We start from the raw sequence: 72,089 nt of genomic DNA, 5'->3' as shown, positions 1-72,089 counted from the left end.
AGGCATTGGCATTCTAAACAGCATGCACACAGGAAAACAGATCATATTTAAAAAGAGTCTTCTTTCTTTTCACTCCATTTACCTCTGTACCATTCAAGGGAATGTGAAAAAACACGGGACTCTTCTATTTTAAAAAAATGCCTTAACAAAAAAACATCAAAATATCAGTCTTTGCCATTTCCCATTGCCTGGGGAATTGGCATGTGTCTTCAATGCTAAAAGAATGTTCTCTTCATGTTGCTTTGCATTGCAAATGAGCTTCATTCTTGGAAGACCTAGCAGAGCAGTGTGGCACCTTCACCATTGATTTCCTGCTACCTGAAGGGATGTGGTAATTCATAGAGTCCAGAAAAGCAGCTTGATGGGATGCCTGGGGCTAGCAAGTGATCACACTGGTTGGTCTGGCTACCCCTCAAGACCACTGTACTGTGCTCACCACGCTTATAAGAAACTGGGACTGGGACTAATATAGGGACAAGGACTAACCCCTTTAGGTATAAGCATGGAAACAAAAAGGCTGGCAAGTTTCCACTGGAGGGAGACAATTTGAAATCATCTATCATTGGAAGCACTGCGCTGAAGCTCCAATATTTGGCCACCTGATGTGAAGAGCCAACTCATTGGAAAAGACCCTGATGCTGGGAAAAGATTGAGGGCAGGAGAAGAGGGCAACAGAGGATGAGATGGCTGGATAGCATCACCAACTCAATGGACAGGGATTTGAGCAAACTCTGAGAGATAGTGGAGGACAGAGGAGTCTGGCATGCTGTAGTACATGGGTCCATAAAGAGTCCGACATGACTAAGAGACTGAAGAACATCAACAAATACAGCAATTGAAGGGCTTCCCTGGTAGCTCAGTGGTAAAGAATCTGCCTACCAATGCAGGAGCCTCAGGTTCGATCCTTGGATTGGCAAGATCCCCTGGAGAAGGGAATGACAACCCACTCCAGTAGTCTTGCCTGGGAAACCCCATGGACAGAGAAGACTGGCAGGCTTACAGTCCATGGGTCGCAAAAGAGTTAAACACGACTTAGAGACTAAACAGCAACAACATAGCAAATGAAATAGCTATTGAAATAACCAAGAAATGCATTTTCTTTCTTGCATCATTTTAAAGTTATTTAGTTCCCAAGTGCCACTCTACTGAGCCTCTTATTACCGCTGCTGCTGTCTTGGAAGAACTTTCATGTTCCAAATCCTAGAACACTGGTGCTTCCCTTGTGGGACTGACCTCCACCTTGAGAGGAGTAGCCAGGCCCTAGGATCCTTGTAGGGAGCTGGGCTATGGCACAGGATACCCTGTGGTCAGGTTAGCGAACCTGATGGGATGTGTGTCTTTGAACACCTCTCCAGGTCTTGCTTTTGCATTACTCCCTGTACATTGTTTTCTCCCCGTAGAGTCCTAGCAACTGTCAGGTCTACATATTAACCTCAGAAAAATGTTGAAAAGGCATCACTCTTGGAAGCAATGCTCCAGCTCCCCTGCTTCCTCCCAGTTCTGCTTCTGCTTCCTCTGACTTATGTTACAGTCATTAGTTGCTTGTCCAATTCCCCACCCTCTGGCTCAGCTGCCTTGCAGCATGCCCCTAACCCCATCCCTCCCCAAGAGGTGTTCTGTGGTCCTGTCTGTCTCCCCCATTAGATTGTAAGCATCTTGAGCAAAGTGATTGTGCTTTTCAGCTACGTGGTCTTGGCACCCGCAGACACAGTCAACTGTACCTAGTAGGCATTCAGTAAATGTGCACTGCACGGAGTTGCACATATGGTTTACATTTTCCAGGAATGTCTGTTTGTTCTGATTATCTGCCAGCCAAGTGTACTCTTGGGTGGAGAAAGGGAAATGGACTAAGAGATGTGGTTCAAGGAGTAGTCAATAGCCTGCTCATAATTACTAGTGGGAATGGAACAAGCATAAACTTTCTTGCATAACTAATCAATATCTTAATATATCTCCATTAGGGAGGGTGTATTTTATGTTATTGATATTAAATATCTACCTATTGTGTCAGAAAGGTTTCAGGGTAATTGTTATTGATGGTTAAAATCTTGTCGGCTGCTGGATGTAGACTTTTTTCTTAAATGGATGATGACTGGCTGAGATTTATTTTTCCTGTATTGCTATAAGCCAGATTCTCCATTAAGCTATAAAATATTATGATACACTTGAAGCAATGTAATATGATCCAAACACATAGTTATAACTCATTTCATTATTAGTCACATGTGCCCAGACATTAGCATAACAGTTAACTAGTCCTGGGATAAGGGTGTTGCTTAAGAATATTTTTTAACAACACAGTTGCATTAGTGCCAGTTATTGGAGAAGGCAATGGCAAGCCACTCCAGTACTCTTGCCTAGAAAATCCCATGGATGGAGGAGCCTGGTAGGCTGCAGTCCGTGGGGTCGCTAAAGGTCGGACACGACTGAGCGACTTCACTTTCACTTTATAGTTTAATTATCTGATGGTTATAATCACACACTTAATGATAATTGCGCAGTGGAATCACTGCTGACATGGATTTTTGAGGCAGAATCTCAGTTTTAGTTCTAAATTCAAAAATCCAACCTAGCAGTGTGGTATCTGCCATCATTTGGTGGATTTCAGTTTGTTAGATGAGGCTCCAGGCTCCATGGTGGGTAGTACCTGAGTTGTAGGCATTTAGAGATGGATTTCTCTGCAGTCCAAATATTCTGTGCTGTTCTCATATTTCCCTGAACTACCTCAGAGTTATGAAACCACAGCACTCAGGCTGCCACATGTATTAATAGTTCAGAAATCCTTTTGCTTTAGGCGATTTCTCCTTTCATGGAATGCTGCTGTGGTAAATTGCATGAATGGTCCCAATTCTTCACCCTCCCAATGGCCACATCCTTTACAATGTGACTTGGCAGTTCCTGCCACTACAGAGGAGTGCTGTTTCCCTGCCTTTTACTTGGAGTGTGTCCATGTGACTTGCTTTGGTCACTGAGATGTCAGAAGGTCAACATGACAGCTCTCCATTTCCCTGACTTTCCCCATCTCGAGTTCTAGCTATGCTGAGTTCCCAGAATGCATCATGCACTGTAGCATTAAATAGTCCCTGGTTCTAAAATAGTCTCTGTGACATACACATCCCACCACAGCCCTAGGGTTCCTTCTTTTTTCTGGGCAAGACTGAGTCATTCGTCAGTCAACAGTCAAGAATCATCTTTTCCAGGAAGTTCCCTGCTCCTTCACCTCCCCTCTTCCTCAGTGTCCTTCAGCGAGCTTTCCTTGCTGCACTTGTTGACTTGTCTTCTAATTGCTGGCTGCTTCTCCCTATGAGTTCCTAGAGGACAGGGACATATTCATCTCTGTGTTCCCAGTGCCCAGCACAGTTCTTGTCTCACAAGAAGCAACCGAGGCAGTTCCATCCCTTTTCTCTTTGGTGGTCACCTGCCTCATTCCAAAATAAGATTTGAGTCATGCGAAAGAAATTGAGGACACAGGATAAAGAATTAGTAGTTGAAGAAATTGGGAGGGAAAAGAATAAGGGGAAGACAGATAATGAAACCAAGACTTAGGTTGGAACCCTCAAAGGCCAGAGGTCCTTGGTGCTATATTTCAGTCTCTAAGCTAAGTTGTTCTATTGAGCTCTAAGTTTCCGAGTAGCCGAAGCAAACAGGAAAATAAGACTTGTTATTAATGTTCACAGTTTTAGATAGTTCACAAAAGAAAAGAAAATGTATGAATGGCTGATAAGCACACTGAAAGATGCTCAACATCGTTAGTGATGCTGCTAAGTCATTTCAGTCATGTCCGACTCTGTGCGACCCCATAGACGGCAGCCCACCAGGCTCCCCCGTCCCTGGGATTCTCCAGGCAGGAACACTGGAGTGGGTTGCCATTTCATTCTCCAATGAGTGAAAGTGAAAAGTGAAAGTGAAGTCGCTCAGTCGTATCCGACCCTTAGCGACCCCACGGACTGCAGCCTACCAGGCTCCTCCATCCATGGGATTTTCTAGGCAAGAGTACTGGAGTGGGGTGCCATTGCCTTCTCCATGGGAAATGCAAATCCAAACTACAATAGATGTCACATCCTACCTATTAGATTGCTTTACTTTTTAATTGAAGCAGAGTTGATTTACAATGTTGTGTTAGTTTCTGGTGTACAGCAATGTGATTCAGTTATATACATATAATTTTCATATTCTTTTCCATTATAGTTTATTATACAGTACACCTTTTGCTTATCTATTTTATATATAGTACTTTGTATATGCTAATCCAAAACTTCTAATTTATCCCTCCTGTTCCCACCACCCTACTAGACTGATTTAAATCTAAAAAGAATGACAATAGCAAGTTCTAGCAAGGATGTAAAAAAAAACTGGAATTCTAATATTCACAGTCAGAAATTCTGGCAGTTTCCTATGAAGTTAAGCATTTACCACCTTATGACCCAGCAATTTTACTAAGTATTTGGCTCAGAGACTTGTACCTGACTTGTACACAAAAGACTTATACATGAGGTAGCAGCAACCTTGTTTATAGTGGCTAAGAACTGCAAATAACTTAATGGTTTGTTAATGGGTGAATAGATTAACAAATTGTGGTATGTTCATACAGTGAACTACTACTGAGTAATAAAAGTGAACAAATTGCTGATGTCAGCCATAACCTGGATATGTTTCAGGGACATTATGTTGAGAGATTCAAGCCAGACAAAAAGGATATAGATCTCTCTTTCTATCTTTTGGTATATATGTATATATTTGGATAGCATATATAATATACATACATAATCATGCATCATCACATATTTGGGCTTCCCTGGATGCTCAGTGGTAAAGAATCTGCCTACCAATGTAGGAGATGTGGGCTCGATCCCTGAGTTGGGAAGATCCCCTGGAGAAGGAAATGGCAACCCACTCCAGTATTCTTGCCTGGGGAATCCTATGGACAAGGGGCGCCTGATGGGCTACAGCCTCAGTTCAGTTCAGTCGCTCAGTTGTGTCCGACTCTCTGCGACCCCATGAATCACAGCACGCCAGGCCTCCCTATCCATCACCAACTCCATGAGTTCACTCAAACTCATGTCCACAGAATCGGTGATGCCATCCAGCCATCTCATTCTCCGTCGTCCCCGTCTCCTCCCGTCCCCAACCTTTCCCAGCATCAGAGTCTTTTCCAGTGAGTCAACTCGTTGCATGAGGTGGCCAAAGTATTGCAGTTTCAGCTTTAGCATCAGTCCTTCCAATGAACACCTACAGCCTATGGGGTCACAAAGGATTAGACATCACTGAGCAACTAAAGAACAACAACAAAATCATATATATATATATAGGACATCACAAATATAAAATATGATTTAATTTATGTGAAATTCTAGAACAGGTAGATTTAATCTATAGTGATAGAAATCAGATCAGTGGGTCCCTGGAATGAATGTAGACTGTGGAGAATTTACTTTTATAAAGGGACATAAGAGAATGTTCTGATGTGTTGGTTATGTTCTCAACCAGGGTTTGGCAAAATTTTCTGCTAAATATCAGCTACTCAATATTGTAGTCTTTTCCCATCATATGGGCTGGGTTGCAACTACTCTGCTTGGCTGTTTTAGCACCAAAGCAGCCAGGCACACATGCGTGCTAAGTCACTTCAGTTGTATTTGATTCTTTGCAACCCTGTGGACTGTAGCCTGCCAGGCTCCTCTGTCCATGGGATTCTCCAGGCAAGAATATTTCTTCCTCCAGGGGATCTTCCTGATCCAGGGATTGAAACCGCCTCTCTTAATGTCTCCTGCCTTGGCAGGCGGCTTCTTTACCCCTAGTGCCACCTGGTGTGTGTGTATGTGCTTAGTAGCTCAGTCGTGTCCAACTCTTTGCGACCCCTTGGACTGTAGCCTGCCTGGCTCCTCTCTCCATGGGGATTCTCCAGGCAAGAATACTGGAGTGGGTTGCCATGTCCTCCTCCAAGGGGTCTTCCAAACCCAGGGATTGAACCCAGGTCTCTGCGACGAATTGACTCACTGGAAAAGACTCTGATGATGGGAAAGGTTGGGGGCAGGAGGAGAAGGGGATGACAGAGAATGAGATGGCTGGATGACATCACCGACTCTGTGGACATGAGTTTGAGTGAACTCCGGGAGTTGGTGATGGATAGGGAGGCCTGGTGTGCTGTGATTCATGGGGTTGCGGAGAGTTGGACACGACTGAGCGACTGAACTGAACTGAACTGAACTCCTGAATTGCAAGTGGGTTCTTTACTGTCTGAGCCATCATGGAAGCCCCTCAAAGCAGCCACAGATAATAAGTAAATGAATGAGTATGGCAGTATTTCAATAAAATTTTATTTGTGGACACTGAAATCTGAATTTCATATGTATTTCACACGTCAAAAAATGTTCTTACAAGTTTTTTCTTCAACCATGTGAAAATATAAAAACCATTGTTAGCTTGTTGGCTCTGTGAAGACAGGCAGCAGGGCAGATCTGGCCCACTGGCTGCAGTTTTCCAGCTCTGGTTCTAAATCCCAATTGGTGTGATGTTTATATGGGTATATCCATCTATAAAACTCATCAAACCACCCTTTAAATCTTTGCATTATTTTATACTTAATCTTCAGTATGATATAAATTATATATATGTAAGAAAAGCTTCACAGTTTTCATGAGATAAAAAAATATATATCTCAATCTGTTGAAATTCAGCTTTTCGGGATAGAAATTTGTCCTCTGGGTTCTAAATAAGGTAACAGTTAGGTGGCTACTCTAACTACTCTGTAGCTGCTGGTGGGTTGGCTCTTGCCTACAGATAGGTTTTGCTTGGCTTACAGAGGGTTAAAAACATGTACCTGATTCTGACTAGCCCTTTCCAGGCAACACCCTCCAGTTCCACAGACCCCACTGTGCCCTAAGTTCTTTACTGGGTTTGTTTTCCTTCCTTTACTTTCAACCTCTTACTACTCTTATATTTGTTTCCCCCGTAAGTGGTGTATATTTGGATCTCTTACTCATTTTTATTCCTTTGTATTGTTATGCATATTTCAGTTCTTTAAATCATTTGTAGAATAAAACATGAGGGTTGGGACCTTGTCTGTTTTGCTCACCACTGTTTCCCTGGAGCCTGACATAGTGCCTCCATAGCGGAACTGAATGCATCCTTTTGGGTATATGAGTAAGTCCACAGATAAGTCAGTGTCCTTCAGGCAGCCCTCATGATGCTCATCCTTTCAAGGAAGATTTTATAAGAACTGAGAATCAATGAATCTGAGATTCTATTTTTTGGCAGGAAATTACTGTGATCAAATGAGTGGTCTACTCTTCCTGAGTGTGGATGATGGAAAGCATGGACAGTAGCAGGTACAATTCCCATGTGACTATCTAAGCTTAAATTAATTCAAAACAAAATTTAAGAATTGAGTCCTTCAGTTTCACCAGTGGCATTTCAAGTACTCAACACCACATGTAGCTTGTGGCTCCTCTGTGAGATGGCACAGAGAGAGAACACTTCTGTTATCACAGAAACTTCTTTTGGACAGTAGTTGCCCAGCATCTAGACATGTGTCTATGTGTCATGACCTTGACACATGCCATTTGTTTGAAAAACTACAGAGAAAAGCAAACAAAAAAAGTATAGTAAGTCCCCTTATACGTACTAACAAGTTTCATTCTGAGAGCACATTCTTAAGTACAGTTTGTTCATAAGTTCAACAAATTTAGCGTAGGTGCCCAACTAATACAATTGGCTACATAGTACTGTATTGCCATAGGTTTATAATATTATTTGCACAAATAATACATTAAAAAAACCACAAAAATAAAAAAAATTTAATCTTACAATATCTTGAAAAGTACAATACTATACATTACTGCTACTTTTATGATTGCTTTGGGCTCCCCAGGTGACTCAGTGGTAGAGAATCCACTTGCTAATGCAGAAGACATGGGAGATATGGGTTCGATCCCTAAGTTGGGAAAATCCCCTGGAGTAGGAAATGGCAACCCACTCCAATATTCTTGCCTGGAATATTCCATGGACAGAGGAGCCTGGGGGGCTACAGTCCATGGGGTTGCAAAGAGGTAGACTCTACTAAGCACACACAACACCTGGACATCCTGGGCTGCCACTCCAGTACCCTTGCCTAGAAAATCCCATGGATGGAGGAGCCTGGTAGGCTGCAGTCCGTGGGGTCGCTAAGGGTCAGACACGACTGAGCGACTTCACTTTCACTTTTCACTTTCACTCATTGGAGAAGGAAATGGCAACCCACTCCAGTGTTCTTGCCTGGAGAATCCCAGGGATGGGGGAGCCTGGTGGGCTTCTGTCTATGGGGTCACACAGAGTCGGACACGACTGAAGTGACTTAGCAGTAGCAGCAGTAGCAATAGCAGTACATATAGTTGATACGTATCCTTAATTTCCAGATCTAGGGTCAGGGTAGATGTACAAAGTATAGTCCTATATCTTTCTCGGCAATCTCTCAAGTTTCTCATTTCATGAGGTAGATGCTGAGATAACATAAAGTGAAATTTGGGTATCTAGTTTAGTCTCTTTTAATACATAGTGGAACTTCTTTTTAGATTCTGGAACTAGATTGGCCTCCACATTGGTTTTTGCTGTTGGACAGTTTGATGTTTCCCAGTGCTATTATAGCCTTTTAAATTGGAAGTTAGTGGAGGCTGTACTATGTGGTGATTACTAGCTCAAAAGTATTTTCAGCTGAATGTTTGACTTATTTTTTCTAAATTAGGATTGCTCAGGTGGCTACTTGTTTATCACTTGATTGCTCCTCCTTCCAACACCTGAAATGTTAGTGCTGGGACACTTCACAATTTCAGCTTTCCATTTAATGGGGTACTGCCAATGCTTGCCACTAAAGGGCCCACCCCTTTCTTTTCTCTCTGAGCAGTTCAAACCACATTTGAAAAGAACATTTAAAAACAGGATTCTATAGTGAATTTGTCAAATCTACAGTCCTTGGTGAGAAAACATGAAAGAAACCTCTGATAGCAAGAAAAAAAGTGAATCCTTTCCTTGTATGCTTTGGCTTGACAAAGGGATTACAAAGCTATTGTTGGACCACAGGCAACTCAAGATGAAGAATTTTCTATCAGTCCTGCTGAAGTTTTGAAGGGCTTTCTGAATCAAAAAGGTCAATTTTGCATTGAGGTCTTGCTATTTATTTTAGAATTTAATTACACAGCGTGGTGACATCTTGACTCAAGAGACCTGGATTGGTATAACCAGTTTTGACCAAAGTGGGAAATCAGCAAAGGAGAAAAAGAATGATGTGAGGGCTGAATTTAAGCTGCAGCCTTTATTTCATCATTATATAACACTTACCAAGAAATAATTTCTTATTGAGAATTAATGTTAACATGCAAATGTCAAGAGAGGGGTGCCAGTGAGGCTTGGTCGTTATGAAAACATATACCATTAATGAGAAATGTAAAGTTATTCATAGATATGTACACAGAGCTCTGCTGACTAAAAAGCCTGGATGGTGCCATGATACTTTACTTCAGAGTTGACGACGTAGGTTTAATCACTGGACTGTTCTCTGTTTTTATTTCACCCATGGGTTTTTATTTTGTGGTTATGAAAGAAGCAAGCAAGGGATTAAGTGTGAGTCTCAATCCAGCTCATGTCATCTCTCTGAGCCTTCTCTCCTCATCTGTAGACAAAGGATACCTGCAAGGCTCCTTCCTTAGAAGGCTAAGCCTTGAACAATGTTGCTTTTGAACAGTGGTATTGAAGAAGACTCTTGAGAGCCCCTTGGACTGCAAGGAGATCAAACCAGTCAATCCTAAAGGAAATCAGTCCTGAATATTCATTGGAAGGACTGATGCTGAAGCTGAAGGTCCAATACTTTAACCACCTGATGAGAAGAACCAACTCATTAGAAAAGACCCTGATGCTGGGAAAGATTGAAGACAGAAGGAGAAGGGGACAACAGAGGATGAGACAGTTGGATGGAATCATTGACTCAATGGACATGAGTTTGAGCAAGCTCTAGGAGATGGTGAAGGACAGGGAAGCCTGGTGTGCTGCAGTCCATGGGGTCGCAAAGAGTCAGACATGACTGAGTGACTGAACAACAACGAAGGCTCCTTCCAGCTGACATTGTCTGATTCCTTGTAAAGTGCACTTGGAACACACAAGGTGGCTTTTTCGTGAGATAGAAAGGCTTGCCATTGTGTGGTCAGTCCATGTTAACTAGCCCATGAGCAGCAGGGATCTAGAATTATTTGCTGTGCTTGTTCTCTGGGGCATGCTAATGAGCTCTGGCAAATTGGAGCTGCTGAATCTTTCAGGCAAGCCCTGCTCTCCCAGTGATATGTTCTGAGATAGCACATTACTGAAATGAAGATGTGTTTTCGTGGACTTTATGCTATCAAATATTTATGCCCTGCCTTTGGTTATAGAAGTATTTTGCAGTGTAGGTCATCTTCTCAGAAAAATGTTCCGCTACAAGAACAGCTTCTAGAGCCCCAGTGGATCCTTAGGGCAGGTGCATAAGATGGTCCTACAGAACCAGACACAGTCAGGGTGAATGCCTGAATATAAATGGATCATGCATGACTTAACTCTAAAAGAAGATTTGGAGTGAATAGAATTTCCAAGATGTACAATTAACTCTTTTATATTAATGAGAAATATAACCTCCAATGATGTTATCTGTCTCAGGATATAGTCTACGAAAATTTAACTCTTTCCTTCCTCATTATGGAGCAATGTTTCATTATTCAAATCTGTCGAGGTGCACGGCGGGAAGGGATGATCAGACCTCTAGCTCCCTTTGTCTTGTCCATCTTCTCCCTTCTTTATGTGCTTTTCTTGATATCACAACTGTTTGTTAGGTCTCTACTCCAGTATTTCGACTATGTTACAGGAGGTCTGCAGAAATGCACAGTATGATTTCTGCACCAAAAAGACCAATCATTCTTTCTTATCTTAAAGAAAGAAACAAGTTAAAACAGCATACAAGGAAATGTGTTACACGCAATATGATTGGATTCTAATTTATATGATGATGATAGTTAGCATGACTCTGATTACAAAGAGTAAGAATTAAGGCCAGGCTGGGGAAGTTAAGGAAAACATTTTGGTTGTGTGGAATTTTAGATCGGCTGTGAAAGATGTCAAGGTTTGGGGCAAGTAGGGAAAGGGAGGAAGTCGTGTGACTCATTGGGTGAGACTTACCAGCTACTAAAGGTAGAAGAAGAGCCCTTGATGGCTATGCTGGCCAGGATAGACTGGGTTATGCTGCAATAACAAACATGCCCAATTCTTGGTGGCTTAATTAGTCAAAGCTTACTCTTCCCTTGAGTTACAAGTCCGTTGTAGATGCACTGAGATCTCCATTCTGAATTGTCCTTTTTCAGGGATGCAGGCCGACAGAACTACCACCACCCAGAATGTCTCTGGTCACCTTGGAAGGGAGAAGGGAGGGCAAAGCACTCACTGGCTCTTACAGGCTTTTGACTGGAAATGACCCATGGCATGTCTTACATTTCACTGACCAAAGTAAATCACACATGTGTGTTTAACTTCAAGGAGAAAGACATTTCTCCTATGTGTCTGGAAGGAGGAGGACAGGCAATGTCAGTGAGTAGCTCTGAGAATACCAGCTGCATGCTGAGGATGAGAGAGCCTGTGTAGAGCAGTGAATGGCACAAGTACATTGCAGACCCAGGCCTAGATCTGAAAGTTCTCTCAGTGGCCAGCTGAGTGACCTTTGGCAAGACACTGTGTCTACAGAATGAGGCGAATTATTATGATATAGCAAGGAGGTTATGGGGACTACATGTGCAGGTAAATATTGATATATTTAGTTATTTACCTTTCCCTCTTGACAGCTTTCTATTGGGTTGGTCGAAATGTTCAAATTTTTCTAAGAGATGTTATGGAAAAACCCAAATGAACATTTTGGCCAACCTAACATATATATTTTTTGTAATTCCACATGATATCTACTGTACATCTTGCTCTTGAGTCCTAAGAAATAAACTTGCAACCTTGCAATAAATTTCCATTCTTTGCTTAGTTTAGTTGCTAAGTTGTGTCTGACTCTTACAACCCGATGGGCTGTAGCCCGCCAGGCTCCCCTGTCCATGGGCTTTTCTTTGCTTAAGCTAGGCCAAATGGATTTCAGCCAAGACCTCTGCTGGTCCATGGGGTGACTTTGTAAAGTAGAAAAAGACATTTCCTCTTCAGTGGGATTGCATGGGTTCATGGGCATTCAGTCACTTTAGGTGGTGCTAGTAGTAAAGAACATGCCTGCCAATGCAGGAGACATAAGAGATTCAGGTTGAATCCCCAAGTCTGGAAGATCCCCTGGAGGAGGACATGGCAGCCCACTTCAATATTCTTGCCTGGAGAATTCCATGGACAGAGAAGCCTGGTGGGCTACAGTCTGTAGGGTCACAAAGTGTCAGACATGGGTGAAGTGATTTAGCATGCACACAGTCACTTTATGTGAATCAAGAAAAGATCTCTGATTGTTTTGATAGTCCTATGCTAGGATGTATGGTTTGGTAGCAGAACACAGGCCATATTTCAGCCTCAGTTTATTTTGGTGGTTGCCTTTGTGAAGTGAATAACCCGTACAACCATATGTGGTAGTCTTGGCTTTAGCTCCTTTCAACAGATTCTGAGAAAGACAGTAGTCCTTTTATGATCCAGCTTCCCTTCACAAGAGAAGACAAGATTTTTAAAAGGTGTGTCATCCATTCTTGGGAAAGTATGCTGTACAAAGAGTCCTAATAGATGAATTCCCAAGAAAATTACTAAGAAGCATTATGCTCTTACAATCTGAGAATATTCTCACTTATCTGCAATATTTCAAATCAATAGTATCGTTATTTATAAGCAATTCCCACTGATCTTAATGAGTTTAATGAATAAAGAATGAGCATAATAAGTGAGCTTAACTTCACCAAGAAATCATTTCTTATACAAAAGAAGTTTGATATTAAACTACCACCAAATATAATACAATTAAATCACATTAATTCTCTTAGGTATAATGCAATTGTCTGTGTGGAACATAGATAAGCTGAAGGCAAATTTCTGGTATGCCTTTGAGTAAAATTTGTGTAACTTTAAAAATAACTCAGGGGAAAACAAGGCCAATATTGAAAGGGTTTTCTAAGGTAGAGGAGTTATTTTCATTTGCATGACTTCCTCAGAGCAATGTCTAATTTGCTGATCATGATTCATAGGAAAAGGTTAGAGAGGTGAGGTTCGGAAAACATTGACCTCAGCGTTCTCCTCAGTCTGTGGGAGGAGAGGAAGGCAAGTGACCCTTTGTGTGAACACAGGTCCACGTGCTGAGTGGTGGCCCCTTCGCTTGGAGGCACTGACTCTGTGAAAGCCTGATGGTGTGGTTGGCTGAATAAAAGTGTCCCCCCTGAGCACCGAAGAATTGATGCTTTTGAACTGTGGTGTTGAAGAAGACTCTTGAGAGTCCCTTGGACTGCAAGGAGACCAAACCGGTCAATCCTAAAGGAAACCAGTCCTGAATATTCACTGGAAGGACTGATGTTGAAGCTGAAACTCCAGTACTTGGCCACCTGATATGAAGAACTGACTCACTGGAAAAGACCCTGATTCTGGGAAAGATTGAAGGCAGGAGGAGAAGTGGATGACAGAGGATGAGATGGTTGGATGGTATCCCCGACTCGATGGACATGAGTTTGAGCAAGCTCCGGGAGTTGGTAATGGACAGGGAAGCTTGGTGTGCTGCAGTCCACGGGGTCACAAAGACTCAGACATGACTGAGCGACTGAACTGAACTGACCCCCGAGATGTCTACATTTAGATCCCAAGAACCTGTGGACATGTTCCTTTACATGGCAAAAGGGACTTTGCAGATGTGATTAAATCATGGCTTTGGGGATGGAGAGATTACTTTGGATTATCCAGTGGGGCCCAATGTAGTTATAAAGGTCTTAAGAAGCAGGAGGACTCTTCAGAATCAGAGTAGGAGATAAGGCCATGGAAGAGAAATTGTAGCAATGTGGCCACAGATGCTGCTGCCTTTGGAAGTCAGAAGAAACAAGGAAAGGGTTTTTCCCTGGTGTTTGCAGATAGAGCCATACCTGCTGACACCTTGATTTTAGCCCAGTTAGAGTCAGGTTCCACTTCTGACCTCGGGAACCATAAGAGGATACATTTGTGTTGTTTAAACCACCGTGTGTTTGTGGTGATTTATTACAGCAGCATAGGAAGCTCTTACAGGGAGCAAAGATGGGGCTTTTTGAAGAGTCACCTGAACGGAGGGTGAGTTAGCAGACACGGTGTCCTTGGGTCAGTTCACTAGCCCAAGGGTTGGAAAGAACTATGGCCTGTGGGTCAAATCCAGCCTGCCACTTGTTTCTGTGCAGCTCTGAATTGTTTATACATTTTTAATGACTGAAAAAGAGTTTATCCTCTTTTTGTGTATTGAAAATATTAAATTCAAAATTCAGTGTCTATAAGTGAACACAGCTGCACTCATTCACATACATATTGTCCATGGGCACTTTCACTCTGCAGTGGCAGAGCTGAGTAATTATAACAGAGATCAGGTAGCCTGTAAAAGTGAAAATATTTATTATCTGACCTTTTTCAGAAAAGAGTTGCCGATCTCTGTACTAGAGTCAGGGAATCAGCTTAAACCTGGGGCTCTAATGTTTTTCTGTGTCTTTCACGAGACTGAATTTACCCTCCTCTCTCCTGCCCACTGGGTTCACTTGGTCAAATCCTCCACTTCACTTAATGTTTCTCTGACCCAGACTCTGGCCTCCTTTATGAGGCCTGCTTGCCACGTTGAGGGCTTAACCATGTTCCGTACTCTGTGATACATGTTGGACATACAAAGGTGACTAAGATATGATTTATTCCTTCAAAGACTGTACACCCACACACCACAATCAACAGCAAGAAACCCTGCTGCTGCTACTGCTAAGTCACTTCAGTCGTGTCCAACTCTGTGTGACCCCATAGACAGCAGCCCACCAGGCTCTTCCATCCCTGGGATTCTCCAGGCAAGAATACTGGAGTGGGTTGCCATTTCCTTCTCCAATGCATGAAAGTGAAAAGTGAAACTGAAGTCGCTCAGTCGTGTCTGACTCTTAGTGACCGCATGGACTGCAGCCTACCAGGCTCCTCCGTCCCTGGGATTTTCCAGAGAAGAGTACTGGAGTGGGGTGCCATTGCCCTATTGTGTATCAAATGCGTTTGATAGCTGTTAACACTCCCAAAAGTCATGTGGGGTAAACATTACTAGATCAGTTCAGATGACAAAGTGAGGCTCAGAGATGCCTCTGAGTTAGTTAGTTAGTTGAGCATTTCTATTTAATGCCTAAACCCAGTCTCTTTCTGCAATATCACATGGGGATCCCAGAGTAACCTGGTCCTGCTCCCATTCCTCCTACTTCCTTCCATCAGCTGAAAGCTATTGTGACTTCTCTCCATCGCTCAAAATCTGTACCTGTTTATGGGATTCACGGTTTCCAGGCACCTAGCTGAATTTGGAAAGACCCCTCAGAGTTTTGTTATCAAAAAATCCTAAGAGTCAGCAAATTAGGAAGTTGAGAGCAGGTATTAGATTAAAATTAAAACAGCAGGCACAGTGGTCGCTGGCCTTACTGGGCAGTGGGCAATGGAGTAGACTCATTTTTGCCATGTGCCTCGAGTCCTGTAAGGCAGGATCGTGCTTACAATTTTGACTTTCTTCTTAGGTTTCCTTTGGTATTAGCTCCTTGAGTGACCATCTGTGTGTCTAGTGTAGAAAGGGCAGAAAACTATATGTTGGTTCAGGCTCAGATGATAAAGAATCCATCTTCAGTGTGAGAGAGCTGGGTTCAGTCCCTGGGTTGGGAAGATTGGCTGGAGGAGGGCATGGCAATCTACTCAAGTGTGCTTGCCTGGAGAATCCCCATGGAGAGGAGCCTGGCTGGCTGCTGTCTGTGGGGTTGTAAAGAGTCAGAGTGAGTAAATCACCATCACCACCATACGTGGTAACATCAAATGTTGGCCACCTTCTTATGCCCAAGTATGGAGCGGGAAAGGACAAAGGACTACGGGTCATTCAGGTACCATGAAGAAAATCAGTTTTTTGACTTATTTTTGCCCCCAGTGCTTCTCTTACCCTTCCTCATAGGATTGTGGTGATCATCTAATGAAAGTGTGCATGCTAATTTGCTTTAGTTGGGGCTAACTTTTTGTGACCCCACGGACTATAGCCTGCCAGACTTCTCTGTCTGTGAGATTCTCCAGACTAGAGTGGGTTGCCATGCCCTCCTCCAGGGGATCTTCCTGACTCAGGGTTTGAGCCTATGTCTCCTGCATTGGCAAGTGGGTTCTTTACCACTAGCGCCACCTGGGAAGCCCAATGCAAGTGTACAGGTGAAGTATTTTAATGTCAGAAAATGTTTCCACCAGTGTAAGACTTGGTATTAGATTATACCAAACAAGATGTATTCTTATTTTCAGCAAAATTTATTTTGTGCTTTCTGTGTTCTCAGTTCTGTTTCATGGATTCCTAGAGGACTATTAAGAAGCATTGGCAGGTACTACAAATTCTTTTTCTTATTATTAGTGTTTTTGTTTTCCTTGTATGGCAGAGAAATCATATTTTATGTCACTTTGACCCTACTTCACTGCTGCTGACTGTGGTTCATACATTTACGAAATGTAATTTAGTAAAGGCAAAAAACAGACATTTTTCTTCCTGGAAAGTCTCGTAGGTTTGTCACACTGCTCTGAGCAACAGTGGTAGAATTTCTAAACTCCTATCAGTGAGAGAACAACTTATTCTTGGTGGGAGGAGGGGGCTAGAGGGAGGAAATCTTGGCCAAAAATATATAAAACAAGAGACAAAACATAGAATCCCAGTTTTGAAGGCCTTTCATTACAACCCTGCTAATTTGTGCTTGAGTGGGGTATTAGAAAGATTGTATGTAGGGGACTGTCATAGTAACCCAGCTTTGAATCCCAGCACATCAGATTATCCTCCCAAAGCAGTGGTGTCAGGCTTGACCCAGGAACTGAGGCATATAAAAATAGTTATGAGAAGCTTTAAAGAAGAAAATGGATGTAATTTTGAAATTGGGATGAGATCTATTTTGCAAATGACTGTTTATATGGGTGTGGTCAAATCAGACATGCTTTTTATAATTCACCACAACTTATTACAAATGGCAGAATTACACCAGTACTGGTATAACTTTCTTTAAGAAAATTAAATATTTATAACCCCACAGATTTATAAACAGATGAATTAGGGGATGGGTATTTCCATTGTAAAAGTATACACTTACGGGATTCTCTTCCAGAATATTTAAACTATAACTTCATTTACAAATGTGGTTTGCCCATGTGTTTTTAGAAATGCATCTGAGAAAAGTATGAATACACCCTCACACTCTACTGGGTGTAGGTCCTTTGTTAAAGTAGGTAGATAGCACCTTATGTCTCAAAGTGACTATACCTTCTACAGGCTTTTTCCTACTGCAAATAGCTCACTTGGCTGTCAAGAACTACTTATTGTTGGGAGATACAATCTGTCATAGGCTTTGAATGTCCCTGTAGTTTTTGCTGGATATGCAAATCTCTGACTATTCTTTACCTGGACCATTTCTTGGGGTTGTGTTGACTGTGAATATACTTGAGGGACATGATAATATCTCTTGCTTACTGCTTACCAGCAAACATCACGGTCCCTAAGCCCACTGTCCCTCATCTGTGTGCACAGCATTGATCTGGGCCCCTAACTTTACTCCAATGGGACTTGAGGGCCAGGGGAACTGACACATGCTGATGTTCAAATTCCTTGCTGGACCAAGAATAAAAAGGTCTTTTGTCTCTAATCCAGAAGTCCCATATCTTCCACCAGTACCCATGAAACAGCAACCTGCTAACTTATTAGCTTGTATATAAAGTAAAAATCAAATCCTAGACTAGATAGTTATTTCAATTTGATTTGTTGGATCTATACCTGTGGATTTTGCTTTATCTGGGTACATTGTTAACTTTACATAAAAGGCATCTCCTATTTTGTTGTCCCATCTTTTATTTGCTTAGGGCTGCATGCTAAAATAGTAGTTCTTATTTTATTGTCATGGGTCTCAGCTATAGCAGCTGGTGTTTGGCTTAGATTTTTATTGTTGTTTCCTTTTATATTTAGAAAGGCAAAATTCTTAGTACTATTGAAATAACTATTGAATTAACATTATATTCTCCAAGTGAAACCTTCGATTATACATGGAAGGGAGAAACTCATGATATTAAGGAAACTGAAAATTGGGACTGAGTTTGTATGTGGGATTTATGAACTGATTGCACATGTAAGATGTGTACTTTAAAAGTTATCTTTAAAATGCTTCATGCGTGGTTACCTATGCTGTGTGGTTGCTACTAGGGTGTACATATGTATCTGGACCACATGACAGGTGGTACTTTGTGCTCTGAGTATTAAAATTTAGCCCCCAGGTTTTGCTTTTTTTTTCCTGAGTTGGGGTCTAGTGCCTCAGCACTTAGATGGATTTCTACCATAATTTTTGGGAAGTAAAAAACCACTGCTTTTGAGGTAGAATATATGTATGGGTGTACGTATGGGTGGATCTGTAGACCAGATTTGTTGCATATATTTGTGAATGGACCCAGAGATGAGCTGGATTTTAGTGAACTCTTGAAATGATCCAAATGAATGTCATCCTCTTCAAATTATCACCTTGGGATATCTATATATTATTCCCAAATTATTGCCAGTATTATGACTCAGACTTTCCTGCAACTTCTTTTATGGGGTGTGTTCAGAGTCTGATGTCCAGTAGTGATCAACCTTTGTGCTTTCTTCCCCTATCCTTACATTTAGCTCCATGGCTGAACCATCTGGCATGTCAATGCCAACATGACTCTGTGTGGGATACTGCGTGAGTATATGCTTCAGGGCCAATTGCACACCTGATTATAATTGGTTCCAAGCTGCTGATCTTTATTATTTAACTCATTGCTGAAAGCTCTGTGAAAAGTCAGGTCCTTTAATACCAATGAGACTATTTTAATGACTGGTGACTAGTTGGTCTCAGAATTCCACCTTGTCCTTTATTTTCCACTTTCATGATAATAGAGCAGGTGCAGGGATCTTGGACATCACTTGGTTAAGTGTTTCTCAAATTTTGGTTTTGCAAAATATATGAGCCAGCTGTGTTATTATTTACTTTCTTAAAAATAAATCACTTGAAAAAATCATAAATTTATTTTATTTTTTTGATCAAAAGTGTTCAGTTCAGTTCAGTTCAGTCACTCAGTCATGTCTGACTCTCCGCGACCCCATGAATCACAGCATGCCAGGCCTCCCTGTCCATCACCAACTCCCGGAGTTCACTCAAACTCATGTCCACAGAGTCGGTGATGCCATCCAGCCATCTCATTCTCGGTCGTCCCCTTCTCCTCCTGCCCCCAACCTTTCCCAGCATCAGAGTCTTTTCCAGTGAGTCAGCTCGTCGCATGAGGTGGGCAAAGTATTGCAGTTTCAGCTTTAGCATCAGTCCTTCCAATGAACACCCAGGATTGATCTCCTTTAGAACGGACTGGTTGGATCTCCTTGCAGTCCAAGGGACTCTCAAGAGTCTTCTCCAACACCACAGTTCAAAAGCATCAATTCTTCAGTGATCAGCTTTCTTCACAGTCCAACTCTCACATCCATACATGACCACGGGAAAAACCATAGCCTTGACTAGACGGACCTTTGTTGGCAAAGTAATGTCTCTGCTTTTTAATATACTATCAAGGTTGGTCATAACTTTCCTTCCAAGGAGTAAGCGTCTTTTAATTTCATGGCTGCAATCAGATCAAAAGTGTGGAACATTTTTAAAGACTTTATTCAATTTGTTACAATACTGCTTCTGTTTTATGTTTTGGTTTTTGGCCATGAGGCATGTGGGATCTTAGATCCCTGATTGGGGATCGAAACTGTACCACCTTCATTGAAAGGCAAAGTCTTAACCACTGGATTGCCAGAGAAGACCCATGATATTATTTTAAAAGGAGACACTCCATTACTACTAGAAATGAAAAGCCATTTGACATGAATATAAGAAAGCCATAAAATAAATATGAGGAACATAAAAAATGTTATTAAATTTAAATACTGATTCTTTGAGTCTGAGTTCTAGTTTTTGTTTGCTAACAAGGAGATTAGCAAGTGATGGATAGATGTTAAAGATATATGAAGGCTATGATGGATTATTGCGCCTGAATTTCTTTATGCCTGTTTGGGTCTACACCCTTGGGTAGTCATTCCCACAGTGACTCTGGTTTTGGCCGTGGTTTGCTTTGGCCCTTGAACTAAGTCATTGCTAGTTGTAACTTGAAAAGTGCTTACACTGGAGCTTTCCCTGTGTCGCTGTTCTTGGAACTTTTAACTGGCACATGAACAGGTCTAGGCTAGCCTGTTAGATGATGAGAATCACATGTCCCAGTCACCTCACCCCTCAGCCAACAGCCAACCAATGACCAGACATGTGACAGACTAACCCTGGTCGATCTGGTGTTAAATGCACGGTGAGCTCAGTCAAGATCAGCTAAGCCTGGTCCAGGTCAGCAGGACCAGTAGACCCATAGATGTGAGAGCACTAATAAATCATTGTTGTGCTATCAAAACATGTTGGGGTGGTTTTTTCGTCAACAAAAGTTGACTTAGACCATAGACCATGGGGCAGCAGAGCAGGTCTCTCAGGCAGGATCTTTCCCAGAGTTCATAAAATACGTAGAAGTTCAGTCTGCATGGGTAGTTAGCACTCACCAAAGTATTCTTTGTAAGTTCACTTTATTTGGGGCATGATGAGCATTTCTGTCTCCTGTCAGTGACACCATCTTCTTAGACTGCAGAGAGATACACCCAGAGTTGGAATTCCCTCTCTTCTTCCTCCTTATTTTACTGTGATTCTGGTGCTGGCTTTCCTACACAGGAGTTGTGTTGGCATTCAGTGAATTTCTACCGTCTGCCTTTTCAGCAGTCAGAGCAACACTTCCTTTTCTTGGTCGCAGTCATTATCCATTTACAGTCATTTGCATTTTGAAATCCTTATCCTGTCGCATCAAAGTATTAATGAGGGCTGTAGGGCACATCCACCAAGACAATTTGCTTGACTTCTGAAAACTTCCTCCAGATAAGCCCCCCAAATCTGTCACTATGGGGACCCCAATTTGTCTGATCACCTTTTTACAACAGATGCTAGGGTCATATCCTCAGACTTTTATTTTTGTTGCTTCCCTTTCGTTAATTCTGTGAGTTACTTACTCTGGACATGAAAGTCGTTTGCTATTAAAAACAAATGGCATCTCAAAAGGAAAATCCCAAGGCTGCCTTTCCTTCTGATCCCTGCATCAGCAGCAGCAGTCTGGATGTTCAAATCAAAAGTGCTGCTTCGCGTTTATTGTCTTCTTTCCAGCCGTACCTCTTCAGTATTTGGGAAATCATGGCTCAGACTGAAGAAGAAAAAGAGGCCATGCACAACTTTGGGGACTGGAAGAATTAGAAGCTGCTCCTTAGACGGCATCTGATGGCACACTAAACGTGATGCCAACCTTGAAAATTTTTGGTGAATTTGTCAGTGACTGCCCGCCCACCCCCCCCGCCCCCTGCCACACAACCCCTTGGAATAACATTTCACTCCTCCTTCCTCAAGTACTAATTTATTGGGTCGACCAATGTGCTCATCTCCAAAACCACGTTTCCCAGCTTCCCTGCAGCTAGGTGGCCATGTGGCACAGTTCTGGCCAATGGCATGTGAGTGGCAATCTGCTGGGGATTTCTGGGAAAATCCTTGCTTTCTTAATATAGGTGTTGTTCTTCCTTTCTTCTAGACCCATTTCCTCTCCCTCTTGTTTGGAATACCTATGAAATATCTGGAACTGGAGTATCCATCTTGTGACAATAATGTAAAGAACAAGAGAATTGCAAAAACTTTTCTCTGATGTGCTTAGTGACCAAAACAATGCCAGGAACCTTCTATCTTTGGATTTCTTTCATGAGGAAAAATAATTTCCACTTATCCACATTACTGTTAAGTGGGCTTCTTATGTGCAGCTAACTTTATCACTGGGTGATACAGTGTGCTGCTGCATTTTGGGCTAAAGAGTTATTTGGAGCTGGAAGGAAATATAAGCCAGGGCAGGGAGGGAAGACTAGCATGGCAGAGAGCCCTGTTATTCCTGTGTGTGTGTCAGACTGGGCCTCTTCTCATATTCTCCCATGGCTTAGCTCTTTATTGGTGTTCTGGATAACTTGTCAGAAGGATTCCCTGGGCTTCCGTGCCCTTTTGGGGAATTGCATTTAATGAACTTCTGCTTTGTTCATTTCCTCTCTAATTTTCCATTTCTTGAGAGAAAAAGGAAGCTCTGACTGAGATAATGATATCCTAGTGCCTGTTAGGAGAGAACTGTGTACTTCTAAGTAAGTTGGGGAGGAGGAAGGATATATTTTTGTGAATTGAAAATGTCATTTTGTGCACAAGAAGTCATTCCAAGTGAAGACAGACACACTCACAAAACCTGGAAAAGTGGCTGGATGAGATGATATCTTTTCCTGATGTAGTTTTAAAAAAAATTGTTTAAGAATGTTCAAGTTATTATTTCCCACTGCCTCTGAAGACTGGAAGTCTACTGTGGTCTCTTGAAATAGTCCTGCCTAGATGAGGGGGTCAGAGTATCAGTGAAAGGGCTACTTATGCTACTGCAAGCTGGGGAGCTCTATGCTTGCTTTTGGCTTTGGGGGAGTCCTCTGTGGAATCCCTTTATGGCCTTGGGTCCAGATGGTGAGAGAGACAGCTGGTATGGACGGGACCTCTGGGGTGCAGAGGAACCAGCTTCCTCGTGAGGAGCGCAGAGGACCCCTCTTTGAGTTTGTTCCTAGCATCTCTCTGGCTAGGCTCAGGGACTTCTTATTTACTTCCAGTTGTTGGCTATTCTCTTCATACAGCTTGACACAAAATGCACCTCCTTAGCGAACAGAAAGTGGGACAGTGTAACAATTGAGAACCTGGTCTGGAAGATCTGAGTTCTGCCCTATTTCTGCCATTTATTTGCTGGCTGACCCTCAGGTAAGTTACTAAGCCTCTCTGAGCCTTGGTTTCCCCATCTATACAATTAACTATTCATGGTATCTGCTATTGATGCATAATAAACTCAGTCTCAGTGGCAGTGGACCATAAGCATTTATTTCTTCCTCACATATGGCTTGTTATCTGGGGCAGTGCTTCTTCAGATTGCTGAAGAGTTTCAGATCTAGATTACTCTGTGTGGGTTATTCTGGGGCCCAGGCAGGGGACAGGGGCTACTAGAAGCATGTTCTTCCCGTGGTGGAGTCCCAAAGCTCCCACAGAGATGGGCAGGAACCTGTGATCCTCCTTAGGCTTACGGCTCAGGCACTTTCAGTTCTCCTGTCGTTCCATTGGCCAAAGTCAGTTACATGGCCAAGCCCCACATCTCTGGAATAGGAAATACGTCAAACTGGTTCCAAATCGGGAAAGGAGTACATCAAGGTTGTATATTGTCACCCTACTTATTTAACTTATATGCAGAGTACATCATGAGAAATGCTGGACTGGATGAAGCACAAGCTGGAATCAAGATTGCCAGGAGAAATATCAATAACCTCAGATATGCAGATGACACCACCCTTATGGCAGAAAGTGAAGAGGAACTAAAGAGCCTCTTGATGAAAGTGAAAGAGGAGAATGAAAAGAGTTGGTTTAAAACTGAGCATTCAGAAAACTAAGATCTTGGCATCTGGTCCCATCATTTCATGGCAAATAGATGGGGAAACAGTGGAAACAGTGACAGATTTTATGTTTTTGGGCTCCAAAATCACTGCAGGTGGTGACTGCAGCCATGAAATTAAAAGATGCTTGCTCCTTGGAAGGAAAGTTGTGACCAACCTAGACAGCATATTAAAAAACAGAGTCATTACTTTGCCAACAAAAGTCTGTGTAGTCAAAGCTAGGCTTTTTCCAGTAGTCATGTATGGATGTGAGAGTTGGACTATAAAGAAGGCTGAACACAGAAGAATTGATGCTTTTGAACTGTGGTGTTGGAGAAGACTCTAAAGAGTCCCTTGGACTGCAAGGAAATACAACCAGTCCTTCCTAAAGGAAGTCAGTCCTGAATATTCATTGGAAAGACTGAGGCTGAAGCTGAAACTCCAATACTTTGGCCACTTGATGCGAGAAACTGACTTATTTGAAAAGACCCTGATGCTGGGGAGGATTGAAGGCAGGAGGAGAAGGGGATGACAGAGGATGAGATGGTTGGAGGGCATCATCGACTCAATGGACATGAGTTTGAGTAAATTTCGGGCGTTGGTGATGGACAGGGAGGCCTGGTGTGCTGCAGTCCATGGGGTTGCAAAGAGTCAGACACGACTGAGTGACTGAACTGAATAAAGGGAGGTGGGAAATGAATATTTACTGAACAATATTCTAATTCCCAGGGCCTCCCAGGTGACACTAATGGTAAAGAACCCTCCAGCCAATGCAGGAGACATAAGAGACTTGGGTTCGATCCCTGAGTCAGGAAGATCCCCTGGAGGAGGGCATGGCAACCCACTCCAATATTTTTGTTTGGAGAATCCCATGGACAGAAAGCCTGGTGGGATATGGTCCATAGGGTCACAAAGAGTTAGAGACAACTGAAGCCACTTAGCACCCACACACATATTTTAGTTACCACTTCCAGCTTAAACAGATGTTTAGAGACTTAGAGAGATGATGGTGAGAGGCATTTGGCCTGGAGCCATGCACATAGTAAGTACTGATTAAACAACAGTGGCCCTTTCTGCTGCTGCTGTTGTTACCACAATGTCTTGTTACTACTACACTCCTGTCGTCAGTGTGGAGAGATATAAAGACTCTCAAGGAATGCACAGAATAGGCTGTGCACTGTTGAAGACCTTGCTGGCATGAGAATCAAAGGATTATTTCCTCCTCTCCAGCATATGGTGTCCTTCCATTTGACCTCAAATGGGCCTGAGGAAGCTTCTGAAAATTTCTGTGATATTCGAGATCACTGAGATATTTTGAGATAAATTAAGGTATTTTGAGATAAATGGGATATTTTGAAATCATTGTGATATTCGCTTACTATTGTATATCCTACTCCATGTAAAGCATGTTCATATCCATTCTGACTTGATTCTCTCAGTTATCCTGTGGAATAAACTGAGAAGCCATTGCCACTGGCTCCTCATTTTGTGGAGAAGGGCACAGGTTGGGTTGAACCCAAAGTCCCTTAGCCTTTAGACTAGCAACTGGATAACAAAATGTCATTTTCATGAGAAGGGCATTAGTTAAGGTGTATAAGAATCAGCCATAAAGATCTGGAACTTTAGTGTTTATTTATTTTTTGGAACTTCAGTATTTATTCACTCATTTAACATGTTGACATTTATGGAGCCCCCATTATTTGCTCTATAAATTTTGTGGTGAGTGCATTAGATACATCCTGTAAGGAGAGAAGAGCTCAATAGACTCTGGTAGCTCCGGAGTCCTTCTAGGGTTCAGAGACTGGCAGGGAGTTGGGGATGAGGACCAGAATCAGGCAGCCTGAGCTTGCTCATCACTCCTGTGTCACTCTTTATTCTGTATCTCCAAGCACCATATGCAATCTTCTCCCACATCTCCTTAGACTGCATATCAGGTCCAATGAAACCACTTCTTCAGGAGATGCTGGTTCAGTCCAGGGTTCCCAGAAGGGTCCAGACAACTCCTATTCCCCAGGATCACACAGTGACATGCTTTGAGATGCACATAGCCTGTCACTCTAATAAGCACCGGGAGAGAGTGGGCAGCAAGGTCTGAGGCCTACAGTTGGGAGTCAGGAGGGTGGGTTGCTGTACTGACTCTGGGACCAACTGGGAGCTTGGGAGGCTATCTAACCACATGCCTTCCCATTTCATTTCCATTTTTCTGGCTCTGAGATAGGACTTGTGGTACATTGGCTGGAGAGAGTCTTGATTAATTAATTTCCTATCCTCAAGCCTTAGCTAAAGCTCACAACAATTTATTCCCTTTTACAGATGAAGAAACAGGCTCAGGGGAAGTGAGTAAGTGTCCTGTCCACAGTTCTGCTAGAATCCCTACTGACCCCACAGGTCCCTTCTAGTCTTCAGATTCCATGGTGGATTTCAGTTCACAAACACTCACTGTGTGTTGGTCCTTGAAGCACTCCAAGCTTGTCTGTGCTCCCTCGTCAGTGGTCTTGGGAAGAGGCCTGACGTAGAGGGGCAGACAGGAATGGGAGTCTTCTTTCTCTCTCCAAGGGAATCCTGATCATCTATTACAACTTCTCTGGCTTCTCACCACTCCTATAACAATGGATTTTGTAGGGGAATGAAGGTCCAGTCCAGGACCTGAACCCTTTGGAACCAATCCTGACTAAGGTTCAGCTGGAATCAACAGGCATGGCCACTCTGCTCTGAGTGGGCAGCCTTACTTCTTTGCCAGTGCTGGCCCCTTGGTCTTTGGTCATTTTTGGCCTTAGCCTGCTATAGACCTGAAATCTTTTGGTTGCTTTGTCAGTCTCCCTCCTACCCTCTGGTTGAAGGTCTTGACTTCAGAACTTTGTTTTTGCAAATAATAAAGGTATCACTGCAGTGTGCCCTCTATGCCAATTCTTTACTAAATGCTTTACATCTGCTGTTTGTTTTGAGTGAATTTAATCCCTCCTTCTGTGATAGAGGTTGTATTCTTTTCATTTTATAGGCAAGGAAACCATGAAGCTCAGAAAGGTTATTTGTCTTTCTCAGGATTACACAGTTGGTAAACAAAACTTCCTCTTTCCATCACATAATTCTAGTCTTGGTAATGGCTGCTGATAAGGGTCAAGGACTTCTTATGTGTTGATTTGCAATCCTCATAACAATTGCTTTCTCATCAATTGCGTGATTGACTGCTTTCTCATCCCCTTTATTTGCCAGGTGAGAGAATCGAGGCACAGAGAAGTTAAGTAACTTGCTCTAGTTCACACAGTGAGTAAGTTACATTTAGCAGGTTCAAGCCCGAGGATTCCCACAGTCTTTTTTATTTTCTTTCTTGCTGAGAAAGACGTTATGGGCATCCGCATGATCTTGCTGAGCCCTTCTCTCACACCCATGTGTGGTAGAGACTAATTAAAATAACATTGAGAAAGAAGTGATGGAGAAAACAGGTCTCATTTAAAGGGGGCACCTGTGTGTGTGGTGTTTGGAGGGAGACAGATGGTGGGAAGAAAAAGCTCATCCTGTTGGTGGTAGTTGGTGGTCGCCTGGAAGACCCTCACAACTTCTTTTTGAGCATCTCCTCTTGGAGCCACCTCCTTGACTTTCTGAGTCTCTGGTCAACAGCCATCACTCTAAGGACTGTCTTTCCTCTGGCGGAGCCCCTCTGACCTATGCCCCCAACCTCAAACCATTTGGAGTTTGCATTCGTCTTAGCAAGGTAAGCCAGGCAAACGCAATAAAACAGTCACAACAGCACACACGGCTTCCAGCACCAGGAAGTGATTCAGAGTGTTGCCTGGGCCCCAGCCCAAGCCCAGAACACACAACAGAAGGAGATCACTTGGAAAGGGTATTGGCTCATGACAACCTTTAGGAGTTGTGGTTTTGCTCCTGCCCTGGGAAAAACTGCCCATTTTTCCCCTCACTACTTCCCACTTCTCCTGCATAAACCCAAATGCTCAGGGTCAGGGTGAAGCAGCCAGCTCACCCTGTGCTGTGAGCACCACACAACTCTGTGCGTCTTCTAATCTGATTACATTCCCAGTCCCAACCATCTGCATTTCTCACCTCCTAATTGATTTCCCTGCTTCTACTCCTACAATTTATTCTTTACTCAGCAGCTGCCCTGCTCCTTCTAAATTGTAAGTCTGGTCATGTCACTCCTCTGCTCCAAGTCCCCTAATGGCTTCTTGTGTTCCTCCGAGAAAAGCCAAGTTCTCGATCATAGTGGCCTCTGTGATTGAGGGCAGGTGCCAGCATGCTTCTTCTGTAAAGGGTCAGATAGTAAATATTTTTGGCTTTTGTGGGTAACGAAACTCTGATGTAGCAGGAGAGCAACTTGGACAATATGCAAATAAGTGGGCAAGGGCATCCCAGCTAGACTTTATTTACAAAAACAGCCAATAGGTTGGATATGGACCATGGACTCCAGCTTGCTGAGCTCGCTCCTGCTGATTTGGCTTCTGGTACCCCTTGGTCCTAATTGCTTTCTGCTCTTGCCCTCTGCTTCAGCTCCAGTGAGCTCTACAAACACTCTAAGCCTTTGCCTGAGCCCTTGCAGTGTCTGTTCTATCCAGAACATTCTTCCCTGATATATATGAGTGGCTCATTTTTTAAAACTTCTTCCAGGTTTCTGCTTAAATGTAATGACCAGGGAGCCCTCCCTGACCACTCAATCTGAAATAGCTACCCTTCTCATATTCTAAACCCATTTGCTGCTTTATTTTCCTCGATAGCCCTTGCCATCAGATAGCATATTTATTTATTTATTGAATGATTTAATGATTTCTTCAGCAATTATTACTGAGTGCTCCTGAATGCCAGGCAGGTGCCAGAATTCCATCAAGAACAAAACAAAGGCCTTACTATCACTGGACTTGAGGTCTAGCTGGGAAAGACAGACAATAAAAGTAGTGAAAATAAGTATAAAGGTGGCAGGTGGAGATAAGCACAATGCAGGAAATGAGACTGGGCGAGGGGACAAGTTGTGGGGGCTGCCTCTCTGCTCCTCTTTCACTGTTTGCTGCCAGCTATCATCGCTAAGGTTTCCCAAGTGACAGCTGCGGGGCCATTCACTCCCTTTGCTCCGCTTAGAGCCTGTAGCCGAACTGACTAGTCTGATACAATCCTGGAGCCAATAGGGGGCGCTCCAGACTGCGCAGAACTGGCTGTGCAAAGAGGTGTGATGGAGCCGGACAGCCAAGCTTCTGCACAGGAGGGGACGGGAGGTGAAGGCTGCAGCGGAGGGATGGGGAGGTTGGAAGCTGTGGGATGTAACAGGATCTGAACACAACGGCTTGCACCACAAGTATTTTTCATGGAGCGCTGCCTAAACTCCGAGGCATTACGGAACAATGCACTTCTGAGTCGGATGCTTAATAAATCAGCCAGGCGTGCATTATTATGCCGCAGCGGAGCCCTTATTGTGTCTTAATGCTCAATTATACAGCGCAGAATCTGGTTCGGGCTTTCTATCATCTTGGACGTGGGGCAGCAATGGCCTAGCTCTAATTGCTTTACATGGGAATGGATTCATTTGTGTCTTGGAAGAGTGACTCACTCTGACTGACGTTTAGATCGATGGAGCCTTCCATAGAAACAAGGGCTCAGAGAACTCTACAGACCTTAGAGGTGATCTTAGTCCAGTCTGCTCACTTTACAGATGGGAAAATCGAGGCTCATGGAGAGGAAGTTACTTGCCCAAGGTCATAAGATAAGTAGCAATTGAGGTTTCAAGTGAGCTACTGATTCTGAGTCAAATACACACTTTACCACCCCAGGGGCTTCTGTTGGTGGCTCAGGCAGTAAAGAATCTGCTGGCAGTGTGGGAGACCTGGGTTTGATACCTGGGTTGGGAAGATCCCCTGGAGAAGGAAATGGCAACCCACTCCAGTATGCTTGACTGGAGAATTTCATGGACAGAGGAGCCTGGCGGTCACAAACAGTTAGACACGACTGAACGACTAACACTTTCTAACACCTGACCACCCAAAGTCTCAGGACAGTCACTCTGCCCTTCCTATCTTCGTCACTGTTTGCAGTAAACGCCACGGACTGATAATTCCTTCTTGCCATCTGATTCTGAAGTTAAACATCAACCAGAAGAAGCTGTGCCTCATTTATGTGAATAAAAATGGACAACCAGTTAAAAAACCACAGACTTCCATATTTTTTTGGATCCCTAGGGACTCATGAACTCATGCTCCCAGATTAAAGGAAGGAAGAAAACCATCCCCTACTTGCCAAACTAGGCTGCCTGCTGGTTCCCCAGAGCCCCAGTGGTCTTCATGATGGAGACAGTCATATATGACAGCTGGAGAGCATTATCACTTGAAGGTTTGCATTCCGGTTTTTATATTTGATTTACATAGATCTGCATGCTGTATGCTCTGGGCATGGCTTTCTGTTTCATTCCATCTTCACAGCCTTCCTTCTCCAAGCCCAGTTGGTATTTTGGCTTCCTCAGCCCTGCTGGGTGAGATGAGCACTTGGCTAATTTGATCTAGAGAAACATCTGGAAGTTCCATCTCATCATAAGAGGCTCTGGGGAAGAAAGTATCTGCTGAGTCAGTGATGTGGGTTTTGGTCATCAGTTCCCTAAGGTTCTACTGTAAAGATCTGTTAATTGCAGTCCTTATCTGACTCTTATATCTAGGGCCATCTGTATGTAATGCCCAGAGGGTGGCCCGTGTGATCGTAATAACTCTCTGAGTCAGGGAATGCTGAAGAGGATAATCCACAAAGCACTCTGGTATCAAGAGCCTAGCATAGGGGCTTCTTCTAGGCCAAGTGAGGCAAAGTGGCACCTTCTAGATGCTGTGGAGGAATGACTACCTTTTGGGTACCTAGATCAGTCCTAGATGGGAATTAGTTCTAGGTGAGAAATGCATGTTAAAACCACAGTGATGTTGGTGGGAATGCAAACTAGTACAGCCACTATGGAGAACAGTGTGTAGATTCCTCAAAAAACTGGAAATAGAACTGCCATATGATCCAGCAATCGCACTGCTGGTTGTACACACCGAGGAAACCAGAATTGAAAGAGACACATGTACTCCAATGTTCATTGCAACACTGTTTATAATAGCCAGGACATGGAAGCAACCTAGATGTCCATCTGCAGATGAATGGATAAGAAAGCTTTGGTACATATACACAATGGAGTATTTTTCAGCCAACAAAAATAATGCATTTGAATCAGTTCTAATGAGGTGGATGAAACTGGAGCCTATTATACAGAGTGAAGTAAGCCAGAAAGAAAAACACCAATACAATATACTAATGCATATATATGGAATTTAGAAAGATGGTAACCTTAACCCTGTATACGAGACAGCAAAAGAGACACAGATGTAAAGAACAGTCTTTGGGACTCTGTGGGAGAGGGTGAAGGTGGGATGATTGGGGAGAACGGCATTGTAGCATGTATATTATCATATGTGAAATGAATCACCAGTCCAGGTTCGACACATGATACAGGATGCTTGGGGCTGGTGCACGGGGATGACCTGGAGGGAGGATATGGGGAAGAGGGAGGTGGGAGGGGGATTCAAGAAAGGGAACATATGTACACCCGGGGTGGATTCATGTCAATGTATGGCAAAATCAACCAATAAATTAATGTAAAGTAATTTGCCTCCAATTAAAAAAAAAAAAAAAACACAGTGAGATACCACTACCCACCCAGTAGGATGGCTAAATTGACAAAACTGATGATCCTAAGAGTTAACAGGGTGTGGGTCAAGTAGAACTCTCATGTAGAACTTCTAGGAGAGTAAACTGGTGCAATCACATTAAAGCATCACTTGACAGATCTTCTTGAGGTAAACATGTTTCTCTTGTGACCAATCCATTGCATTCCCAGACCTTTCACCAAGAGAAATGAGTGCATACGTTCACCAAAACACAGATTCAGAAATACTCCTAGCAGCTTCATTCTTAACAGCAAAATACTGCAAACTACTCAGATGGATAAGTAAGTTGGATATGCTCATAGAGTGGAAGAGCAGCCAGAATGACTACTTATATGCAATAACATGGATGAGTCTCACCCATGCAATGTGTAGCCGAAGAAAACAGACACAAGAGTCCATGCTGTAGGATTCCATTTACACAAAGTTTGAAAACAACAAAGCTAGCTGATGGTGTTATAAGTCAGAATTATGGTTACTTTTGGGTAAGGGAAGTAGATTAGGAAAGGGCATGGGTGTTGGGAATGTTACCCGTGTGAAAATTAATTCATTCCCTTAATGTTTGTGCACTTTACTGTGTGTCTATTATACCTCATTGAAACCTCAGAGGCAAAAAGGACTCAGGAAAGAAAACCTTCAGGGACATTTCAGATAATGTCCCAGGTCTCTGACTTCCAGGACTCGGCCTCTATTCTAGACTCTTGATCTCAGTTTGCTTTGTGGATTGTCCTCTTCAGCATTTCCTGATACCAGCTTTACCACCTGCCTAAAGCCTTTATGTTCAAACATGCCCCAGGCCTACCACCAGCCTCTGTGTTTGTACAGTATATGCACACTTTCAGGTTTGTCCAACTTCAAATTGAGTGCATGGTGTCAGAGTTTGCCTGCAGCAAGATAGCTCTTCTGTGGCCTGCCTTCCCCCATGCCCCAGTGTCCTAATCCCACACTTAGTAGTCAGGGTGAGATGGGAACTCTCCACACCATGCCCTCCATTAGCTATCTACTGCTGCCAGAATTTCTAAGATGCATCTGCAGAGAGAACACCCCAGGTCACATGTAGTGTCTTCCAAACTGTGTAATAAACCCTGGGTAGTCCCAGTGAGCTGGTCTGTGTAGACCCATCCAGACTTCATTGGCCTGAGCTAGTGGCCAGCTAAAGGCTTAGAACAAAAACAGACCCCACCCTCCTTGGGCCCTCTCCTCTGGGACAGGGGTGGCAAATCATTCATGTATGGGCCAATGCATCCTCCTCCCAATATTCCTACCCTGTGGCAGACGTTAATAATCAATTACAGCACTTTTCTAATGAGCCTGGATGGAAAAACACAAGAGACAAATGTGGGCTCAAGCTTCTGGAGAGGAGCTGCCCTTTTAAGTCCTAGCCAGGGCAGCACCTCCTCCCAACCAAAAGGCCACCCTAGGCCCCTCTTACCACACCAGCTGCAGATAAAAGAGATGCAAAGTTCTAGGGTCTTCAAGGCATATGCTGAAAGGATTTGCCTGTAAGAGACTTATTAAGGAAGTGCTCCCAGGTTACAGAAAGGGATAAAAGCAAGTAGAGGTGCAGTCTTAGGCAGAAGGCCCCCAGAACTGGCTTCACTCTGATTGGTAGGGGTGTTCTGGAGCATTAGTTTCTCCAGGAGTTGTCCAAAGGACCTGGTCTTGTACACTTTCTCACCCTCTGGTTAAGGGCCTCTGGGAGAGGGAGGTTCCTAAACACTCCTGGCCATCTGCATGCAGGGGTGCCCAGTGGCCCGAGGGCAGTCCTCTGAAGATGAGCCTAAGGGTGGGTGAGTGATGCATCCAAACTGGGGCAGAAACAGAAAACCACAAAGGCTCTCTGCTACTGTGTCAGTCACTCAGTCGTATCCGACTCTTTGTGACCCCATGCACTGTGGCCCGCCAGGCCCCTCTGTCCATGGAATTCTCCAGGCAAGAATACTGGAGTGGGTTGCCATTCCTTTCTCCAGGGGATCTTCCTGACCCAGGGATCCAACTTGGATCTCCTGAATTGAAGGCAGTTCTTTACCATTTGAGTCACCAGGGAAGCTGAGGCAAGTCAAAAAGATAAAAACCAATGAGAAAGGCTTGCGATGAGGAGCAGAGTGGTTTTTAATCCTTCCTAACTCCTGGAAGGGGTGAGGCAGGAGGAAGGTGGTTAGGTTCCTTATGGTCAGTCCCATCCTGACCCCCAGCCTAGTTGTCCCTAATGGCTGAAGATAGTTAGAAGGGGCAGGGGCACTGCCTCTAGATACCACTGTTGCAAAGACACAAAGGGATCTTCTTGAGAGAGGCTTCTGGCTCCTAATCCTCATGCGAAATCCATGTGGATCATGATCGCTTCTGTTTTTACAGCAACATACGGTTTCAGAGCTTTCATGCGCAGGGCTGTATTTTCATGCTCTGCGAGGTGGCAGGGGCTTTGATTTCCATCAGTCACATAATATAAAGGGTTGGTGCTCTCTCCAACATACTTCTGTGAGCTGTTTCTCCAATTAGTTTGTATTTTTGTCTGGAGCTGACCCTGACTGTACATATCTACTGCTGAACTGGGTGCGGTGTGGGGTCAGGGGCTGGTGTTATATGCTCAGAGGCGGGTGTTGGTATTACTTGCCCACCTTTAAACAGTCCTCTTCCTACTCTAAATAATAGAATGATTTTTTTTCTTTTTGTGCAGAAAAGATGGGGACTCTGAACATCTGACCTGAGTGTTGGCTCAGCCCACCTGCTGGCTGTTAAAATTCTTTAACCTCTCTGGTCCTCAGTTTCCTCATTCGTAGTATAAAGAGGTTGGCCTAGATTACAGCTGCAGTCCTAGTTCTGAAATGGTGTGCACACATGGCTCCCGGTTATGGGAATTGTGTTTCTTTGTTCATTAGGAACAAAGAGCAGGACTCAGATTTTAAAGGTTGCTACTATTTTTTTTTTGGCTCCAATACGTTAATTTTTAGGTAACAGGTTTCTTTAAGAGGAGGGAGCTGAAGGGTGTAAGGGAACCTGTTTTTTCTTTTCTTTTTTTTAAAGACATTAAAGCCGCTGTCTTCAGGGAAGAAGAGGTTGTTGGATGTGTTTTGAATGTTTCAAATCAAAGCCTGCCAAGGAATGGAGAGCTATAGGTTTCAATAAGCACCTTCTTTCTGTAATTTTAAGAATTTCACTTATGAGGATAATGAAATCTTCAGAAACCCTAGGAGACATACCAGAAAAAAGTATGATTCGCTGGTGGAATTTTCCTAAATACTCTCCCTACTCCATGTGCCCATCAGGAGGGGTCTCCCCTGAGAGTTCTGATGTTTTCTACATCCTAACTTAGGGATCTTTGGAAGCGTGAGACCTTGAGAGTTTTGAGCCCCCTACTCTTCTTTCTAGTCCCCTTCCCCTACTCCCCCTGCAGTATCCAGGCCCATGGTTGAGCACATTTTCCCCGGGGCCCGACTTGCCATCATAGGTGGCTGTGTTTGCCTGTGGCAAATGTTTCCACCAGAAGCCCAGGCTTTTCATAGCAAATGTTTGTTGCTTTGCCTCCTGCCTCTCACAGTGTTGCTTTAATAAAAACAAAGGTGCAAGTTCATTCTGTGACAAGATGTATAGATTTCTTGTAGATGTAGAATCTGTACCCACCCTGGGGTTTGTGGGCCTCAGCTGAGTGATAAATGCCCTGAGGTCAGTTGGTATGTGCAGATTCTGCCACATAGAGTGTGCCCTTCTCTGAGTTGGGAGAGAAATGGGTACACAGCTGACTTATTCCCTTTGATAGCTTTTCTTGAGATTTTGCCAAAGTTTGCTCCTAGCTATTTAAAGATTAAGAAGTACATTTTTGAGAACTTAATTTGATGTACTATCAGGCCCCCAAAAAGGATCCACTTAGAAAAGGCAATGTGAAATCCTTAAAGACCTGGTTGAAAGTACGAGTTGATGTTTAATTAAAAGCAGTGGGCATGGATGGATTCTGTACATTTTTCAAGGATCAAGTTACATGGAAAGAAAGAAAAATTGTGGGATGGGTATAATATAAACAAAAAGCAGAGTTCAAATGAGGACTTTAAGAAATTAAAATCAAAAGAAACCCTTCAAAAACAGTGTCCATCTTGGGTATTAACCTCCAACATTGAAATGAAAACAATTTTGAAAAGCTTTAAAACAAAAGGCAGCCCACATTGGGGCATCCTTCAGATGTCTTGGCCTGCAGCTTTCTGTGGGAAGCCATGGTTTCCCATTGTTTGCTTGCTGGGTCTAGCATTTATTCTCTGCCAGTGCATCTAGGGTTTCTTACCAAAGCCATGCTGACTTGAAAGAGGACACTTTATGGCTCTCGTACAGTGTGTGTGAATCCAGCATAATGGTTGAAACACAGAGCAGAAGCCAGGAGACGTGAGTTCTTGGTCCTGTTTCTGTTTCTCACTTACTGAGTGACTTGGGGGAAATTACTTTCTTCCTCTGAGTCTCAGTTCTCTCTCTCTATAAAACAAGACCCTTTTCAGCGCCGCCCAACAGGACTTTCTGTGATAATGGAAACATTTTATATCAGCCCCATCCAGTAGAGTAGCTGTAAGACACACGTGCTGTGAAGCCCTGGAAATGATGCTAGTGCATCTGAGGAATACACATGGTAATTTTATTTGATTTTGGCTAATTTAAATTGCCACACATAGCTAGTGGCTAATGTATTGGGTGGAGCAATTTTAGGTGGTTGCTGAAATCCCTCCTGGTTGTAAAATTCTGTGTTTCCATCCTCAGTGCTCATTGTTAATCAATCACGAACAATCCTCAGACCATTATTTGGGATCTTGCCTGATCCAGGTGCAATTTTAATTCCTAGGAAAACAAAGATGAGTAAGGCAGAGACCTTATTCTTTAAGAGCTCACAGTCTCGTGGGAGAAAATCATAAACTCTAGAAACCATAGACTGTTAAGGCCTGGAACTCCTGGGAAAATGAAGAGTCAGTGGAGCCAACCTTCGTCAATATTGGTTACATGTGAGTCTATCACGTCTGTGAGCAGGGATGCACTGTAGGCAGTTTAGCCATCTGAGTCTGGCTCACTTTTCCTCCTTAACCTTAGATGCTAAGAGTAAACCTGGACATTTGCCAGCTGCTGAGTCAAAACTTGGTTATTTTTAGTGTTGGGAGCCTTGAAACCTGGTTAGGGTAGAGAACGTAAAAGGATGGACTGAGAGATTCATTCTTTCATTTAATAAATGAGTATGTGTGCGATTTGAGCATCAGACGATGGGCTGGCATGGGGATGTAGCCATGCAGGAGGCTGAAACCTGCTTTCCTCTTGGGGAGCTGGGTTAGCTTTCTTGAGGAAAAGGCGGGCTCTGCACAAGTAAATAGAGATAATGCTTTTAGATAGTGTTAAGAAAAGAAGGAGATCTGACCAGTCCATCCTAAAGGAAATCAGTCCTGAATATTCATTGGCAGGGCTGATGTTGAAGCTGAAACTCCAATACTTTGGCCACCTGATTTGAAGGACTGACTTATTTGAAAAGACCCTGATGCTGGGAAAGATTGAGGGCAGGAGGAGAAGGGGACAACAGAGGATGAGATGGTTGGAGGGCATCACCGACTCAATGGACATGAGTTTGAGTAAACTCCAGGAGTTGGTTATGGACAGGGAGGCCTGGAGTGCTGCAGTCCATGGGGTCGCGGAGTTGGACATGACTGGATGACTGAACAGAACTGAAGAAAAGAGGTTGGCAACTAATAAAAAAAAATTATTTAAAAAGTCATTTAGGACAAGCCCACTAAATCTGCTGGCCTCTAGCTTGTGGTCTCTGGGTAGTTGGTGGTGTTGGGATCTTGGTTTTGGAGTAAAACAAAGGAGTTCCAGGCTTGGCTGTGCTGCTCACTTTGGTGGATGTTTGGAGAAGCACAAGCTTGTTCTGGGGATGGAATAATGTGTATACTGTGTATGAAAGGGCTTCATAATCAGTTAAGCACTCTACAATGGTAAGTGTCCATTGTTGCTGAAGTTCCAAAATCTCCTGTAGATAGTAATTGACTAATTGAGGACCACTCGTTCAGCACACAGGAAGGGGAGACCCAGAAGAGAGATGGAGAACATCATGAGGAGTATCTGAGGGATGCTGCAGGTCAGGGATCTTCAAACAGTGATCTCTAGAGCCATTGGCTTCTGGCAGAGGGGCTCCTGCTGCTGTACGGTGTACAGCCTAAGAGGCTGGTCCAGTAGTCTGACCCTACTCTAGCTAGAACTGCCCAATCTTAACTATTTTATATGCTGGGTGTATGTGCAAAGTGTTATTAAAAGTAATCTTTTGGCAAAAAAAGTGCTTGAAACTGTTTGGGTGCCTGCTGAGAGTAGATGGGGTCACCAAAGGCTCTGGAGCACTGCAGGAGCTCAGGCCAACTTCCCTCCCTTGGGGACAAAATGGGTATGACCAGTAGGAACCTGGGAAAATCCCTGGGAGATGATGAGAAAGGAGCAGATGGCCTTATCAGGAGTCGAAACTTATTTACAGAGCAGCCAGGATTTGTACCATTTGTCCACATTGTGTGCAATTCATGTTGTGTCCAGAGCAAATTACTAGTAACATGAAGTAAGCAGTTAATACAGTATATATTGAACGTGTGCTCCAGGCCCTGTGCTGTGCTGCTTCGTTGAGTTCTTAGTGCTCAGTGATTTCCATTTGTCTCTGCATGTTCTCTCTCTCCTCTTCTCCACCCTGCTCGGTGCCCCATGTGGAATATATTAAGGGGCTCCTCTGCCCTCTGATTTCTTTTGGTTTCAGCAATGGAAGGAATGGAGGGAGGAGAGTGAGGTCAATACATTTATTCATGTGGCTCCTTCACTGCAGGGTTGCTACCATCTGGTTGCATCCCTGCCCTGAAGGTCATAACTCATATCAGGCACCCTCTTCACAGAGATCTCGCTTTCTCTGGGTATAGGTCCCTGTGTTTGTCATTGTACCCCTTCAGGTCTAGGCATGATGATGGCCCCCGCCGGTTCTGGCCTGGGGTACCGTACCCTCCTCTACTGCAGTTTTGCTACATTTTTTCACACTCCTGTGCAAACTGGTCTTTTATTAAACTCTCCTTGTATTATCCCAATCTGAGGGTACTGTCTCCTCCTGAGGTTCTAATGGGTGTCGGCACATCAGTAAGGTATGTACAGTTATTATACCACCCTGCGGATGAGGAAATGGAGAAACAGAAAGGTTAGGATATGCATCCAAGGTCACACAGCAAGTCAGTGAGCCCAGAGGATTAAAAAACCAGGCAGTGTGCCCTTGAGTAATGCATTATAGCACCTCTTCAAGCAGTGGGGTGGGCGGGTGGATGAGGGGAAAGGCTTTCAGCTTGCTTTCCATTACAGGGAGCTTCCTGCTTGTTGCCCTGAGATCCAGTCTTTCTCATTAGCCACTCTTATCTAACAGCCCATCCAGCACCATTAAGTGTGCCCAGGTGGGCAGCCTGTAAGAGGTGACAGAGGGGTGAGGTCCGGGGAAGAGCAGAAAACAAAGTTGGTTTCTGTGGTTGCAGAAGACAACACCACCCCAAACAGTGCAACTCCTAATTAGTTAAATGAGCAGAAAATGGCCTCCTGGATGTGGCAGGGGCTGACATCTTCCCCTTCATGATTTCATTTGGGGGTGACAGTTTTGTCAATACAACATTCTGCCTGGAACCACACACAGTGTCTGATTCTGTCTGAGAACAATTTTTTTTCCCCTCTGACTTGCACAGGCTGTGGCTGGGAGTGACAGAAGCCAGCCTCTAACTTCGCTGACCTACTTCCCGGCTGCCTCTCCAGCCAGCAGCCCACGCAGCATCCATTTTAACCAGCTTTTCAAGGTCGGGACTCTTCAATGCAGAGGCTGGCTTTTACTTGACACAAAGCCAGGTACCATCAATTGTCCTGTTTACTAAATTTCCAGTGTTCCCTTTCTTTAGCTGAGTAAAAAGTATGGATTGGGCTCCTGTTTAGGACAGATAACAAATGCAGCTGCTTTGAGCCGAAATTGGCCACTTGGTCTATACTTGAGGTGCTTTAAAAGGCAGGTTTTCTACTATTATGGAATACCTGGGCCAGACCAAATGCAAACAGTGTGGATTTAGGCTGTCCCAATAGACGGTCAGCCTCCTCTTTTTTTTTTTGTGACGCAGACAAATGTATGCTCCACATAAACACAATGTCTTATTTTTCACTTTTATGAAAGGATCATATGAAACCAGCTCTTCAGAGATAAAAAGCAAGTGCTTTGTGTATCTATTACTGTACCTTTCATCTCCCAAGGCTTTGTGAGAAACTTCCAGCTGGAGCTACATTCTTTTCTGGTTTGATAAAGATAAATTGTATTCAGTGGGAGAGAAAGGGGAAACCTTTTCTTGATTATTCTCTAAATAAAAAGTCAGGGGAAATGTGATTTTTTTTCTCCAGCCCTCAAAGAAATTAGTCCCCCTTCAAAATGACCCCACATTTTCTGTGCTGCTCAGCATACTAAAACTGTTTGATCTTTAAGAGAAGCTTGTTACATACTGGGTCCTGGGAACTCATTAGAGAATACAGAGGGCAGATCTTTTTCTTGACTAGTATCTGTTCATGATCAACATTCAGGTTCAGGCAGTGTGGTGTAGTGGTTTCTGCTGTAGGCTCTGGCTTTTAAACCTCAGCTTTTTTACTTGCCAGTACCTCAATTTCCTCATCTGGGGCATTAGATATAATATTGTTGTTGTTGAGGTTCAGTTGCTAAGTCGTGTCCAGCTCTTTGCGACCCCATAGACTGCAGTATGCCAGGCTCCCCTGTCCTTCCCTATTTCCCGGAGTTTGCTTGGATTCATGTCCATTGAGTTGGTGATGCTATCTAACCATCTCATCCTCTGCTGTCCCCTTCTTTTGCCTTCAATCCTTCCCAGCATCAAGATGTTTTCCAGTGAGTTGGTTCTTTATATCAGGTGGCCAAACTATTGGAGTTTCAGCTTCAGCATCAGTCCTTCCAATGAATATTTAGGGTTGATTTCCCATTAGGTTTCCCATAAAATATTTTGACAGTTAAATGGAGTATACCATGGAAGGTGTTCTAAATAATGCTTGGCACATTGTTAGATTTTAACAAATGTTCACAATCATTATTCACCATAAGAAAGATAGAAAGGTGAGAAGAAACCCAGTCCAGTGTGTGTGTGTGAGTGTGAGTGTGAGTGTGTGTGTGTGTGTACATGAGCAAGAGCAAGTATGGAGTTGAGTTGGGAGAAGGGAGAAGGGAACTTGAAGAAGCAGGGAGCAGAGCAAGAGGAAGGTGGTGGGGATTCTAGAAAGAGTTAAGTTAGGTCCAAGTGTCTTCAAGACTGATTCTCATTTTGTGTTTGCTTTCAACACAAGAAGGATGGAGAAGCAGCCAACTGCCTGTTGGGTTGCTGTCCTTGCCCAAGTGGTGCCATGAAGAGCTCTGAGCTTTGCTTTCAGTGGAACTACAAGTGTTGGGGCTTGTAGTCTCCTGAGGCCAGTCAGAAAGGGGCACAGTGGGGATGACTCTTGATGCTTTGAATGCTGCAGTGACCTTTTGTCTTCTTTCACCATACCTGGAGCCACTCACAGACCAAGAGGCTGCTGGAATGGACCCAGCAGGCTGCAGGTGTCTGTGACCTCATGGTTTAGGGATTCGGGATATTCTGACCTTACCATTTTGTTCCAAGGACGTTGTGAATATCAGACTTTTAATAGAATTGTGCCAATATTGATTGTTTTATGTTGGAAATGTATTTTTTTCTTAGGGACGCCCATTAATTTGGTTTCAAATCTTGATTAATCTAGCTAGCACAGGAAATACTTTTGGATGTTTTTCCATTTTTAATAAGCTTATTTTCATTTGGATCTGATTCAAAGAGAAACAGAGAAAAGAGGGAAGGTTGAAAAAGGGATCAAGAAAGGGAGACAGAGTAGAAGGCAGAGAGAGAGGAAGCAGAGAAACACAGAGGAATACATACACAAGCACAGTTACACAAAGACACAAAGGAAAATCCAAAGATGCAGACTTAGAAAAATTGGGGGATTTACAGAGGTCATCACACAAAGAGAAAGGGAAACAGAGAAGCACAGAAAGACGAGGAGAGAGAGAGCTATTTAGGACAAATGTTCAGGTATGCACACATGTGCGCACACATTCATGCACAATCACAAAGCAAGAGAATTGTACACAAGACACACACACACACATTCCCACAACCACGGAGGCAGCAGCTGTTCTGGTGCGTTGATTGCCAAATTTTAGGGAATAGCAGGATCAGAATACAATTAGGATCAAACAGTGGGGTTGAACTTCACGATTAAAATGGCAGAATTAAGATCAGGTATATAAAGTTCTTCACAGAGTGCTTGATAAATAGAAGTTATTAATTGTAATAGGATCTTAGCCCAGATACTTGCAGCAGAAACCCCTTTCCTGGTTGGAGGACCACTTTCAGGTGACCTAAGAGACTTTTTTCTTCCAGGGTTGAAAGCAAGCTGGTTCAGAGCCTCCTCCTCATCCATTGACACATTTCCCACTCCTCTCTTTTACGCTCTTGAGATGCATGGTGGGCGCAAAATAAAGCTATTATTTGCTCCTCTTTAGTAAGGTGGCAAACCTTGTAAAGACTGGTGGAATGGGGGCTGGTGGACAATGAAATTTGGTAGGGGAACAGACTGAAATAAAATAAAATGTCTGTGACTGGGGGCACCAAATACCGTGAGACTCATTCTAAGCAGTGTTTTTTTATGGCTGTTTCAAGATCTCAAAATCCTTATGGTTTCTTAAATCCCAAGGAAATGGGCCTGAAGACACAGAGAATGTAAACTAGATCTTTGAAATTCCCTCCGGTTATTCTCTGGAAACCTATTTCTGCAGAAGTGCATTCTGATTGACAAAAGCTCACTTTTATATTCACAATCTCATCCTGTCAAGGTCTAGTCTAAAATCACCCTCAGAGAATATTGTGCAGTAACTTCTAAAAAGCCCAAATCCTCTCGATTTATGCATTTAATTTATTGTTTTTCTCTTTCAGAGCTTTCCTTTGTACATAACCAAATCCCAATTTTGTGTGCCTATTGCACACCCCTAAACCATGATGTTGGAAGGTATTTTTAAAATTCCCTTCATTTACTTTCAAGTCCCTTGACCTTTGGAAATTTATATAAAATTTCCCATCCCTCCCAATCTCCTACTTTATGCTCCCTTTGGAAGCAGTTAATTAATTTCATTTCTCAAAGATGCTTTGTTTCCTTAAGTAGTTCAGTCTGGCTAGTCTTCCACTGGGTATCACTTTTCGCCAGCACTTTACGCAGATTCATTCAGAAATGGCTCATTGTGGGCCAGTTGTCGGGGTTTGATGGGGCTATTGCTTATGAGGTCAGGGTCTGCATGCATCACTCAGTTGTTCAACAATCATTCTCGAGTCTCTGATATGGGCCAGGCACTGAGGATACAAAAGCCTGACCTATTGAATCCCTGCCTCCAGGCCCTAAAGCCCCCAGTGACAGAGCTGGGTGGGGTCCTCACACGCACTTTGGGGGATTTCATACTGAAAATACAAGATGTTAGAGCTGGTGAGTAAAGCCAGGCCAGTGCCTTTGACGGGGAGTTGAGAAATCAGCAGAGTACACGCATCTGTCAAGCCAACAGGCCTGTAAATGGGAGATAGAACCAAGAGTCAGTAACCAGACAAACAGCAGATTAGAAGGGGATTAGGGTGAGTCCATTCTAGGATGACCACCATAAGCTCAGTGTGGGGTGTTGACGGCTCAGATTGATGGTCCCAGAGGTACACAGCACATAGGTGTTTCTGCTGGATTAAAGGCACAGACTCTGGAAGGGGTCTATCCACCATCCACCATCACTCAGGCCTTCCATGCAGTTTGGTTTGCAAGAGGGCAACCTCCACTGCACTCAGTCAGAGAGCAGAGGGATGTTCTGGGATGCTCACATGAAAGGCCTGATTAACTTCTCTGAGTCATCTCATTTGCGTGGTTCTAGGTGTTGAAGCTGGTAAAGGTGTCTGTGGTAACCTTATGTTTCTTTATTTGCCTTCTCTGGCTTCCTGTCTTGGATGAGGAAGTGCAGGGAAAGCCCAGGTGAGGATAGGTCAGGCTAGCAGAGGAGGTGGTGGATAAGATGAATGTGCAGAGGTGGGATAGCTTGGGGCAAAGATCAACATGGTGACTTGCATGACTCAGGGTGAGTCTCAGAAGTGCCTGTGAGTTTGGGGGAGGGCCATACGGTAAAGACAGAGATGGGTGGACTGATAGAAGCAGCCAGAGGTCCAGTGTAGAAGTTTAAAATTTTGGTGAGCTTTCATATTATTGTTAGAAACACACTGTGGCCTTAGAAGCATGGTAGCTCCATTTATTGTTGCTGGTCAGTTGCTAAGTCATGTCTAACTTTTTGTGACCCCATGGACTGCAGCACGCCAGGCTCCCCTGTTCTTCATTATCTCCTGGAGTTTGCTCACATCCATGTCCATTGAGTTGGTGATGCTATCTAACCATCTTATCCTTTGTCACCCCCTTCTCCTTTTGGTAGCTCCATTATAAACCTAAAATTATGATTTTTTAAGGAGTTTTCAGGACTGAGAGTTAAGGAGCAATCCCTTGGGAGTGTTACACTGGGGAGAACTGTGCTAGATTCCACATTGTGCATGGACCTCAGAGAACTTCTGCTCACTCCTCCAGCCCCTTGCCTATTCTAAGCCCTGGGGCAAAAGTCACCATGACCACTTGCTTGACTTACGGTGAGTCCAGGCTTCCCACAAGGCCTGGGAAGCAAGACATTTGGGTAGAGCTAGGTCTTTGGTAGAAGAGACCCACTTACACTCTATTTAGTCTATCAAATGATGCCAAGACTGTGTCAAGCCATACCAGCCATGATTGGGGATAAGCAATCTCTGCCTTTCACTAAATGATTCTAATTCTACCAGTGACTGGACTAACTTCTGGGTACAGAAGTTCTTGGAGCAGGATGTTTTACTGTTGTCTTGTAGGTTGAGAAATCTGATTAGCAGTTTGAGTCTAAAGCATTAAAAATAATTTCCTCTCATCTGAAAATCCAGAAATATTGACGTTCTGACGCTGGCCAACATGAGGCACAAATGACATGGTCATAGATGACAGATGAGGGATGAGGTGCCTTACCAGTGGAATGGGACAGAAATGACAGTGCTGGGCCTAAGCTTCAAAAGGCAAATTCATTTCCCCTTGTACTCTGGGGAGTCCTGAATTGCCAGGTAATAGGAGAAGAACAGTAGCTGGGATTTAGACTTTTGTGAGATCCAGCTGAGCCCAGCTTTCTAATCAACCCTGGCAAAGTCCCAGATAGGTGAGTGAGCCATCTTGAATGTTCCAGCCCAGTTGATATTGCCGGATGCAGACAATATCACATAAAGCAGAAGAATCACCCATCTGAGTAGAAGCAATGTACAAAATCTTTAGAGATAATAAATTAATTGCTGTTTTAAGCCACTAAGATTTGGAGTGGTGTGTCGTGCAGCCATAGGTAATCAAAACAAGAGACATAACCCTTCATCAGTTCAGTTCAGTCGCTCGGTCGTGTCCGACTTTTTGCGACTCCATGGACTGCAGCACGCCGGGCCTCCCTGTCCATCACCAACTCCCGGAGTTTACCCAAACTCATGTCCGTCAAGTTGGTGATGCCATTCAACCATCTCATCCTCTGTCATCCCCTTCTCCTCCTACCCTCAATCTTTCCCAGCATCAGAGTCTTTTCCAGTGAGTCAACTCGTCACATGAGGTGGCCAAAGTACTGGAGTTACAACTTCAACATCAGTCCTTCCAATGAACACCCAGGACTGATCTTCTCTAGGATAGACTGGATAGATCTCCTTGCAGTCCAAGGGACTCTCAAGAGTCTTCTTTAACACCACAGTTCTCAATTCTCTGGCACTCAGCTTTCTTTATAGTCCAAATCTCACATCCATACATGACCACTGGAAAAACCATAGCCTTGACTAGATGAACCTTTGTTAGTAAAGTAATGTCTCTGCTTTTTAATATGCTGTCTAAGTTGGTCATAACTTTCCTTCCAAGGAGTAAGCATCTTTTAATTTCATGGCTGCAATCACCATCTGCAGTAATTTTGGAGCCCACAAAAATAAAGTCAGCCACTGTTCCCACTGTTTCCCCATCTATTTCCCATGAAGTGATGGGACCAGATGCCATGATCTTAGTTTTCTGAATGTTAACCTTCAAGCCAACTTTTTCATTCTCCCTTTTCACTTTCATCAAGAAGCTCTTTAGTTCTTCTTCACTTTCTGCCATAAGTGTGGTGTCACCTGCATATCTGAGGTTATTGATATTTCTCCCGGCAATCTTGATTCCAACTGTGCTTCCTCCAACTCAGCGTTTCTCATAATGTATTCTGCATATAAGTTAAATAAGCAGGGTGAAAATATACAGCCTTGACGTACTCCTTTTCCTATTTGGAACCAGTCTGTTGTTCCATGTCCAGTTCTAACTGTTGCTTCCTGACCTGCATACAGGTTTCTCAAGAGGCAGGTCAGGTGGTCTGGGATTCCCATCTCTTTCAGAATTTTCCACAGTTCATTGTGATCCACACTGTCAAAGGCTTTGGCATAGTCAATAAAGCAGAAATAGACATATTTCTGGAACTCTTTTGCTTTTTTGATGATCCAGCAAATTTTGGCAATTTGATCTCTGGTTCCTCTGCGTTTTCTAAAACCAGCTTGAACATCTGGAAGTTCACGGTTCACGTATTGCTGAAGCCTGGCTTGGAGAATTTTAAGCATTTCTTTACTAGCGTGTGAGATGAGTGCATTTGTGCAGTAGTTTGAGCATTCTTTGGGATTTCCTTTCTTTGGGATTGCAATGAAAACTGACCTTTACCAGTTCTGTGGCCACTGCTGGGTTGTCCAAATTTGCTGACATATTAAGTGCAGCACTTTCACAGCATCATCTTTCAGGATTTGAAATAGCTCAACTGGAATTCCATCACCTCCACTAGCTTTGTTTGTAGTGATGCTTCCTAAGGCCCACTTGACTCCACATTCCAGGATGTCTGGCTCTAGGTGAGTGATCACACCATTGTGATTATGTGGGTTGTGAAGATCTTTTTTGTATGATTCTTCTGTGTATTCTTGCCACCTCTTCTTAATATCTTCTGCTTCTGTTAGGTCCCTATGATTTCTGTCCTTTATTGAGCCCATCTTTGCATAAAATGTTCCCTTGATATCTCTAGTTTTCTTGAAGAGATCTCTAGTCTTTCCTATTCTATTGTTTTCCTCTATTTCTTTGCACTGATTGCTGAGGAAGGCTTTCTTAGCTATCCTTGCTATTCTTTGGAACTCTGCATTCAAATGGGTATATCTTTCCTTTTCTCCTTTGCTTTTTGCTTCCCTTCTTTTCTCAGCTATTTGTAAGGCCTCCTCAGACAGCCATTTTGCTTTTTTGCATTTCTTTTTCTTGGGGATGCTCTTGATTCTTGTCTCCTGTACAGTGTCACGAACCTCTGTCCATAGTTCATCAGGCACTCTATCAGATCTAGTCCCTTAAATCTATTTCTCACTTCCACTGTATAGTCATAAGGGATTTGATTTGGGTCATACCTGAATGGTCTAGTGGTTTTCTCTACTTTCTTAAATTTCAGTCTGAATTTGGCAATAAGGATTTGATGATCTCAGCCACAGTCGGCTCCAGGTCTTGGTTTTGCTGACTGTATAGCACTTCTCCATCTTTGGCTGCAAAGAATATAATCAATCTGATTTCGGTGTCAACCATCTGGTGATGTCCATGTGTAGAGTCTTCTCTTGTGTTGTTGGAAGAGGGTGTTTGCTATGACCAGTGCGTTCTTTTGGCAGAACTCTATTAGCCTTTGCCCTGCTTCTTTCTGTACTCCAAGGCCAAATTTGCCTGTTACTCCAGGTGGTTTTTGACTTCCTACTTTTGCATTCTAGTCCTCTATAATGAAAAGGACATCTTTTGGGGGTGTTAGTTCTAGAAGGTCTTGTAGAACTGTTCACCTTCCTCAGCGTTACTGGTCAGGACATAGACTTGGATTACCATGATATTGAATGATTTGCCTTGGAAAAGGACAGAGATCATTCTGTTGTTTTTGAGATTGCATCCATGTACTGCATTTCGGACTCTTTTGTTGACTATGATGGCTACTCCGTTTCTTCTAAAGGATTCTGCCCACAGTAGCAGATATAATGGTCATCTGAGTTAAATTCACCCATTCCAGTCCATCTTAGTTTTCTGATTCCTAAAATGTTGACGTTCACTCTTGTCATCTCCTGTTTGACCACTTACAATTTGCATTGATTCATGGACCTAACATTCCAGGTTCCTATGCAATATTGCTGTTTATAGCATCAAACCTTGCTTCTATCACCAGTCCCATCCACAACTGGGTGTTGTTTTTGATTTGGCTCCATCCCTTCATTCTTTCTGTAGTTATTTCTCCACTGATCTCCAGTAGCATATTGGGCACCTACCAACCTGGGGAGTTCATCTTTCAATGTCCTATCTTTTTGCCTTTTCATACTGTTCATGGGGTTCTCAAGGCAAGAATACTGAAGTGGTTTGCCATTCACTTCTCCAGTGGACCACATTCTGTCAGAGCTCTCTACCATGACCCATGCGTCTTGGGTGGCCCCACACGGCATGGCTTAGTTTCACTGAGTTAGACAAGGCTGTGGTCCATGTGATCAGATTGGCTAGTTGTCTGTGATTGTGGTTTCAGTCTGTCTGCCCTCTGATGCCCTTTCTCAGTGCCTACCGTCTTACTTGGTTTTCTCTTACCTTGGATGTGGGGTATCTCTATATGGCTGCTCCAGCAAAGCACAGTCGCTGCTCCTTACCTTGGATATGGGGTAGCTCCCACGTCCTTCATAGTCTTACTTATTGGAGAAGTTAGCAGATTATGACCCCTGGACCAAATCTGGCCCACTGTCCATTTTTGTAAATGAAATTTTATTGGAACATAGCTCTGTGTATTTTCCTAAGTATTTGCCTATGTCTGCTTTGGCAGAGTGGAGTAGTTGCAACAGTCAATGTGTAGCCTACAAAACTGAAAAAGATTTACTCTCAGATCTTCTATAAACAGTGTTTGATTTACTTGCCCATGATCTATTACAGTAATCTACAAAAAAGGTAAAAGATAAGAAGAAATGATCTCTTTTAAAACAGTGGGAAAAACCCAAGTGTGTAGAAACCACTGGTATATGGGAAGTGCCTTGTCTTTCATGGTCAGAGGTTTTAAACACGCTTGTGTGGTTTGGCTCAACTTCTCGAGCCCATGCTCTCTGCCATGAGAAAAACATGCTCCAGATAGCTGTAGGTGATTTTGCCTGGGTCTCAGAATGAGTGACACATAGAACAGAACTAAATCTGCAGTCTTGTTGGTGAGCTGGTCCAAATACAGCTGAGTCCAGTAGAGTCCAGCAAACCCTCCAGACCTATGAAACATAAATAAATGTTTCTTTCTCCTGCTTCTCCTCAGTAATTGACATTTACAGTCCTACTGTTGTTAGTCACTGAAACTTTTGGAATTGTTTGTTACCTAGCATATTTGCAACTATGCTTAACTAATATAAAGTTCAAGAAGCATAGAAAGAAAGGGAATTTTCTTTACATTGGGATGCTACTAGTCCATACAGTATCACTGTGAAAATTAGAAAAAGGTGGTCCTCTGTCAAGATACTTTATTTCCCATCTGTCAGAAAGTTTACGTATTATGACTATGCTGTAACAAGACACTTGATTGCTAACATCAGATGTATTATACTAGATAAATGAAGTTATGAGACCTGTGATGTGAAGGTTACCCAATCAAATGTGTCGCCTGTGTGCAGTAAAAGTGATGAGTCTGTACTGTGAGAGAGCTCAGTGTGTTGAGTCCTCCTGAATTAACTCGCTATGTTAGAGGCAGATGCAAGGGTATCATTGAAGACATTAGTTTGCTATGTAATATTGTGTTTCACTGAAAGAAATTGCAAGTTATTTTGCATGAGTCTTTGTATCCTTTCATGGGTGAATTCTATTCTCAACCTCCTCACAGATGGTAGCAAAGTTGGACCAGGACAAAGCTAGTGTACTAAGAGAGATAAAGAAGAAAAGCTCATTAAAATGTTAAAATATTACCACAATGACATGTGCCAGTTCCATCTGGGCAAATGCAAAAAAAAATTTTTTTTCTTTTTCTCCTTTATTTCCCTGTAGGGCAGGGAGGGATAAGTTAAACCTAGTTTACTGACAAGTCAGGACTGAGCTGGGCATTATTGGATTAATTTTTCCATGTGACTTGTCTAAATTAGTTCAGGTTTAGATGTGTAACTTTGCAGACTGCTTCTGTTACTAACTTAAGTTCATGCATCCAGAGCCCTAGGAACTAATCATACCATATGCGCTAATGGAGAAAACATAGGTTGTTTAGGGGAAAAAAAAAGTGCTTTGAATCTGGCCCCTCAATTTATTAGTGAGCTGAGTTTCAGATTTTCATTAATAAAGTGGTGAAAGTACTTCCTGCTTCAAAGGGTTGTTATGAGGATTAAATGAGATATTGCACAAGAATAACTTAGAAGAGTGTGCTACAGAGTTGGCATTTACTGCAGACGCGACGCGAGAGACGCCGGCCCCGGCGGCGCCCCCGGCGCAACGAGCCACGCAAAGAGGTGCGGCCGTGAGGAGCTACCCCACGCCTGAGGCCAGGGCCGGTGGCCGAGAGGAGCTACCCCACGTCCAACAGGCGGTGGCTGCGCGGGCGCAGGAGGGCCGAGAGGAGCTACTCCGCGTTCAAGGTCAGGAGGGGGGTCCTTGAGGAGATACCCCTCGTCCAAGGTAAGGTACAGCAGCTGCACTTTGCTGGAGCGGCTGTGAAGAGATTTTCCACGACCAAGGTAAGAGAAACCGAAATAAGACGGCAGGTATTGCTAGGGGGCACCAGAGGGCAGACAAACTGAAATCATAATCACAGGAAACTAGCTGATCTAATCACATGGACCACAGCCGAATGTGGTCCCCTGGAGAAGGGAATGGCAAACCACTTCAGTATACTTGCCTTGAGAACCCCGTGAACAGTAACAAAGGGCAAAATGATAGGATACTGAATGAGGAATTCCCCAGGTCGGTAGGTGCCCAGTATGCTACTGGAGCTCAGTGGAGAAATAACTATAGAAGGAATAAAGGGATGGAGCAAAAGCAAAACCAATACCCAGTTGTGGATGTGACCAATGATAGAAACAAGGTCCGGTGCTGTAAAGAGCAATATTGCATAGGAACCTGGAATGTTAGGTCCATGAATCAAGGCAAATTGGAAGTGGTCAAACAGGAGATGGCAAGAGTGAATGTCGACATTCTAGGAATCAGTGAACTAAAATGGACTGGAATGGGTGAATTTAACTCGGATGACCATTATATCTACTACTGTGGGCAGGAATCCCTTAGAAGAAATGGAGTAGCCATCATGGTAAACAAAAGAGTCCGAAATGCAGTACTTGGATGCAATCTTAAAAATGACAGGATGATTTCTGTTCGTTTCCAAGGCAAACCATTCAATATTACAGTAATCCAGGCCTATGCCCCAACCAGTAATGCTGAAGAAGCCGAAGTTAATCGGTTCTATGAAGACCTACAAGACCTTTTAGAACTAACACCCAAAAAAGATGTCCTTTTCATTATAGGGGACTGGAATGCAAAAGTAGGAAGTCAAGAAACACCTGGGGTAACAGGCAAATTTTGCCTTGGAGCACGAAATGGAGCAGGGCAAAGGCTAATAGAGTTTTGTCAAGAGAATGCACTGGTCATAGCAAACACCCTCTTCCAACAACACAAGAGAAGACTCTACACATGGACATCACCAGATGGTCAACACCGAAATCAGATTGATTATATTCTTTGCAACCAAAGATGGAGAAGCTGTATACAGTTAGCGAAAACAAGACCAGGAGCTGACTGTGGCTCAGATCATGAACTCCTTATTGCGAAGTTCAGACTTAAATTGAAGAAAGTAGGGAAAACCACTAGACCATTCAGATATGACCTCAATCAAATCCCTTATGATTATGCAGTGGAAGTGAGAAATAGATTTAAGGGACTAGATCTGATTGATAGAGTGCCTGATGAACTCTGGACGGAGGTTCGTGACATTGTACAGGAGACAGGGACCAAGACCATCCCCATGGAAAAGAAATGCAAAAGAGCGAAATGGCTGTCTGAGGAGGCCTTACAAATAGCTGTAAAAAGAAGAGAGGCGAAAAGCAAAGGAGAAAAGGAAAGATATAAGCATCTGAATGCAGAGTTCCAAAGAATAGCAAGGAGAGATAAGAAAGCCTTCCTCAGTGATCAATGCAAAGAAATAGAGGAAAACAACAGAATAGGAAAAACAAGAGACCTCTTCAAGAAAATTAGAGATTCCAAGGGAACTTTTCATGCAAAGATGGGCTCGATAAAGGACAGAAATGGTATGGACCTAACAGAAGCAGAAGATATTAAGAAGAGGTGGCAGGAATACACAGAAGAACTGTACAAAAAAGATCTTCACGACCAAGATAGTCACGATAATGTGATCACTGACCTAGAGCCAGACATCTTGGAATGTGAAGTCAAGTGGGCCTTAGAAAGCATCACTACGAACAAAGCTAGTGGTGGTGATGGAATTCCAGTTGAGCTATTTCAAGTCTTGAAAGATGATGCTGTGAAAGTGCTGCACTCAATATGCCAGCAGATTTGGAAAACTCAGCAGTGGCCACAGGACTGGAAGAGGTCAGTCTTCATTCCAATCCCAAAGAAAGGCAATGCCAAAGAATGCTCAAACTACCGCACAATTGCACTCATCTCACACGCTAGTAAAGTCATGCTCAAAATTCTCCAAGCCAGGCTTCAGCAGTATGTAAACCGTGAACTCCCAGATGTTCAAGCAGGTTTTAGAAAAGGCAGAGGCACCAGAGATCAAATTGCCAACATCTGCTGGATCATGGAGAAAGCAAGAGAGTTTCAGAAAAACATCTATTTCTGCTTCATTGACTATGCCAAAGCCTTTGACTGTGTGGATCACAATAAACTGTGGAACATTCTGAAAGAGATGGGAATCCCAGACCACCTGACCTGCCTCTTGAGAAACCTGTATGCAGGTCAGGAAGCAACAGTTAGAACCGGTCATGGAACAACAGACTGGTTCCAAATAGGAAAAGGAGTGCGTCAAGGTTGTATATTGTCACCTTGCTTATTTAACTTATATGCAGAGTACATCATGAGGAACGCTGGGCTGGAAGAAGCACAAGCTGGAATCAAGATTGCTGGGAGAAATATCAATAACCTCAGATATGCAGATGACACTACCCTTATGGCAGAAAGTGAAGAGGAACTCAAAAGCCTCTTGATGAAAGTGAAAGAGGAGAGTGAAAAGGTTGGCTTGAAGCTCAACATTCAGAAAACAAAGATCATGGCATCTGGTCCCATCACTTCATGGGAAATAGATGGAAAAACAGTGGAAACAGTGTCAGACTTTGTTTTTTTGGGCTCCAAAATCACTGCAGATGCTGATTGCAGCCATGAAATTAAAAGACGCTTGCTCCTTGGAAGGAAAGTTATGACCAACCTTGATAGTATATTAAAAAGCAGAGACATTACTTTGCCGACCAAGGTCCGTCTAGTCAAGGCAATGGTTTTTCCCGTGGTCATGTATGGATATGAGAGTTGGACTGTGAAGAAAGCTGATCGCCGAAGAATCGATGCTTTTGAACTGTGGTGTTGGAGAAGACTCTTGAGAGTCCCTTATACTGCAAGGAGATCCAACCAGTCCATTCTAAAGGAGATCAATCCTGGATGTTCATTGGAGGGACTGATGCTAAAGCTGAAACTCCAATACTTTGGCCACCTCATGAGACGAGTTGACTCACTGGAAAAGACTCTGATGCTGGGAAAGGTTGGGGGCGGGAGGAGAAGGGGACGACGGAGAATGAGATGGCTGGATGGCATCACCGACTCTGTGGACATGAGTTTGAGTGTACTCCGGGAGTTGGTGATGGACAGGGAGGCCTGGCGTGCTGTGATTCATGGGGTCGCGGAGAGTCGGACACGACTGAGCGACTGAACTGAACTGAACTGATTCTTTCCATTTCTCTTTAGGCCAAAACAGGGGAAAAAGCAAAGTGGAATTATGTGTCTTTGGTATCTTCCCATCTCTCTTCTTTTTATTTTGGTGTCCTTTTATTTATAATTTCTCTATCTCGACATCCTCACTTCCATTTTGTGAGCAGCCAAGCTTACATTTTTGTTCTCGCAGAAGCAAGTACATGATTGTGGCACGTGTGCTCTTGCTCAGTTAGATCCAGGCAAGCGTCAGGAAAGTCTGCATCTGTTGCTGAACTCAGGTTTGGCTGCTTGCTGCTTGGAAGCCAATCCTCAAGAGACAAGTGCTGGTATATGGCTTTATTCAGGAGGCTGGCAATCAAGGGAGAAGGTGGACTCATGTCCAAAACCCAACTCTGAAGATTCTGGTCAACCATGAAAGTTTTTAAAGGGAGTGTCATTTACGGGAGGACATCAGAGTCTTTGTTATCTTCCACTGTGCAGACTTCCTTCTAATTGATTAGAGGTGTAGTAATAGGATGGTGTTCCAGGAATCTTGTTTTCAACCTGAAGTTACCATCCTTCACCTGGGTGGGGACTTTAATGCCTGCAGAATAACTCAAAGGTACTGTTATCTGTATTATTATCTATATTTCTTGAGGAGGGTTTTCCAGATGGCTCAGTGGTTAAGAATCCTCCTGCCAATGCAGGAGGTGCAGGAGACAGGAGTTTGATCCCTGGGTGGGGAAGATCCCCTGGAGGAGGAAGTGACAACACACCCCAGTGTTCTTGCCTGGGGAATCCCACGGACAGAGGAGCCTGGTGGGCTACAGCTCATGAGGCCACAAAGAGACAGACATGACTGAAATGACATAGCACATGTGTATTAGTTCTTGACTTTGTTCCATTGTTTCTGTATTCCCTTTTCCCTGATGAGCAACTGTTGAATCTGCCCTGTGGAGCTCAGGGAAGGTCACAGAGGCTGAATGAAGCCTATTTCCTACAGATAAGAAATAGGGGACACAGAAAGGATTTGTACCTGGGAGGATCCCATAGGGTCCTGTTCCATTTCTTATGTCTTGAAAGTGAAAGTGAAAGTTGCTCAGCTGTGTCCAACTCTTTGTGACCCCATGGACTATACAGTCCATGGAATTCTCCAGGGCAGAATACTGGGGTGGGTAGCCTTTCCCTTCTTCAGGGGATCTTCCCAACCCAGGGAAGTTTACACTAGGCTGTAAACTCTCTGAAGACAGGAGTTTGTGAATCTTACTCACATAGCACACACAGAACCAGGCCAGCATCAAGTACATTGTGAACTAAGCAGTGATGTTTATTGAATTATAATTGTATTGTGAAAATGTGTCTATGTCACATTGTGAAAAATTCTTTCATCTGTTCATTTAATATTTATTACTTGTTCACTGTCTGTGTGTCTGAATTTTCTGGCTGTGAGTAGAAATGATGATATTGTTGGAGATTTCATTTGGAAAGGAAGTGTTTCTCTAATGCTCCTTTTTGAGCTTCTGGGTCAGATTAAGACATCCTTGGAAAAAAGATAAAGTGTAAATTGTATACCAACAGTGGAATGAGACTACATGGCCATGTGAAGCTGCTCAGTCATGTCTCAGTAACCCCATGGACTGTAACCTACCAGGCTCCTCTGTCCATGGGATTTTACAGGCAAGGGTACTGGAGTGGGTTTCCATTTTCTTCTCCAGGGGATCTTCCCAACCAAGGGATCAAACCAGGGTCTCCTTCATTGCAGGCAGATGCTTTATCGTCTGAGCCAGCAGTGAAGCCAATGAGACTACAACTAAGCTCTAAAGACTTCTTACTTTAAAATTTTGTGTTAGTCAAAACTAACTTTCAGAAATCATATTGACTGAATTTCCAGTAAGCAAATGTTACATAAGTTTGAATTTCTAAAATGTAGTTCTAACAGCATTTGGCTTTTTATCTGTTTTGTATGTATGCTGGGGATCCTGGTAAGATTTAATTTGAGAAAACAGCACAACTGCTGAGAAAACTGCTCTGGAGCAGCTGGGCAAACTTTTTCTGCAAAGGGCCAGATATTACATATTTTGGGCTTTGCAGACTCCATGGTCTCTCTTGCAATTACTCAAGTAGGCTGTTACAACTTAAAAGCAGCCAGAGAAGATAAAGAAGGGTACGAGTGTGGCTGTGTTCTAATAAGACTTTATTTACAAAAGCAGGCAGGGGGTAAGGTGTGATCTTGTAGTTTGAAAACCCTTGATCTAGAAGAGAGAGGATGACTGGACTTTGTAATTCATAGACTTGTGTGTGTGTGTGTGTGTGTGTGTCACTTACTCTGTCTCATCATCAGTGTGTGTGTGTGTCACTTTCTCTCATCATCAGTGTGTGTGTGTGTGTGTGTGTGTGTGTGTGTTAGTCACTCAGTCGTGTCTGACTCTTTGTGACCCCATGGACTGTAGCTCACCAGGCTCCTCTGTCCACAGAATTCTCCAAGCAAGAACACTGAAGTGGGTTGCCATTCCCTTTTCCAGGCATCATCAGTGTCCTCATCTGTAAAAGAGGGCTGATGAAATCTACCTCACTGAGTGTCGAGAAGTTGAAGTAAGATAGGCTATGAAAACACCCCGTATTGCCATCGTTTTCTTTCTTGATTTCCTTTCCTCTTTTCTCTTTCCCTAACCAGAACACTTGCATTTCTTGGCTGCAGCTACCTGAGCTAGTCATTACTTGGGGTTTGATACTCACAAAAAAGAGAATTAAGGCCTAAGGGGAATTTGTGTGAGAAACAAGAACTTACCAGCTAAACTGGCACTCCAGAGAGAAGATTCTGAAGCCAAGGCTCTTTCTCTACACTACCTTTAAACATTTTTTTCTTTGGTCATGCTGAGCAGCATGAAGGATCTTAGTTCGCCGACCAGAGGTTGAACTTGTGCACCCTGCTGTGGAAGCATGGACCGTCAGGGGAATCCCTCCAAACTCGCTTAATGTCCTTACTTTGGAGAAGTTATTTCTTCACCTTTGATCACTACCTGCTCACCTCCACTGCAATTAGTTCTTCAAAGAGTAAAACATGGACTCAGATTTTCTTTGAGCCTGGACAAGTCTAACAGTACTCACTCTCTCTCCTACAGAGCAGGGAGTTTTGTACCACCGAGACTCAGAGAACATAATTTTGGTGTTCAGCTGAAAAAGAGCTTAGATTGACTTAACTAGGCAGTTTTGGAGGTAGACACACCTGAGGTTGAACTGACTCCTGTCCTAAAAAGTGATATGATCTTGGGCAAAAGAGCGAACTTCTCTGAGCTTTCATTCTTTCATAATAATTAAAGGGATGATAATACCTACCTTGAAGTGTTGTTGAAATGAACTATAGGAAAAAAAAACCAAATGCCTTAGACTTGGATTGGCAAATGGAGAAAGCTAGGATTAACTTTGATATATAAATACTGTTGAAAAAATAAATGAAAATCAGTATCATCATTATGATTTTTATCATGACATATATGGTAACTGATATGCTCTTGTTCAGTTGCTAAGTCATATCTGACTCTTTGTGATCCCATGGACTGCAGTAAGCCAGACTCCTCTGTCATCCACTGTCTCCCAGAGTTTGCTCAAATTCATGTCCATTGAGTCAGTGATGCTATCTAGGCAACTCATATTAATCTCTATCATCACCACCATCTACTAGTGTCTTCAGTCTCTCCCTTTTTGTATTACTAACAAGTTCAGTTCAGTTCAGTTCAGTTCAGTTGCTCAGTCGTGTCCGACTCTTTGCGACCCCATGAGTCACAGCACGCCAGGCCTCCCTGTCCATCACCAAGTCCTGGAGTTCACTCAAACTCATGTCCATCGAGTCGGTGATGCCATCCAGCCATCTCATTCTCTGTCATCCCCTTCTCCTCTCACCCCCAATCCTTCCCAGCATCAGAGTCTTTTCCAGTGAGTCAACTTGTCGCATGAGGTGGCCAAAGTATTGGAGTTTCAGCTTTAGCATCAGTCCCTCCAATGAACACCCAGGATTAATCTCCTTTAGAATGGACTGGTTGGATCTCCTTGCAGTCCAAGGGACTCTCAAGAGTCTTCTCCAGCACCACAGTTCAAAAGCATCAATTCTTCGGCGCTCAGCTTTCTTCACAATCCAACTCTCACATCCATACATGACCATGAGAAAAACCATAGCCTTGACTAGACAGACCTTTGTTGGCAAAGTAATGTCTCTGCTTTTTAATATACTATCTAGGTTGGTCATAACTTTCCTTCCAAGGGGTAAGCGTCTTTTAATTTCATGACTGCAATCAGCATCTGCAGTGATTTTGGAGCCCAAAAAAATAAAGTCTGACACTGTCTCCCCTGTTACCCCAGAGATTCCAAGGAAACTTTTCATGCAAAGATGGGCTCGATAAAGGACAGAAATGGTATGGACCTAACAGAAGCAGAAGATATTAAGAAGAGGTGGCAAGAATACACAGAAGAACTGTACAAAAAAGATCTTCACAACCAAGATAATCATGATAACGTGATTACTGACCTAGAGCTAGACATCTTGGAATGTGAAGTCAAGTGGGCCTTAGAAAACATCACTACGAACAAAGCTAGTGGAGGTGATGGAATTCCAGTTGAGCTATTTCAAATCTTGAAAGATGATGCTGTGAAAGTGCTGCACTCAATATGCCAGCAAATTTGGAAAACTCAACAGTGGCCACAGGACTGGAAAAGATCAGTCTTCATTCCAAACCCAAAGAAAGGCAATGCCAAAGAATGCTCAAACTACCGCACAATTGCACTCATCTCACACGCTAGTAAAGTCATGCTCAAAATTCTCCAAGCCAGGCTTCAGCAATATGTGAACCGTGAACTCCCAGATGTTCAAGCAGGTTTTAGAAAAGGCAGAGGCCAAATTGCCAACATCCGCTGGATCATGGAGAAAGCAAGAGAGTTCCAGAAAAACATCTATTTCTGCTTCATTGACTATGCCAAAGCCTTTGACTGTGTGGATCACAATAAACTGTGGAAAATTCTGAAAGAGATGGTGATACCAGACCACCTGACCTGCCTCTTGAGGAACCTGTATGCAGGTCAGGAAGCAACAATCAGAACTGGACATGGAACAACAGACTGGTTCCAAATAGGAAAAGGAGTATGTCAAGGTTGTATATTGTTGCCCTGATTATTTAACTTATATGCAGAGTACATCATGAGGAACGCTGGGCTGGAAGAAGCACAAGCTGGAATCAAGATTGCAATGAGAAATATCAATAACCTCAGATATGCAGATGACACCACCCTTATGGCAGAAAGTGAAGAGGAACACAAACGCCTCTTGATGAAAGTGAAAGAGGAGAGTGAAAAGGTTGGCTTGAAGCTCAACATTCAGAAAACAAAGATCATGGCATCTGGTCCCATCACTTCATGGGAAACTAACAAGTTATACATCATTAAAAACAATGCATTGCCATTTTGAATCTCAGTTGCAAAGCTCAGGATATTCAGACTGTGTGAAGTTGAGGATTTGGGAAATCACTGAGCCCTGAGCTTAAATGCCTCCTCCTTTCTTTAGCTTCCTTTGTGTAAATTCTTACAGACCAAGTGAAGTGGGGTTGATAGAAATCAACTTACAGGGCAGTTGGGAGGATTAAGTACATAGCAGTGCCAATAAATAAACAGATAGACAGAGGCTTAATAAAAATGAATAATCATACCGGTTCATTTTCTTCTAAGCAAAATATACAAACTAGGCTAAGTCTGTTTGGTGCCCCTTAGAAACTCTCTCTCATTTTCCAAACTATGTCTCCTTGGGGTCCTCAGAGAGGAACTCCCATTGTTCATCCACACCAGGTGTGAAGGGCTGTTGACAACTTGAAGTGTGGTCACTCTGGGATGGGGAAGTAGGGTGGATGGGGTGGTGGTAGTCATTGTAACATGTGTTTAGGCCATTACTGCAAACTTAGATGGCTACAGGGACCACAGAGGAAACTCAAACTAGTGATGCAGCCTGGATGTACATGTCCAGTTTCTTAAAACACATCAGACTGTGAGGTCATCTTTTATTTTTCTCTTATGACTTAGAAATAAAAATAGAGAAATATTTCTCTAGCTGTGATCTGTGGAACTCTGGGGTGCCTGAGATAATTTCAGAAGGTCCATGACGTCCAAACTAATTTTATAAAAAACAAAGCATTACTTGCCTTTTTCACTGTATTGGTATTTGCTGTGATGGTGCAAAAGCAATAGTGATTCAGCAGGAGTAAAGATGGTGATACCAGACCATTCTGGTAGTTATAGTATTCTCCATGGTCATGTGCTCAAATTTAAAAAAGAAATGCCAGCTTCACTTATAGATGTCCTCAGTGAAATAGTAAGCATTATTAATTTTATTAAATCTGTTCTCCAGAAAAACATTTGTGCAATTGTTTGAGTTACAAGCTGAACTAGCCATTCTTTTTTTTCTTCATGGAACACCATTTTTCAAACTATGGATATTCAGACATGGGTATCTGGCATTCATTCAAAAATGAATGAAATCAGCTTGTCACTTCAAGGGAAACAACTGTCAGAATTTGTTGCCAGTGGTGAAGTTGGAACTTTCAAGTAATGTTAATATTTGGGAAAACCTGTGTCTGTAAGTGTGAGCTTGATAGCATGCTAATACTTTAAAGACTTTTTCCAACAAGATGATATTAAAAACAAATGTTACTTTTTTTGATGTTATAGAATGGAATATGTCAACACTTGGAAGATCTGCACAGCTCATTAAACCAATATTTTCCAAGTGACTAATACATTGTATTGTAAAATCTTGCATGGGTAGAAGATACTTTCAAAATATAAGACCAATGGATTTTAATGTAGCAGAGTATGAGTTTGTTGGTATGGTTGCAGATTCCACATTATAACTAACACTTAAGAATATACCACTAGCTGAGTTTCAGTGTAATATCAAAGAATCATGTTCACAATTATATGAAAAAGCTACGAAAACATGTTTCCATTTTCCGATTGTGTGAGGCTGGTTTTCTTCATTTGTTTTAGCCAAAATAACATAGCACAGTACACTAAATGCATAAACTGTTAAGAGAAACCAGTTGATTCGACCAAACCAGACATTAAAGAGATTTTCAAAAATATAAAAACAAAGTCATTCTTCTTGTGATCTTTTTTTGTTTTCGAAAAATAACTTTTCATAAAAGTATTTTATTGATGTTAATAGGAAATACCTTTTATTTTATACTTTTTCAGTTTTAATTTTTAATATAGTAAATGTTTATAGATCGACACAAAATCCATTTGTAGATTTATACAAAAACAAAGTCTTTGAGGGCTTAATGATATTTTTAGAGTGTGGGAGGATCCCAAGACAAATATTTGAGAATTGCGAAGAGTTAACTCAATGGAAAAGACTCTGATGCTGGGAGGGATTGGGGGCAGGAGGAGAAGGGGATGACAGAGGGAGATGGCTGGATGGCATCATCGACTCGATGGACATGAGTTTGAGTGAACTCCGGGAGTTGGTGATGGACAGGGAGGCCTGGCGTGCTGTGATTCATGGGGTCGCAGAGTCGGACACGACTGAGCGACTGAACTGAACTGAACTGACTGAACTCTAAGACATATAGGAGCTTCAGAATAGTGATAAAAGCAGCAAAGGCTTGGCTTTCCTGTTGAGAGGGTGGAACCTGTGGCAGCTGCAGAACGCCTGCTGTCTAGGGGGGCTGCAGTTCCTCAGCACCTCCTGATTGTTGCTATGAGGGGAAAGCAAGTCCAGAATCGCCAGAGGTCCTGGTTTTCAAAGAAAAGCCAGAATTTCACACCCTAGTGTCACATCTCTCGTTTTTATATTGATAGCATATTCAGGAAAATTTTAATACCCTGTGTGGACAGAAGAAAATTCATGTGGGTACAGGATGCTGCCTATGGGACAGCCGCTGGTCCAGGCTTGCATGCTGACAAAGCTCTGTACCGAGGGCAGGAATGTATGACTGTGATGATGATAATATAGTCAAGATTAAATAATAATAAGGATTTAAAGGTGAAGGATTTTAGAATTTTGTGTGTATGATAAAAAATTCTTCAAAAAATCACAAATTCTTAGAAATTTACCAGATGATTGTGTTCTACATGGTAGACATTGTGTTCAATCCATCGGGGCGCCTGGGAGAAAAAAATGAGGGCTTTTCCTTGTTTCCTTTCAATTTCTTTTCTGAAAATGAGTGCTTTTTGTCTCTACTCCTCAGTATAAAGAAAACCAACTCCAGACAACATAATAGCTCTCTGTTTTATTATAGTGTGGTGGCGTACTTCTGTTCTCAACAGTTTGCCTCCTTATAAATTGGCCAAAAAAAAAAAAAAAGAAGCGATGCTGGATTCCTTAAAATTAAGCAGCTTGTACCTCCATTTGCAACAAAAGTGAAAAATAGCTTAAAAGTAGCACAATTGGAAAATTCATCAGGAATGTGTAAATAAAAATGCTTTTAATTTAGCAGACTAATAATTTCAAGAGCAAACCAACTCATATAAAATGTGCTTTTATGTTTCTAAATCAAATGATTCTAGATTTGTAAAGGGTATGAAATAGCAAGTATTGCATATATTTAAGTTTTATTTAACAATTTTGATTCTGTTTACTTAAACATATAAGCAAACAAATAAACAAACCTTTCCAACCCAAGTATCAATTATTATTTTACTCATGGCAGTTTTTTTTAAAAACACCAATATAATCCATCTTTTTCATTTGTGTGAAGTGAGAACAAAATCAATTTTTGAGGTTCGTGGTATAATAAGAAGTAGAATGGGGTCAAGTATTCCTGGATTTGAATTTTCCTTCTATCATTCATACTAGCTATGTGATAAGATTTTGTGTAAATTTTGAAGCTCTATTAAACCTATTTTGTCCTTTTGCAACATGAGAATGGTAAGGCTGGTTATGAGAATTTAGGGAGGAGCTAGCAATCAACCTTGATAGCATATTAAAAAGCACAGACATTACTTTGCCAACCAAGGTCCGTCTAGTCAAGGCTATGGTTTTTCCCATGGTCATGTATGGATGTGAGAGTTGGACTGTGAAGAAGGCTGATCGCCGAAGAATCGATGCTTTTGAACTGTGGTGTTGGAGAAGACTCTTGAGAGTCCCTTGGACTGCAAGGAGATCCAACCAGTCCATTCTAGAGGAGATCAATCCTGGATGTTCATTGGAGGGACTGATGCTAAAGCTGAAACTCCAATACTTTGGCCACCTCATGCGACGAGTTGACTCACTGGAAAAGACTCTGATGCTGGGAAAGGTTGGGGGCGGGAGGAGAAGGGGACGACCGAGAATGAGATGGCTGGATGGCATCACCAACTCTGTGGACATGGGTTTGAGTGTACTCCGGGAGTTGGTGATGGACAGGGAGGCCTGGCGTGCTGTGATTCATGGGGTCGCGGAGAGTCGGACACGACTGAGCGACTGAACTGAACTGAACTGACTGAGCAATCAACACAGCTTGGCAGGCAGGCAAAACAGCTACAAGAATATAATAAGAGCTAACCTTTACAGAGAGTTTATCACTATGTACTAGGTATTGATCTAGACATTCTGTATGAATTAACACATTTAATACAGTGGCTTCATGAGAGTGGTGTTATAATTATTCTCAGAGGTTAAGTAAGTCACCCAAGATGACACAGCTAGAAAATTGAGGAGCCAGGACTTGAACCCTGGCAGTAGCAGCTTACAAATTCTCCTTTCTTTTCTTCTACCTCTCAGCTTTAAACATTTCCATGGTAAGGCTACTAGGTCTGTGATGCTTTTGAGTAACAACAACCACAAAAGAACGTAGAGCTAAGGGTGGATTTGTCTGTGATTCAGGCAGCACCGTGTGGTCCTGCCAAGAACATCAGGTGTTGGTTGGTACGCACAGCTCCAGTCACTAAATCAGACTCAAACCCCAATATGATTATCACTCTGCATTTAATAAATCTTTCAGAAATAAATTTTCAGGGACTCATTTTAAGAAAGAGAATACAAAATTTGCTCAAAGCTGAAGAATTATTTAGAATAAGAGAAGTCATCTATTTTTAAAAAGTTGATAAATATCACAAGCACTGCAAAATGCAGAAAACAATCTTGTATGTCTTCATATGACAATGATTTTATAAAATCACTTTCCATAATAAAAATATAAAAATAATTCAGTTTGTTGGCATTTAAAAAATATGTAAATAGTTTACAAGAGTTCCTTTGAACTTTGTAATTTATTCTTGGTAATGTCATTTACATTCAGGTTGACTGTCAGGTTTGAGAAAACCTCTAGTGAGTTTCATTTGTAATTGAGCTGTTACAGATGAGGCACTCGGTTTGTGGTACTGCTCTGGGTTTTCCCCCAATAGATCCAGGAATTCTGATAAATTTATTTCACATGTTTTCCATCAAAAGGAGAAAAAACCAATAGTGCATTTATAATTGTATATGCTGCATTATGGAGTATACTTCCTCAATAAGAAAGAACTTCTGTTCTTATTAGGCATTAATGAGAACCAAATCTTCTACTTATGGTTTTAAACCTCTGGTGATTGGAAGAATTTTCCTCAGGCTGGCTTCTGTTCCACACATTTCAAATTACATTTCTCATCCAGTACCCACAGACTTCCATGCTGGGTTCCCATGAGCTGTGAATGTCTCCCAATGACCTCTGGCCCTGGTGCTGGTGCCAGGTAAGATGGCACAGTAGGCAAGAAGAGTGCTCCTAAGAGTGGTCCTACCCTGGGACAGCTAACTATGACTGCACCATTCACAGAAGTGACTGTGAGCCATCGAAATGCCTCCCACTGAACTCAAATTAAATACACTCCAGCTCAGCCTGCCCTCAGCCAGATCTCTTGAATGCTATGACTCTCTAAAACACCTTGATCAAGTGGAAAGCTTGATGGAGAGGAAATTAGAACAAAAAGCATGGTGGTCTTAACACATTGCAGTTAAACTGTCTTACTTTTGCACATTTTCCCAAAATGGTTGTCTGTACGAAACATTGCTTGGACTTCTCAAGTCACCAGGTAACTGGAGAAAGATCAGGTCGCTGTGTGGTAGAGAACAGTTTGACAAAGACACATTATTATTATTTTTAAAATAATTTTATTTATTTATTTAATTTTGCCTTCACTGGGATTTTGTTGCTTTGCATGGGCTTTCCCTAATTGCAGTGAGGGGAACTGCGCTGCGGTGAGGGGAAGAGCACTTCCGTGTGGTGAGTGGTCTTCTTGTTTCAGTGGCTTCTCTTGTTGTGGAGCACAGGCCCTAGGCATGTGGGTCTCAGCAGTTTTGGTGTGTGGGTTCTAGAAAGTGGGCTTCAGTAGTTGCAGCACATGGGCTCAGTAGTTGTGGCTAATGAGCTTAGCTGCTCTATGGAACATGGGATCTTCCCAGATCAGGGATTGAACCTGTGTCCACTGCACCAATTGAGAAGTCCCAAGATACATTATCTTGAATTGATCTTCATTAATGCTAGCTAATCATCTGACTCAACAGGTAAACCTTTAAAAAGAGGCAAAATATTGAAAACAATTTAGTAATTAATTCTGAGTTTTTGGCCTTGTAATTATAAATGTTGGATGCCACTTTAAGCCAGCCTTTTAAAGATTGTTTGAAACAGATTGTCCAGGCTTCAGATAGCTAATATGGATGGGGAGGATTCAGAGTCTGTATTTATAATCCTCAAAGAGTGGGTCATTTGATGATTAATACCTGTTTTGGAAGCCTTTAAGAAATTACTAATCATTTTACAAAGGAGGAAACATATTTGGAATAATTTTTCTTATGTTTTGAAATGCCATATTTGTAAGACAGTGCTAATTGGTTCATGAGTTTGTCATTAGGTTCATATATTTTTTTTTTGGAAAAATAAATATACCATAAAATTTTTATGTGTACCAAAAAAATACAATAGGTATGACACTATTGGAATTGCCATGAATGAACAAAACTAAAACAAAAACCAAAAAACTTGTTCTACTGTTATGAGTCTGGGTACTTTTTTATTGGAATGAAATTTTCAGTGCAAAATTGGACAGTCAAGTCCTCACATAACTTAGATGTAAATGAAGATGCTGTATGCTGGAGAACTGTACAGCACTAAGAAGCTGCTGTCCAAGTTATGGAACATTTAATATGATGGTTTCGGGAAGTGTGAGAATGGAAAAACAATGTGTTCATGTATTATTTTATATAAGTTTCTTAAGTACATGTTCATAACTACATTAATAAATTAAATATTATAACTAGAGCTAATGATTTCAACCATCTGTCCATATAACAAGCAGCCATAAAGTCTCAGTGGGATAAACAATGAGTATGTACTTATCTCCCCAGCATGTTGTTCAGGCTGCCTGGGATTGAGCTGAGCTGCTCCCAGCTCTCTGGGCTGAGCTCCAGGCTGTATGCTCTGTTCAAGTTGGCACCTGGGGCTATTCTTCTGAGACCAGTGGGCTGCCCAGGGCATGTTCTTCCCTGGTAATGACAGAAGGACAAGTCCAACCTTGCAAGCACATCTCAAGCTTCTGCTTGCATTGTATCTACTAACATGCCATTGGCCGAAGCAAGTCACATGATTGAGTCCAAAGTGAAGGGGCAGAAATGTACTTTCCATTCACCTAAGAGGTACCAGGCAGTCTCATGGCCAAGCCCTGCATCAATGGGAAGTCACATCTTCCCTTCTCACTGAAGTGAAAGGGAGGAAATGAACAGATGATGAATTCATTTCCCATGGTTGTTCTCTTAAATGACCACAAACTTGGTGGCTTAAAACCATGGAAATTTATACTGTCACAGATACAAGGGCCAGAAGTTCAGAATCAGGATCACTCGTGGGTAATAGGGCTGTGCTACCTCCAGAGGCTCTAGTGGAGAATCTTAACTCTTTCAACTGTTGGTGGCTGCCAGCATTCCTTGGCTTGTGGCCACATCATTGCAGTCTTCAAGGCCAGCATCTTCAAATCTCTCTCTACTCCATCATTTTGCTACTGCTCTGCCTCAAACACCCCCTCAGCTTCTCTCTTATATGAACACTCCTGAGGGTATTTAAGGTCCACCTACATAATCCAGATAATTACCCTCATGTTAAGATCCTTAACTTAATCATCTGTGAAATCTTCACCATGTAATGTAATATTCACAGTTTTTAGGGATTAGGACTTGGCGTCTTTGTGGCTACTATTCTGCCTGCTACAATCACAGTTCCTGCAAATGTATATACTCATGTTGAATAAGAACTTTTAAAAAATCTTTTTGGAAAAATAACAGATTACTGTATATTTGGAGTTACTTCAATTGTAATTTAATTGGTTGTATAGGACTAGAAAGACTGGGAATTAGGGCTAACACTTGCATTTAGGTGTTAAAGTCTGAAATTCACATCCTTTAACAGTTCTGCTAAGTCAGAGTCAAAGTCAGGAACCTGCTGTCTTAGTTCACTCAGGTTGCTACCCATAGACTGGGTAGCTTAAACAGCAGAAATTAATTTTTCACAATTCTGGAGGCTGGGAAGTCCAAGATCAAAATGCCAACCGATTTGATTCCTGGTGAGAGCCTTCTTGCTGGCTTGTGGGCAGCCACCTTTTTGTTGTGTCCTTACCTGGCGGATGGTGGGGGGAGGAGAGAGAGCGAGCTCTGGTCTCTTTCTCTTCTTGCATTCTCAGTCGCTATGTTGTACTTGACTCTTTGCAACCCCGTGGACTGTAGCCCTCCAGGCTCCTCTCCATGAGATTTTCCAGGTAAGAGTACTGGAGTGTGTTGCCACTTCTTCTTCCAGGGGATCTTCCTGACCCAGTAATTAACTCCTGTATCTCCTGCATTTCAGGTGGATTCTTTACCACTGAGCCACCTGGGAAGCCCCTTCCCCTTCTTATAAAGACACTAATTTCATCATGGGAGAACCTAGCTCATGACCTCGTCTAAACTCAATTATCTCCCAAAGGCCCTGCCTCATACAACCATCGCACTGGGGATTAGAACTTCATTGTGAAATTTTAAGGGACACAAATATTCAGTCCATAGCACCTGCACAGCTCAATATCTCCTCCACCCCCAGCTACCTTCAAATCTCTGCCCCCTTGAACTTTGACATTCCCTTTCTGAAAGGATAGAGGAAAAGGGACACTGAGAGACTAATTTCAAGATAGCTACTTGGAGCAAACAGATAGACAAAGAGATAGTAAAATGTATATTTCATTGATGTCAGGATGGAATCCTGCTTGGCTAGTTCAGCCTTTGGAGAGGAGGCCAAGTGACACTTTGGAGGTAATAAATACATGGTGGCTTTCTAAGAGGAGCCCTGAGAACTACAGAATCCAGGTACCACTCTTCTGACCTCAATGCTGTCTGAATGAAGAAGGCATGGGAATGTCCCCAAAGGTGACAGATTCTTGTGACTGATTTAATAATAATATTTGGAGGTTTACTTTGGAGAAGAGAAGCTGTGTAACATAAACTTTTCAAGCACCTAGCAGCAGAAAGAGGTGCTGCCTAAGAGGATAACCTTTTTTTTTAAAAATTAAATAAAAAGGAATCTTAAAGGTGGAAAAAATAAGGTAAGTGTAATCTATTAATATTTGCTTAATTTTATAAATGAAGTAACTGAGTTCCCAATTGATTAAGCATTACCAAGTTTATATAATTAGCTGAAGAGCAGAAACTAGAACTAGGTTTTCTGAGATACCAGGTTCAGAGTGTTCTCACTGCAGTAACATAACGGATGCTCTTTGGTTGGGTTTCCAGGCTGCCAGAATTTCTCTTTCTCTGGGGCTAGCTTGGGATATATGGGTATTGTCCTTGTAGACCATGGTCGTATAGCATGGCCCTGTCTCTCTGACCAGGAGAGTGGGTAGGAATGTCTCTCCCGTGAGTGTAGAATCTGAAATAGTAACACATGGAGAGTGGTGATTGATGATGCTGGGTCACCTGGTGACCATTCTCTAGGAAGAGGGTATCACGTGGGAACAGTAAGGAGTCAACTCTGCTACTTATTATCTCTGTGACTTTTACTTCTCTTTACCTATCTTCTTTGTCTTTGAAATCATCTACTCAGTGATACTGTTTTGAGGACTCTATGAGAAAATATCTTTAAAATATATAGAACGGTGCCAGACATATAGAAAATATTCAACATGTCAGTTACTTATCTCCCGCTGAGGCCAGGAGGGCCTGTTTTGAGGCTCTGGGCTCCTTTGCTTTCTGAGTCTTATTATTTAGTTCTTCTTTTGATTCTAAGTGATAACATGGGATCTTCTCTACAAACATCCTTTCTCTCCTCCTATATTTAAGCAAGTCAGAGTTAGCTTCTATTTCTTGAAACAAGAATAAATTAAATAATATTGATGTTCATGCATTATGGCTCCTACATTATTAGGAAAATTAAAGTGTTATGACTCTTAAAGCTACTTCTAGATTAATCTGATTAATTTGAGGTACAATTCAATAGGCTTCCCAGGTGACTCAGTGGTAAAGAATCTGCCTGAACAGCAGGAAACACAGGAGATTCGAGTTTGATCTCTGAATCTGGAAGATCCTCTGGAGGAGGAAATGGCAACCTACTCCAGTATTCTTGCCTGGGAAACCTTATGGACAGAGGAGCCTGGCGGGCAACAGTCCTTGGGGTCACAATGAGTTGGACACAACTGAACATGCACACATGTGATGACTCTCACCTAGGGTGTGTATGCGCGTGTGTGTGTGTACCCTGACAATACAAAATGAAAGCACATGTTCTGTTTGACAAAAAAGAAATTAAGAATCAATATTTGAGGGAAACAGTATTAAAAGTAATGTGTCCTAATGCTACTTTACATCAGTGAATGGAAGTTGAGCCAGTTAAATCTGTATAAAGAAGGGATAGATAAATTGATCTAGATCATGATGTGTAGTGAAATGGTTCATCATTAATGTATTCGAGAGCTGGTTATCAGTGCTTAAATTACCAAAATATTGACTTTATCTGCCAATACTAGTTGAGAAAATTGTTGCATTCCACCATATTTATAGGATTACATAGATCTTAGTATGTATACTATGCAACCATAAATAAAATTCAGCTGATACATTTAGGAGAGAAAGATCATTTTGATAGCCTATATACCATAACATTAAAGAGAGTGATTCCTAATATTATGCACCAGATACACTTTTGTTTAACAACTTGCTGTCTTTGTACTTTACATAAATTAGATATATAGCAGCAGGTTCAATTAACTCTACAGAATAAAAATAGCAATTTCTAAAAGCAACTTCAGGACATATCTGTGTGTAATTCTATAGGATGCCTTCATGCCATTCAAGAAATGTAATAAAGACGCTGGTAAAAATAGATTTTCATTGAATTTAGAATGGAAAATAGAATCAGTGGGGATATTAATAAATACTAAATCTCCAAATGAATCTCCAAGTCTATTAAGAGTTTTAATGCTGCATTTGAAGCTCATAACTCCAGGCAATTCCCTATCTAACTTAGCTTTGGCAAATGTTTATTTTGAGAAATGTTCAGTCATCTGTTTTACAAGCTGATTCTCTTTATACCTGAAACTTTTCATAAGAAAGTTGGCAAAAAAATTGATTCCATTTTTAGGAAGGGTGGAGCCCATCTGCTTTAGGGTTGGGGACATACACACAAAGGGCTTCCTTAAAAGCTCAGTTGGTAAAGAATCTGCCTGCAGCAGACCCTGGTTCAATTTCTGGGTTGGGAAGATCTGCTGGAGACAGGATAGGCAACCCATTCCAGTATTCTTGGGCTTCCCTTGTGGCTCAGCTGGTAAAGAATCCACCTGCTATGTGGGAAACCTGGGTGTGATCCCTGGGTTGGGAAGATCCCCTGGAGAAGGGAAAGGCTACCCACTCCAGTATTCTGGCCTAGAGGATTCCATGGACTGTATAGACCATGGGGTCGCAAAGAGTCAGACATGACTAAGTGACTTTCACTTCACTTCACTTCACACAAAGAATATTGCTTATTTGAATAGGAAGAAACCTGAGAGGGTATCATATCTAATCCTTTATTAATGAATTGTAAATTCCCAGAGTGGTGGAGTACTTGTGTAAGGTTGCACAGGAATTTAGCAGAGCCGGGGTCATGCCCAGTCCCACTCTAGGACTCCTTCTGCCACATCCATGTTAACTTTCTTTTTACATATGAAGAAATTGAACCCTGAAGAGGTTAAATGACTTACCAAGTAGGTCAAATAGCTAGTTAATGGGTGATGGTGACCAGCAGGCCTCTTGATGCTTTTCTGTGGGTTTCGAGCAAAATTTGTAAGGATATGATCCAATGGGCCCTGTTCTGTGATTGAGAGGTTATTTCTTTTACATCCATCCAGGCATCTGAATACTTTATAAAGAAGAAACTTGTCTTAATAAAGAAAAAACTCCTTTTGTTCTTAATAAGACATTAGACAGAAAATAAAATTACCCTTGGGAAAAGTATTGGCTTGGATTTATGCCAGAGTACCCTGGATTTGCCCAGGTTTCACCAGCCAGTGGGTACAAATAAAATCCCAGTCATGTTAGGATCTCTATGTCTGGGGCTCATTCTTCCCCATGGCAGTGACAGAAGCAGGCTGGGACTCAGTTTAACCACTAACACACCTGGCCATATAGGTGTGTAAATGATGCATAGGAAGGAAGCAAAGGCACTAGAATCAAACTCTGCCTTTCATACTGTGTTCCCTTTAGACAGTCCAACCCACATCCAAGGGAGTTTTAGCAATCTGGCAATTGCTTAATTTAACCTCGTTTCTCATTAGTGTCAATGACTAATTTTTCTTTGTCAATTGAACCTGTCATTTCTCTCCTCCAGTCCATTCATTCAACAAACTTTTATTGACCTACCTACTGGGTTCCAAGAACTGGAAAAAGTGTAATGAATAGACAGATGTGGTTCCTGGCCTCATGGAGCTTATGCTTTGGAGGGAGACACAGGCAATAAATACATAAACAAACATGCTAAAGGTTTATAGATTATAATAAGTGCTTTGTTTGTTATTCCCTCGGTTGTGTCCAACTTTGAGACCCCATGGACAGTAGCCTGCCAGGCTTCTCTGTCCATGGGATTTCTCAGGCAAGAATCGTGGAGTGGGTTGCCATTTCCTTCTCCAGGGGATCTTCTCAGATCATACTCGGATCTTCTGCATTGTAGGCAGAGTCTTTACCACCTGAGCCAAGGGAAACTCCATAGTAAGTGCTAGGTAGGCAACATACAAGGTGCCGTATAAAGAATAATGGTGTGAGAGCAAGCTTATGTTATGTAGGGTGCTCAGGATGATATGAAGAAGGACTCTACAACATAGCAGCAATATATTCAGTAGTAATTCCCTCAGTTCTTCTCCCAAAGGACTTTTATCCATGAGCTGGGGAAAAGGAAAATACCAAGCTCTTTCCAGAGCACCACTGTATGATGGGAGAACACTCATGAGAAGATTCCTGCAGGACCAGAGGCTACAAGTAAACTGTAGGAGCAGATGCCACAGACTCTGAAAGACATGGTCTGTATTGATAGTGATGCCAGGGATCCAAATTATCACCATAGCCCCACTTTTCAAGTGAAGGTGTGTGGGGGCCTGGTAACAAGCAAAGCCTGGTACAGGCCTTGATCACAGTGGGCCCTCTGGATCCAGACCCACCTGATGGTCATTCTAGT

The sequence above is a fragment of the Moschus berezovskii genome, chromosome 2 (assembly GCF_049115385.1).
Source record: "Moschus berezovskii isolate FMDL1 chromosome 2, NW_MosBer_1.0, whole genome shotgun sequence".
Classification (NCBI taxonomy): domain Eukaryota; kingdom Metazoa; phylum Chordata; class Mammalia; order Artiodactyla; family Moschidae; genus Moschus; species Moschus berezovskii.
This window is presented reverse-complemented; position numbering follows the sequence as displayed.